This window comes from Mustela nivalis (assembly GCF_964662115.1).
Source record: "Mustela nivalis genome assembly, chromosome: 2".
Classification (NCBI taxonomy): domain Eukaryota; kingdom Metazoa; phylum Chordata; class Mammalia; order Carnivora; family Mustelidae; genus Mustela; species Mustela nivalis.
The window spans coordinates 24,773,446-24,845,534 of record NC_139021.1 but is presented as its reverse complement, the minus strand read 5'-3'; the positions used below and the strand labels follow the sequence as shown (position 1 = coordinate 24,845,534).

The following is a 72,089-nucleotide window of genomic DNA, read 5'->3' as shown; positions in this document are numbered from 1 at the left end:
CTCTACTAGAGGTCATTTGAAAATATGTGGGGATACTTTGGCTGTCAAAATGACTAGGAAATTATACTACTATTTTAGGTGAACTGGAGGATGCTAATGATACCATAATAAGAACAATTCTATCCAAATGTCAAAAGCAAACCGTTAATTAAAATTGAGAAGGTTGTTTCCAGTTTTGGCTTTTGTGGACAGTGCTGTGATGTTCATTGTTAGACATGTCTTTTCCTGCCAATATGTATAGTAGTGAAATAACTACTGTAGTAGGGATGTAAGATATGCCCTTGTGAGCTTTGGTAGATACTACTGAGTAGTTTTCCTAAGGGTTTGAATAACATTTATACTTCCATGAACAGTTTATGAGTGTTCTAGTAGTTCTATAACATTTCCACTTGGTATTTCATTATTTTTATTTATTTGTTTTTAGGTTTAACCATATGATGAGGTGTATAAAGTTATTCTGGCTTTAATTTGATTTATCTGATGACTTACTATGGTTGAGAGAATTTTCACATGTTTTGGGGGAATTACCCCACATTCTTTTTGAAACTCTGATTCAAAAATTCTTCTCCCATTTTATAATTTACAAATTTATGGGGTTTTTTAGGTAAAAGTATTTATTATTTTACATTTAAAAAATAACTTCAATATGTCTTCTGATTTCCCTCTTAACTTTCTCTTTGATTCATGGGTACTTAAAAATGAGTCAATTAATTTTTATATCTTTGGATAATTTTCCTTTATCTTTCATTTAGTGATTTCTAGTTTAATTTTCTTAGATCAGAGAACATGCTTTTTTTAACTAAAATGTTTTATTTATTTTCACCAGCTTTACTCAGGTATAATTAATAAATTAAATTGTATATATTGAAAGTATACAACATGATGATCTAATATACATACATATTGTGAAATGATAATCATAGTAGGTTAATTAACACATCCATCTCCCCACACAGTTTACCTTTATATCTGTATGTATGTGTGTCTGTATATGTGATGAGAATGCTTTAAATACTCTCAGCAAATTTTAACTCTACAACTCAGTATTATTAACTATAGTCACCATGCTGTACATGATCACCAGAATTTATTCATCTTAGAGCTAGCAGTTTATATCCTTGGTCAGTAGCCCTCCCTTTTCCCCATACACATCTCCAGATAACCACTTTTCTACTCTCTGTTTCTATGAGTTGGATTTTTTTTTTTTTTTTTTAAAGATTCCACATATAGGTGTTACCAGACAGTATTTGTCTCTCTTGGTCTGGCTTAGTATAATGTTGTCCAGATTTATCCATGTTGTTGAAAATAGAATGCTTTCCTTCTTTCTCATGACCAAAAATATTTTTTTACGTGTGTGTGTGTGCGCGCACGTGTGTGTTGCATCTTTATCTGTTCTATAGCAGTGGGCACTTAGATTGTTTCTGTATCTTGGCTATTGGGAATAATTCTGCAGTAAACACAGTACACATTACACAAACACTCTTTGAAATACCGATTTTGTTCCATTCAGGTTTATACACAGAAGTGGGATTACTAGAACATAGGATAGTTCCATTTTTAATTTTTTGAGGAACCTCCATATTTTACCATGACTGTACAAATTTTCATCCCGACCACAGTTTATAAGGGTCTCTTTTCTTCACATTCCCCACAACACTTGTCACCTCTTGTCTTTTTGATATGTGCCATTCTAATAGCTATAAGGTGGTATCTGTGCTTTTGATTTCCACATTCTTGTAGATTAAAGATATTGAGCAACTTTTCATGGATTTGTTGGCTATTTATATGCTTTCTTTGGAAAACTATATATTCAGTACTTGGCTCATTTTTTAATCAAATTAAGGTTGTTTTTCAAATCAAATTGGGTTTTTCTCTTTTTTTGCTATTAAGTTGTATGTATTCCTTGTATGTTTTGATATTAACCCCCTATCAGATATGTGGTTTGCAAATAATTTCATTCTCCCATTCTGTAAGTTACCTTTTCATTTTATTTCATTTGTTATACAGAAGCTTTTTAGTTTAATCTTGGTCCACTTGTTTATTTTTGCTTTTGTTGCCTGTGCTTTTGGTATTATATCCAAAATACCTATTTTATTTTATTTCATTTCACTTTATTTTATTTTACATTATTTTATTATTTTATTTTATTTTTTCAGTGTTCTAAGACTCATTGTTTATGCACCACACCCAGTGCTCCATGCAATATGTGCCCTCCTTAATACCCACCACCAGGCTCTCCCAACTCCCCACTCTGCTCCCCTCCAAAACCCTCAGTTGGTTTCTCAGAGTTCACAGTCTCTCATGGTTTGTCTCCCCCTCCGATTTCCTCCAACTCAATTCTCCTCTCCTTCACCCAGTGTCCTCTGTGTTATTCCTTATACTCCACTAGTAAGTGAAACCATATGATAATTGACTCTCTCTGCTTGACTTATTTCATTCAGCATAATCTCCTCCAGTCCTGTCCATGTTTATACAAAGTTGGGTATTCATCCTTTCTGATGGAGGCATAATCCTCCATTGTATATATAGACCATATCTTCTTTATCCATTCGTCTGTTGAACGGCATCTTGGTTCTTTCCACAGTTTGGCAGCTGTGGCCATTCCTGCTATGAACATTAGGGTACAGATGACCCTTCTTTTCACTACAACTGTATCTTTGGGGTAAATACCCAATAGTGCAATTGCTGGGTCATAGGGTAGGTCTGTTTTTAATTTCTTAAGGAATCTCCACACTGTTTTCCAAAGTGGCTGCACCAGATCGCATTCTCACCAACAGTGTAAGAGCATTCCTTTTTCTCCACATCCTTTCCAACACTTGCTGTTTACAGCCTTGTTAATTTTCGCCATTCTAACTGGTATAATGTGGTATCTCAGTTTGGTTTTGATTTGAATTTCCCTGATGGCTAATGATGATGAACATTTTTTCATGTGTCTGTTAGCCACTTGTATATCTTCTTTGGAGGAGTATCTGTTCATATCCAGAATATCTTTGCCAAGACTGACATTTAGGAGTTTTCTCCCTATGTTTATTTCTTCCCCCCCACTAGGCATTTTATGGTTTTAGGCCTTACATTTACATGTTCAATCCACTTTGAGTTCGTTTTTATGACTTGGGTATGATATGGCTCTGATTTCATTTCTTTGTTTGTGGATATCCAGTTTACCCAGTACCACTTATAGAAGAGACTGTCATTTACACATTGTTTATTCTTGACACTCTTGTCAGAGATTAGTTGACCATATGTGTGGATTTATCTCTGATCTCTTACTCTGTCCCATTGGTCTGTGCATCTTGTTTGGTGGTTGTTGTTGCTGTTTTGTTTTGTTTTGCAACTATATACCGTTTTGATTGCTTTGTAATATGGCTTGAACTCAGGAAGCGTAATGACTCTAGTGTTCTTCTTTCTCAAGATTGATTTGGATATTCAGGGTCTTTTGTGGCTCCACAAAAATTTGGGGATTTTTTTTTTCTATTTCTTTGAAAAATGCTATCGGGATTTTGATTGGGATTACAGTGAATCTGTAGATAACCCTTAGTAGTTGACATTTTAATTTTGAACCAGGAACACAGGTTCAAAATGTAAAGACATTTATTTATGAATTCTTCAAGTTTTTGTCAATATCTTAATTTTCAGATATTTCAATTCCTTGGTTAAATTTATTAATTGTATTTTATTGTTTTGATGCAATTATAAATGAGATTATTTTCTTAATTTCTATTTGTGATAGTTGTTTGTTATGGTATAGAAGTGAAATTGATTTTTCTATATTGATTTTCTATTCTGTAACTTTACTAAATCTGTTTATTAATTCTAGCAGATTTTAGTGGAATCTTTAGGATTTTCTGTAGGTGAGATCATGCCATCTGAAAACAGATAATTTTTACTTTTTGCTTTCCAATTTGGATGGCTTTCATTTTTATTTCTTGCCCAATTTCTCTGACTAGGACCTCTAATATTATGTTGAAATAGAAGTGGTGAGAGTGGGCATTTTTTTCCCCTAGCTTCTCATCTTAGCAGAAACACTTTCAGCTTTCCCCATTGAGTATGATATTAGCTGTGAGTTTGATATGTATGGCTTGTATTACTTTGGTATAAATTACTTCTATACCTATGCTGTTTGGGAGTTTTTATCATGAAAGTGGGCTGAATTTTGTCAAATGGCTTTTTACGCATCTATTATGATGATCATGTGGTTTTTATCCATCATTCTGTTAATGTGGTGTGTCACATTTACTGATTTATGTATGTTGAACTGTCCTTGCATCCCACAATAAATTCCAAAAGATCATGATGTATGAGCTTTAATGTGATGTTGAACTCTGTATTCTAGTATTTTGTTAAGAGCTTTTGTATCTGTGTTCATCAGGTTTATTCGCCTATAATTTGTACTCTTTTTGTGTCCTTTTTTTCGTGTTGGTATCAGGGTAATACTGGCCTTCCAAAATGAGTTTAGAAGCGTTTCCTCCTCTTAATGTTATGAAAGAGTTTGAAAAGGATTAACATTAATTATTATGTAAATATCTGGTAGAATTCACCAGAAAGACCATGTAGTCCTGGCTTCTTTTTGAGAGATTTTTGATTACTGATTTAATCTCCTATGTACGTATTCTAGAATTTGTCTTTTCATGTATTGCATTATTCAGCTCTAGAATTTCCATTTTATTATTTTTTATTTATGATTTCATCTGCATGTTTAAGTTCTCATTTTGTGTGTTGTTTTCCCATTTGATTTATCTTTCTAACCCCCTGAGTATCTTTGTAACCCCCTGAGTTTCCTTAAAACAATTTTTTGAACTTTTAATCAGATAAATCATAGATGTTTGTTTCTTTGTGGTCAGTTACTTGAAAATTATTGTGTTCTCCTGGTGCTATCATGTTTCCTTGATGTTTTATATTTCTGAAGTCTTGTGTTGTTGTCTTTACATTTACAAAAGCAGAAACCTCTTCCAGTATTTCTGGAGTGGCTTCTGGAGAGAAGTATTTTCACCTGTCAATTCTGATAGAAGTTCTGAGGCCATCTCAGACTTATTTTTTATGAATACGTCTTTTCATACTTGTTCTGTCTTGGGGAGAGGGAGTCATTCTTAAGCTTGTGTCCTTCCTCTTGATCCTACAGAGCCAGACTGAGTGAGGACAGCTTCCCATTAGCTTTCTAGGAGGTGGTGCTGAACGTTTAACTTTATTTGCTCTCTCCCACTCCTACATAGTCAGGCTAGAATTCTGAAAGGCTCACTAGCTACCTATAAGGCTCGTACCTGCTGCTCATAGGGCATTCTCAAGGAGCCCATCATGGGAGTGGGGATATGTGGGTGAAATGTCTGGAGCAATGGATGAGGTGGGTCCATAGGTGAGGCATTTCCAGGATGTCTGGATGGGCTTCCTCATGGAATACAAGAAGTGGTTTGTAGGACACATCCCTTTGATGAATTCCAGCTCTGGCTGCTATGCTTCTAGTCCCTCTGTATCCCTCATTTCTGCACAGTACTCCAGATAGGATGAGAAAGAAGTGGTAGCAGCATCTCATATAGCTGGGGAAGACATCTCAGTTTCCCCTATGGAAGACATCATGGACCAAGTGGGTCTCTCTTGGTACTCAGCTGTGTTACTATGAGGGAAGATGATGTGGCTAAAGTGAAATTTTCTACCTTCCTCAATGCATCCCAATCTCAGATTTTTTTTTTTTTTTTTTTTTTTGCCTTAATAGTGTGCTGGAATTCTCTACTTGACTTAAATTTCCACAAAAGTGTTCTCATGAATGTGTGATTGTCAAAATTGGTGTTGAGGGAAAGGCAGTAGAAAACTCCTGTTTCACCATCTTGTTGACTTCAATCTCTCCTACTTTTAAATTTTGTTTTATGGCTAGCATTTTCTGTATTGTTAACTTTATGCCAGGCCTGTGACCAATATGTAATGTTCCTATATTATGTTCTAAAACCCCTAGTTCTAACACACATCCAGAGAAAAATACACATGTAAATATAAATGTCCCTGAAATTGTTATGTGTGGAAAGAGTAAGGGCATAAAAATTATTTTTATAAGCTTATCTATTTATGTAGAACTATTGGTTGAAAAGACCATTCTTCCTCTGTGTTCTATAGTATCACTTTTGTCAGAAACTGGATACCTATATATGGAGGGGAAATTTCTGGAATCTTTAATCTGTCCTATTTTACTGACGACTTTATCTTTATACTAACACCATACTGTCTTAATTATAGTAAACTTCATAATGAGTCTTGATATATGAAAATGTAAGTACTACAAAAATTTAAAGCCAGTTTAAAATTATCATAGCTATTATTTGTCTTGGGAATTTTTATATAAATTTTAGAATCAGTATTTCCATTTACTAACAAACTGTTTTAATTGGCATTGCATTGAACCTATTGAAAGATTTAAGAGAAACTGACATTTTTACAGTATTTCGATTCCTAATCCATGAACATATACACCTTCCTTGATAGCTTCCTATAAAGTGTAGTAGCATAAATATCTTCATTTGTGTCTTCTTTGACTATTTTCCATTGTGGTAAGCAATATAATAATCCTGCAAAGGAAGGCTACATATCCTAACTCCTGGAACCTGTAGATATGTTATTTTACATAGCCAAAGGGGATTTATGATGAGATTAAGCATTTTTAGAGGAGGAGATTATTCCAGATTATCTGAGTGGAGACAATGCAATCATAATGTTTCTTAGGAGGAAGACCAAAGGGTCTTGCTAGAGAAGACGTGATAAAGGAAGTAAGGGCTGGGCTGATGGGGGGCCATAAGTCTACTAATATGGGCAGCCTCTAGAAGCTGGAAAAAGCAAGGAAATAGTTCCCTCCCAGAGCTTCCAGAAAGGAATGTAGCCCTGCTGATGTACTTTGTAATTTTTATTTACAGAATCATAAGGTAAAAATATGTGTTTTGCTAAGTTTGTGGAAACTTTGATGGCAGCAATAGGAAACTAGTGTGACTGTAGAATTTATTATAAAGGTCTTGAACATCTTTCACTAGTATATTTCTGAGTATTCGTAATTTTATGTATTTGTAAATGATGTTAATGTTATTTTCTAAATACCCTTTGTTATTAAGTAGAAATGTAGTTATTTTAATATTTTATATTTTTACATATATTTATTTATATTTATATTTATTTTATGTTTGATATTTATTGTATATCTAGTGATCTTAAATTTATTATAAATTTAGGTATATTATTCATATTTTCTTTTGGAGTTTCTATTTATACAATTATATTACTTACAAATAGCAGCATTTTTATTTTTTCTTTCCTATACTTGCTAATTCTTTGTCTTATGGGATAATTTAAAATCTGAACTGGATGAGATACTAGTAGGAGAGAATGCATAAGCAAACATAATAGGTTAGGCATTTGAGAGTTATAGGATAGTTAGTATAGATATCATAAAATTAAATTTTTCTTTCTGGTATAATTACTGCATTAGAGAATACAAAGAAAAACTACCTACGTGTGAATGTTAGTGGGTCTTTTTCAAAGCATATAAAGAGATTCCCATGCCTTATAGTTAGATGGTGGAAAAATCTGGAGACAAGTCTAGGACAAAATTATGAGTAGACTTATTTTTCAACAAGTCATGTGAGGAAGCTATGCAAAAAGAATGAAACCTTACCATAATTTGCATTGGCTTAGGAAAAAAGAGTTGTTAATAGAATTAATAAAGCATAAATCATAAAAATAATGGAAGATACTCTTATTCATAGGGATAGAGAAAAATATATTAATTGGATCATTGGCCACCTTCCCTGTACCTGAAGGCTTGTTAATAGTCCAGCAAAGTGGAGTGCCTGGGTCGCTCAGTTGGTTAGGCATTTGCCTTTGGCTCAGGTCATGATCCCAGGGCCTTAGAATCTAGCCCCGCATCAGGCTCTCTGTTCAGTAGGAGCCTGCTTCTCCCTTTCTTCTGCCTGTTTTTCCCCCTGGTTGTGCTCTCTGTTGAATAAATAAATAAAATCTTAAAAAAAAAAAATTCCAACAAAAATATCACTCTTACCTAACACAACCCATTTGGTTCTGTAGGAAGAGATTGGTGAATTATATGGAGATATACAGGGACTTGAACCCTTTTATTCTTTATGTCTATAAGGCTGATACTAATTCCTGTCATTATCTTCTGGGAGCAATATGTGTATATGTGTGTGAGGGGATTTTGTATTTGTATTTACTATCATGTTCAAATGTGGCATATGTGCAAATTTAGAGAAATCATTCAGTAATTATATTACCAACAAGGGAACCTTAAACAGTACTTTTTCATGGACAAAAACATATGAAGAAAACAACAGAAAAGTAAACAAACACGTTAGTAAGTGACCCACCTTATGAAATGTATTGACGTAAGCATAGGGAAAACAAAACAAAGCAAAACAAACTTGTCTATTTTTTTTCAAGGTGAATGATCATCAGAGTAGGAAAGTATAGAACATTTTCATACTAAAAATTAAAGTACAATGTAGGCAATATTGTGAGAAAACAACTATTTAATGCCTGTATCTGAGCCCTACCTCTGTCCTGTCTCCATCAGGCTATTAATTGCATTACCAAATGTTTAATGAATGTCTGCTACTTCTGTATTTTACATTTATTCCCCATATGCTTATTTATAACACTTTGAAACGTAATTCCTAGGACACTCATGTTGCAGAATTTGAGACAGAAAATTAGAATAATGTGAATAACATGAACCTAAGATCCTGCTCCTAATTTCCTAGTTCTATCAATTATCACTGAAAATTGATGAATCACAGTGACATAACTTAGGAGTTCTTGGTATAAGAATGGCTATTTTGATACATATTCTACCATTTACTTATTGTATTTCCCTCTTTAGAAGTTCTAGAAGGTTAGAAATGTTCAAAGACATGATTTTCTTGAAAGCAAATGAGGTAAATGCCTGAACTATGGACAAGTGAGTTTCAATAATGTGAAGAACATTTTGACAAAAAAATTGCCAAGCAGATGACTTATAAACATTTAAAAAGGCAATTAATGACCTTTAAGAGCCAATGAAAATTTAAAAAGTCATGTTATACAATTAAAAATATATTTTGATAGACAAATAGATGAGGAGGATTCATTCCTCTTTTCCTACATTTAGACTTTTTTCAATAAATATTTATGAAGTGCTAGGTGCTGTCAAAGGACAGAGGTTAGGCTTGTGAATAAAACAAAAAAGGCCTTGCCTTCTTGGTGAGAAATGAAAAAGGATAAAAACTTAATTTGTTAATATAAGTATATAGATAAATAACATAAATATATTTATATGCATATGTATTTATATATCAATATCCACATCTATATCCATGCCTGTACCTGTATCTGAATCTCATGTATACATGATATTGATATGTATTGTCAAATAGTGACAGGTACTATGAAAAACAATAAAACAGTATTAAAAGATAAAAAGTGATGGAAGGGGCATGTTTTTTGAAACAGATAATTAGGGAAGGCATCTATGGCGATATCACAGTTGAGTAGACAGTGTACGGTGGGAAGGAGAAAGCTGTGTCCGAAGTAAGGGGAGAGCATTTTATGTTAAGAACATCAACAGTGCAAATTATCTGAAGAAAAACAATGTTTTACAAGAATGGTAGAAAGTAACTAGATGTCAGGTCCTGTAAGAACTTACAGAAAAGACATTGATGCATGAGGATCAGGGCTATATCTTAATCATACTTGAAAGATTATTTTGATCTTGTACAGAGAACAATCAGGAGGACAATGAAACAGAGAAACCAGATAAGAAATGATGAAGATAGAGAGTAAAAAAAAAAAAAAAAAAATAGCATGGTTATTGACAATTTCTTTTTGGGTTTTTTGAGAAATTGATGGAGAATTTCCAGCTTTCCAATAACATAGTTAGCTTAATAACTTCTCAGTGAGAATCCTAGGGAATGTTAATGACTTAATGTCAACTTGGAAGGAACTGAGGCATAGGACTTGGTTCTTAATATTATCCTGTTGAGCATCTTTATCTGCAGTTCAGTTGGGCACATGGAAAACATGCTAATGAAATTCACAGATGATCTGAGGCTGTGAATAAGCCATTGTAACACATTGGCAGGGGAGCCTGGGTGGCTCAGTGGGTTAAAGCCTCTGCCTTCTGCTCAGGTCACGATCCCAGGGTCTTGGGATCAAGCCCTGCATTAGGCTCCCTGCTGAGGGAGGGAGCCTCCTTTCTCTCTGCCTGCCTCTCTGCCTACTTGTGATCTCTGTCTGTCAAATAAATAAATAAAATCTTAAAAAAAAAAAAAAAAAGAAAAGAAAAGAAGAAACACATAGGCAGGCTACAAAATTACCACTATAGACTGGAAAATATAGTAACATTTTCCAGAGAAACTGTACTTTGCTTCAGAGAAGCAAATCTCAGACATCAGACAGAAATTCCTCATGAAGCCAAGATCACCAACTGTGCAAACCCCCAAATCCCAGAAAAAGTTTAAACAACAAGATAGAGATCAGACTACAGCTACAATAGCAGAAAAAAACAAGAAAGACTGCCATCAATGTGTCAAAACTTTTCAGAAATTTCTGTCAGTAAAGAAGAAGGTTTCTGTTTCTGATTCTACAGAGAAACAAAACCACAGAAACCACAGTTCAAATCAATAGAAAAATATATTGTTGACGCAGTAGGAATAGTTCAAGGGATATATAAACCAGACTTAATAGAAATAGTATTGAACCCTCCGGCATTCACTAACGTTATTAAATGGGAAGCTGTAGTATAAGTGAGTAGGCCAGTCAGTGTTACCTCTGAAAATAAGGGATATGTTTTAGGGAGTTAATAACTTCCACATAATCCTATTCTTTTCATTCACTCAATAGGATTACATACAAACAACAAACATTGGAGAATAAGAATTATCCATTTAAAAAGATAGGAAAACAATCAGAAAGAAAACTAAATCCATGAAAGAAAGCCACCAAATTTTAAAAAAATTGAATATTCAACACCCAATGAATCTCAGGGAACAGAACAAAATTAAGAAGTCTTTGGAAACAAATCTAATTTCTATTTTAAACATGATTCCAGAGAATATTGCACCCAAGAAAAGAATCAGAATTCTTGAAATGAAGACTTTTTTAAAAGAAGATTTTATTTATTTGAGAGAGAGAGAGACGGATAGTGACAGAGATAGAGAGAGAGAGAGCACAATAGCCTGATATGGGGCTTGATCCCAAGACCCTGGGATCATGACCTGAGCTGTAGATGCTTAACTGACTGAGCCACCCAGGGGCCCTGAAATAAAGACATTTTACAAAATTAACAAAAAGAAGAGAATTATTGAAATGGAACATGGAAAAAATATTCAAAAACACAATAGAAAAATACAAAGATGGGAAGGATAATGAGAAAAGAGTTTAAACACATGGAACATTGATGCAGACATCCGAAACCTAATAGGAGAAGATAAACATAATAGGGAGGATGGAAGAATATAAATAATTAAAAATAATAGCAATAAAATCAAAAACATAAATGCTATGACTAATAAGAAAAGCAGACTGTTTTCTATACCCAGTTGGGAACAGATAAGTTATGCTATAGTAAGAAACAGTTTCCAAATATCACCGGTATAAAAGAACAATGGTTTATTTCTTGTTCATGCTATGTGTCCGTTTTGGCTTGGTGTAGAGCTCTGGTAGTCAGTTTCATCCTCACCCAGGGTCATCACCCAGGGTGATGGATTATCCGTCATCTAAACTATTGCTCTTCGTTGGAGTTGGAAGAAACAAGGGTAACAAGTTACACATAGGGTCTTAGGGGATCTGAACATACTTGAGTGTAGCACATATTACGCCTGCTTATATTCCATGGACCAAACAATTCATGAGCCCAAAGGCTCACCTCAAATTAGAATACAAAATAACAAAAGGTATGTAAAATAAATGAGAGAAGATAATTGTTACAAAGACAAAGAGTCAAGTTTCCATAATCAGTGCTCAAGAAGCAGAGAACAATGCAAAATGGAAATAATATAGTAGATACAGATATATAAAAGAAGAAAATAACCTAAAAAAAATAGACTTGAATTTATAGATTGAAAGAACACGACCCATTACAGGAAAAATGTATGTAAATAATTAGCACTAACAAATATCCTGTGAAGCTGATGGGTACCTAGTCAGATAAGAAATGTCTATACTATTGGAAAATCATGTTGGCTTCAAATATTCTCATAATAAAACAGAGTTTTGAGGAAAGGAAATTTATACCAGTAATTTTATATTCAAAAAAATGTTAACTCAGCCATAAAGCAATGGGCGTTCTCATCCTGCAAAACCATCCTTGAACATTTACTAAGAAAACTACTGAAAGAAAACTATGATATCTGGATAATAAGTAATCCTCAAAATAAAACAAATGGAGAAATTTGGAGAGCTATAGCTTGAAAAATATTGGTGAGGAACTGATTCTGTCGAATCTTGAATCACGGTAAACTAATTTTTAAAATTACATTTAGGTAAGAGAAGGTACATGTTATATATCTTAATAATTCAAAATCGTAATTCAGCTGACAAAATCAATTTATAAGAATGGGGGTAAAAGATGGGAAGAACCTTAAGTGTACAAAACCTCTTGTTTTTCATAAATGAGAGTCAACAGATAAAATAAGTGTATTATATAATATAAATAAAATAAAATTAAAAAAATAAAAAATTAAATAAATATAAACAATATATTTAAAATATTTAAATTCTTTCCATATAATTTAGCATGATTTAAACATCATCATATTATAAATTATTGTTATATATAAATATAGTTATTTTTTTCAGGTAGCAAAATGTCTTCATGTCAGCACACTTGGAGTATGAGAGCTTATATAAAGATGCATTCATTCAGAATACAACTCAACAATAATTGATACAACTCCCATATTAGCAGCATTTAAATTATGCATGAAGTTTTACTCCTTACTGAGATATCTGGGATTTATAAATTAAATTTCTGTCATTGTTCCTCCAAGTTACCTGTAACCATTGCCTTCGCAATTTCCAATGAAATCCTCCTAGAATACGGCCTTCATACTTAGAGTCAAGGTGTATATAAGGTATATGTAAGCACCATATATTTATAACCATAGTCCAAGCACATTAAAAAGAAATGAATGGAAGAAGGCAAAAGCAGAGAGCAATATTCCCTCTCCTTAAAGACACTTTTAAATGCAGCATAGATTGCTTCTTTTTATATTTAACTTCTTAGGACTTTGTTATCTATACTCAGTTGCCTTGGAGGGAAAATGCAGTCTTTTTTCCAGGCCGCCATAGAAAAACAATATGAAACGTATTTGAGAAAAATAAAGTTTCTTGGTCTGGAAAAAAAAGAAGACATGGTGTACATGAAACTTATGCTAAGATACTCCATGTCTGGCATGGAAAAATGATGGTCACCTATTGTTGTGACTTGAGAACTAAACCAAGATCCATGTTTATAAGATGTTGGAGGAGGTGGCAGAATGTACACTAGAGATTAAATCAGTTATACATCTCTCTGAAAATAGAACGGATATTCCCTGTGTTCTGTGAAAACAGAGGATATTAGTGATGTTCAAGCAGAGACAATATAGTTTACTGAACTAACTAATCTTTACAGTTGGTTTCAGATTTGAGATCCCTCTAATAAAATAATACTTAGATATAACAGTATTTTATTATTTAGCAGTATTTTTATTATATAATACTATTTTATATGTTATATTAATATTATGTTAACAATTTAACAGTAATTTTCTTTTATTCAAGTATAATTAACATGCAGTGTTATATTAGTTTCAGGTGTACACTATAATGATTCAACCATTCTGTACATTAGTCTACTCATCATGGTAAGTGTTCATCACAGTAAAAGTACTCTTAATCCCCTTCACTTATTTCATGCATGAGTCCATCCTTGTCCCCTCTGACAACCACCAATTTGTTTTCTGTATTTAAGAGTCTGATTTTTTCTTTGTCTCTTTTTCCTTTGTTCATTTGTTTTGTTTCTTAAACTACATATATGAGTGAAATCATATGGTTATTTGTCTTTCTCTGACTGGCTTATTTCACTTAACATTATATCCTATGAATCCATTAATATTGTTTCATATGGCAAGATTTCATTTTTTATGGCTAAGTAGTACTCTGTTATGCAATTATAACATATCATCTTTGTCTGTTCATCTGTGAAAGGACATTTGAGTTTCTTTCATAACTTGACTATTGTAAATAATGCTGCAATAAACATAGTGGTGAAAGTTTCTTTTAAAATTAGTGTTTTTGTTTTCTTTGGGTAAATACCCAGCAGTAGACTATCTGGATTATATGATAATTCTATTTTTAATTTTTTGAGTACCCTCCATACCAGCAGTGCAGAAGGGTTCCTTTTTATCCACATTTTTGTCAGAACTTGTCACTTCTTGTGTTTTTTTATCTTAGCCATTCTCACAAGTGTGAGGTGATAAACAACGTTATATAACAAATATACAACACTATTGTATAATAGCATTATACAATAATATTTTGTTAATGAGATTTTATTTTATTTTTTATTTATGTTATCTTTTTATTTTTAAAGATTTTATTTATTTATTTGACGGAGAGAGACAGTGAGAGAGGAAACACAAGCAGGGGGAGTGGCAGAGAGAGAAGCAGGCTTCCTGCTGAGCAGGGAGCCCAACGTGGGGCTCAATCCCAGGACCCTGGGATCATGACCTGAGCCAAAGGCAGATGCTTAACGACTGAGACACCCAGGCGTCCCATATTTTATTTTTTATTTGATCTTCTTTTTAAAGTTTTTATTTTTTTATTTATTAGAGCAAGAGAGAGTGCAAACACAAGTAGGGGGATGACAAGCAGAAGGGGAAGGAGAAGCAGGCTCCCCGCAGAGCAGGGAGCCTGATGTGGACCTTTGGATCATGACCATCATGACCAGAGCTGAAGGCAGATGCTTAATCAACTGAACCAACCAGCCACCCTAGATTTTAAATAATAAAATTAGGCTTAAATGTATAGCAGTTAGGAAATATCTCTATTCTTTAAGATTAATAAACATGTAGCAGGGTGCCTGGTGGTTCAGTCAGTTGAGTGCCCAACTCTTGATTTTTGGATCAGGTCATGATTTCAGGGTCCTGGGATTGAGCCCCATGTTAGGCTCCCCATTCTGTGGGGAGTCTGCTTGTCTTCCTCTTCCCCTCCCCCACTCACCCATATGCTCTTTCTCTAAAATAAATAAATAAATAAATCTTAAAAAAGATTAAATATGTATCAGGTATGAAATATCTCTATTTATTATTTTTGTTATTACTCCTTGCTTCTTATAAGAGGTAAACAAATACAGTATTTTATTTCTTATGCTGGTGAAACTCTTGTAATTTAATAAATAAATGTTCCCCGGATAAATGGGTTTCTATAAAGTGAACATGAAAATACCACAGGAAAATAAAAATGAATAACTAAGTTAAGGAGAGAACTACATAAAGTAATTTGCCTTAATTAAGTTTAAATCCCATAAAAGAATGGACCTTAAATCCTAAAATACCACCAAACACAGTTTATAAAGAATTGTTTTTTTAAACAAATACTTATTTCTTAGGGTTCTTTTACAGGGCTTCTCCACCCTATGCAAGACTATTATAGATACACTTATTAACTCTCTAACTTTATCCCAATTCTTATTATATCCTGGGTTAGAAACCTCACATAAGAGGTGCCTGGGTGGCTCAGTGGGTTAGGCCTCAGCCTTTGGCTCAGGTCATAATCTCAGGGTCCTGGAATCGAGTCCCACACTGGGCTCTCTGCTCAGCGGAGAGTCTGCTTCCCCCTCTGTCTCTGTATCTCTGCCTACTTGTGATCTCTCTCTGTCAAATTAAAAAAATAAAAGAAAAGAAAGAAACCTCACATAATTTTTTTAAATTATTAACCATGGCAGTAATAGTTATAGTAGTTAAAAGTACCTCACTCTTTTTTCCAAGGAGTACACTCTTCAACCTGATTTTTGTTTCCTTCAAGTGGAAGCAGAACTTCTTTCACCTAGCTCTGGACTAGACAAGAAAACTTCAGTGATTAGAGAGGTCCGAATACTCAGAGCTTTAGTTAAAATTTAAAGATTTTCAAATAATGGACCTATTCTTTACTAATGAACTAAAATATATATAGGAAAAAAAAAACAAACTTCACAATCAATTCTTATAGAGAGATATCCTTGATCTTGTATACTTTAAAAAATTCCCCCCATTTTCTTCTTTAAAGGTATTGCTCAGATGTTCTGCATATAGTGTTTTACATGAGCAAAAATCGCATGTCTTTAGATTCACAGAAAGAGGAGTGAGATGGCATTTTTGAGGATGTAATATCTGCCAGACACTGTGTACATATGTTGTCTCTGAAACTTCATTTCTATTTACACATACACTTCAAGTTCTTTTTTTTCTTCACTTCAAGTTATTTTAAACATTATTCTTTGTTGTAATATTTTACAGATTTTCTTCTGTAATTTCCTACTGCCTTTATTGTTAAACTTTATAGCTTTTACCTTTTATTTCTTATTACATTGGGCTGCAGAAAGGATACAGGATAATTTGTACATTACCTAAAGTCAAGTAATTTTGATGTGAACAATTTATCAACTATCAATTAAATTTAATCTTTAGATTATTGGCAAAGTGGGACTAATTCATTGGGTTTGTAAATGACCATCAACTCCATTATTTCCTTTTAACACTATACTTTTATCATTATTTTTTACTAAATGTTAATATGACTCACTAGCAGAGACCACTATTTTCAGTACCCCTTCACTCCTAAAGAAATAGAATACTTACCTGGACACATGGTCACCTCTAATAAAGATTACAGTTCCATTATCCTTTGCATTGTGGAAGGCCTTTGCAAGTGCATTTCAGTCAATGGGATGTAAATGGAGTCTGTATTTGGCAGCTCTGGAAATCTCCTAAGAGATAATCTGGAAATCTCCTAAGAGATACTGAGTAGGACCTTGATCCTTATCATTTCTGATTCTCTTACCATTTTCTTTTTCTTTTTCTTTTTCTTTTTTTTTAAGATTTTATTTATTTATTTGACAGGGAGAGAGAGAAAGAAAGTTAGATAGAGGAGTAGGCTCCCTGCTGAGCAGAGAGTCTGACATGGGGCTCTATCCCAGGACCCTGAGATCATAACCTGAGGTGAAAGCAGAGGCTTACCTTACTGAGCTACCCAGGTGCCCACCCTCTTTCCATTTTCTTGCCTTCAGCATAGATGCTACACTGAGACATGAGAACAAGGTCCAGACTCTGAATAAGGCTGAGTGTGGTAAACTGAATTCCTGAAGATTTTTTTTTATAATTTTTTATCATTTTTCATTGCTCATATATAAATCTATATCTAAATTACATATGTAGTAATTCCTCTAGACAGATTGCATTTTCAAATTTGAACAATTCTTCCTTAACGTAGATGTACTTGCTTAGTCTAAAATAGAGTGAGTTTTTATTTCATATATAGTCAATTTGTATCAGCTAAGTCAATGAGACCATTGGTATTGATATTACGAAATGATGAGATTCACTATACTAGGAACCAATGTGCTGATTTCCAAGTACAAGGGATCTTTTCATTGTCTTAGAGATTGATACTGCAATCTTTTGCCTTCTGCCTCCGCATTATTATCCAAAGTGGTCTTATCCATTGTGATATACTTTAATAATACTGACATTCTAATGAGCCTCAGTATTACAGACCCAACACCTTTCCCCGCGAAATCAAACATGTATATCTACTTTTTCATTTCATGTTGTATCCTCTTGGATTTCTAATACTTTTTGCAAACATGGCATCAAAAAAGAATGCTTGAGGGGCGCCTGGGTGTCTCAGTGGGTTAAAGCCTCTGCCTTTGGCTCAGGTCATGATCTCAGGGTCCTGGGATTGAGCCCCACATCAGGCTCTCTGCTCAGCAGGGAGCCTGCTTCCTCCTCTCTCTCTGCCTGCTTCTCTGTGATCTCCGTCTGTCAAATAAATAAATAAGTAAATCTTTAAAAGAAAAAAAAAAGAATGCTTGACTTCTATGCCTATATTCAACTTTCAACTCAAGAATTCTTTTCCTTTTTATTATTCTTCTATATTCAAACTGTTTTCAAATTTCAGTGACTTAATATGCAAGACATACTGCAAATCCCCCCTCTCCACTACTACCACTTTAAATGGAAAGAAATAAAGTAGAAAATAAATCCATCTATCAAGTCTATTCCAGGACGAGTAGAGTCGCATTTTATTCTAACTCCCTTCTTCAGAATTCACCCCCTATCAACTTATTCTCTGTATACCAAATCATCGGTTTCTGGTTCTTTAGCCAGAATAATGTTTCTATAGATACTGAAATCCTGGAAATACTTTGTTTAACCCTCAATGGGTTCCCATTAACCTTAGAATAAACCCAAATTTCATATGATATTCTAAGAAGTGTGACATTAACTGAGGCCCTATTGGCTGCCTTCATTTCCTAAAAGTCTCCGACACCCTCACTGAAGTCCAGCCATGTTGCTCTACTTTCCATTTCGGCAGCTACCCCGTGTTTTATTCCTCAGGCTTTTACATGAGCCACATTTTGGCATATCTGACTACTTCTTGCCATTCGAGTATACTGAATATCATTTAAGTATGGGTTTTTCTGGAAATTTAACTGAATGCTCATTCTTTATCTCAACTAGCATAATTTTTATTTTTATTATATAATACACCATTACTGATCCATCTCATTATATTTTGTTTGTTGTATTTTCCCCTTTATCATAAGGGGCATTTCATGCAATAGTAGATCTTTTCTCCTTATTTATCTCAATTTCCCCACAACCTAAAACAACACTTGACATGCAGTGAGTACCTGAATATAGAATGTATCAGGGAGTAAATTACTTGGAAACTTACTGTCATGAATCTCAACTCTAGACTAAGGATGTTGCCTTTATCCTGCATTACTAGTTTTTGCCTCTGTAGTTATAATGAAAAAATACCTGTAGAGTTTTGTGTTGGTTTTGATTGATGCAAATGATTTTGTTTCTTTTTTTTTAAATTTTAATTTTTATTTATTTTTTTTAAAGATTTTTATTTATTTATTTGACAGAGATCACAATAGGCAAAGAGGCAGGAAGAGAGAGAGGAGGAAGCAGGCATCCTGCTGAGCAGAGAGCCTGAGATTTTGTTTCTTAATAAAGAAAATATTCTCAGCTATCCATAGATATAATCATTAAATTAGTACAGTAGCCAATGAAAAGCCTGCTCCCTCTTAATTGGATGAAAAGCAGAGCTAACCTTGCACTGTGCTATAGTGAGGATTAGAATGAAAATCACAGTTTCTGGTGGTTGTAGTTCCACTTACTACACCTGTCTTTTGCCCAGTCATTTCTGATGCAATCCAGACCCAATGATTATCTTTGTTTTTTACCTCTTTAAAAAAAAAAGGGGGGGGGCAGTTCTTACCCACCCCCAAAGATTTTAATTTATTTGACAGAGAGAGAGAGAGAGAGATCACAAGTAGGCAGGCAGAGAAAGAGGGGGAAGCAGGCTCAGAGAGGGGTTCGATGCAGGGTTCGACCCCAGGACCTTGAGATCATGACCTGAGTGGAAGGCAGAGGCTTAACTCACTGAGCCACCCAAGTGCCCCTGTTTTTCACTTCCTAAGGTAAGTGACAGTTGTCCACACAACTCCTTTAGTAGAAGTAAGAATATTCTAGATTCAAATCCTGTTTTTCTGTTCTCTTCTATGCTTTTTTGAGGTTAATCCATTCCAGGATACTTAGTATTAATCATAAATTATCTTTAATGACATTCATCCAGTTGATTAAAAAGTGATATCAGCATAGTAAAAATAATATAATTTGTTAATATTTTTGAATATAGAGTATCCAACAATGAACCCAAACATTATATATATTATGCACACTATATTTTTTGAAGTGATTACTATTTTTTTTTAAAGATTTTATTTATTTGAGAGAGCAAGTGGGAGAGCACAAGTGGGGAGAAGAGGGAGAGGGAGAACAGACTCCCCACTGAGCAGGGAGCCCAAGCCCTGGGCTAGATCCCAGGACCCTCTGACCCTGACCTGAGCTGAAGGCAGATGCTTAACCAGCTGATCGACCCAGGAACCCCTGAGGCGATTACTATTCTTATTATCATTTTGCAGTTGAGAAAACTGAGACTTGAGGATGTAGAACTCAAACTCACTCAAATGCACACAACTTGATTTCAAATGACTCACATATCTTTATGTTAGAGAGGATATTCTTTTTCTTAACAAAAACAAACAAAAAAAAACTACCTAGCTCTTTTGGGTTCTGTGAGATAGAATAATGATAGGTCTCCCTTTTTCAATTTAGGCCGTCAAAATTTAAGGAGTTTCTCATAGCCTATATTGTGAAGAAAGATGCCAATGTAGTCATAGAAATTTAAAAAGTTTCAAAATACCAGTAACACACTGTACCATACCATGAAATAGTCTAATTAGAAAAGATATCTATTTTATTTGGAAGATAAGGATACACTTCTGTCAAACTTTTTATTGCTGCTATTTGGTCTGTTTTAGAGCTGACCCATTATACTTTAAGTGCTGAACAGCAGTATCTAATTGGTAAAGCTTGTACTTAGAACATAGCAAAATACAAGAATTCACAGTAAGCAGGAATACTCTCTCTCTCTGTCTAATACGGTCTTGAAAAAGCAAGAGAAAACCCAATTTGGCTTATTGAGAGATAATTTTAACTCCCTAGATCACCTAAATTCATTTTTTTCCCATGATAAAGCTTTTCTTGAAATAGATGTAAATTAATGTCACAGTGTCCCGTTTAAATGGGTAATGATGTTAAGTGATTAAAAAATAATTCAGATTTATTGTTACTGATTTGAAAGCCAGCAAAGTTAAAGCTACTGAGATCAAGATCCCTATTTTCCACTTGTATTATCTTCTGTAGTCCTTAAATGATTACAGTGTCCACACTGTATATATACACACAATTGAAGGGTATATACACACAATTGAAGGGTAGATCTGAAATCTGAGTAAGAGAATTGTTTCATGTAGAAATAAAATTTTAAACTTCTTAAAAAGATGAAATACAAACAATGAAATTATGGGAAATAACATTGGCATAGGAGCATCTTTGTAATTATAAATTATGTCATAATAATCATTGTTTTGAATACTGATGCCCTTATTAGCAAAACTAGCATTTGGAGTATATTCAAAATTCTATTCATGAAACTTCATTTAACTCTGACTAGTCCAAACATTGGCATATTTGCAGAAACAGCATTATAAAACTATTGTTTTCTTTCAATTTATTCTATTTACTTAGATGAGACTTTATTTAGCATCTTAGAAATAAAAGATTTGGCAGGTAAAGTGGAATCATAACCTTGTTCATGTTACCTAGACTATCACTTAAAGTGTGGTTTGCAGAGGTGTTCTAAGTCAATGTAAAGAGAAACAGAAAGAAAGGACATCTAGAACACTGAGAAAGTACTTCTAATTATCTGCTGTCTCATATATGCCACCACGTGATTCCATTCAGGCTGTTGGATCATAATTCAGATGTGGAGCTAAGTGTGTGATTCATGTATGGGACAAAATCTTGGAGAAGCTGGTTATGACTATGAAATGCAGAGGGAAATCTGGCTCAGGATCAAGTATTTATTACATCCCCTTTCTTATATAAATAATAATTTTTATTAGGCAGTAAAGAATTGGGCATCAAGACCTATTTATGTTTGTACTTTTCCTAGATAATTAAATATATTTTTAGGAAGTATGCTATAACTTTCATGTAACCAATACCAAATTAAATCTAATAAATTTCCCATATATATTCAAGTTCCACAAGGACAACATTTTATTAAAAAGTTATTCAATCTTTCAAAGGGTATAAAACAAACTACACATTGTTTAGATGTTCCACTTAATGACAGGCTGCCTGCATAGCCTTATAAAATGATTTGATTGAAGAAGCATTTTTTTATTTAATTAAAGAATAATAATTTAATATTGACTCTGTGATTGCACATGGTCCACAGGCTGTGACTGGTCATTGAGGCAGTCCTATTGAATCTGAACTATGCCTACAACATTTTGAGCTGTATGACCTTTGGAAGGATATTTTACGTATTTGTAAAATGGGACAAAATTCATTTGTGTGCCTTATAGGTTACTTGTGAGATTTAATTCATAATGAAGATGAATTTGTCACATTAGAAAATTGAGAAACAAACCAATTTCTCGTGACTGTGTTGACCTAAAAAAAAAAAAAATAGGTAAAGTGAGGCAAGCACAACATTGTCAAAAAGATGAGGGAACATCTTTTGGGACAGCGGAGGAATTGCAATTTGGGACAACAGCAAGCTATATAGTAAGTACTTGAAAGTTTGAGGTAGGCTCTATTTATGGGCAGGAAATGTAAAGAGGGGAAAGTTCACTTAGAAGTCTGCTCAAATCAACCAGTCTTAAATCAAAGGAGACCAGGTTTGAAAATTCCCTGAGATAACCAGTCCAATTATATAAACAAATCTCAGTTCAACTTACTTTGTGAGATCAACCTGACCTGGGTAGGTCTGTGGAAGGCATGAGCAAAAATTTCACAAGGTTGATAGGAGATAAACCTGAAAATCTCTCTATAATTTAAGAAAATTCCGACATCATTAATTTTCTGTTAATCAGATATTTATGGGAAATCAGTCTCTCAGTCCTTAAGTTTTGTTTTCCTGAGGGCACATGCATGAAATTTTCCATTTTATATCCCCTGATTTATTTTTATGTGGAAATTCTTTCACAACTGCCTCCTTCTTTCTCTGTTTCTTTTTTTCTTTCATTTATTTATTTTCAGTATAACAGTATCATTATTTTTTCACCACACCCAGTGCTCCATGCAATCCGTGCCCTCTATAATACCCACCACCTGGTACCCTGACCTCCCACCCTCTGTGTTTCCTAATTAAATGAGGTACTATGCCATGAAGTGTGTAATGTGGCTTCCTTAACAAGGTTCTGAATGTCACAACCTGGAAGTGAATGAGATTTTGCTTACCATGAATTGAAACTTAAAGAGAAATGTCATATGGGAGATAGCTAGATATGTAAATTCCTTGCAGTCCTCCAAAAAAAGTCCTCTATCCTGTGTGTAAATATACCTACTGAGAAATCATTTAAAAAAATGGAAGAGGAGGGTATACTTCCTAACAAATCTCTATGAGTCCCAACTTGTCTTGATACCATGAGCAAAGATATCAACAACAAAAGAAACTTCAGATAAATCTCCAAATTACTATATATTAAGTCTTGGAGCATATACAAATGTTACAGATCATGACCAAGAGGGATTTATAACAGGGATGCAAGGTAGTTTCAACATAAAAAATCAATATAATAGCTCATACTACTGAAATAAAGGACAAAAACCATATGGTTATCTCAATAAATATAGAAAAAAAATTGACAAAATCCTACACAATTCAGTGATAAAAACACACAATAAATTAGAAATAGAAAAAATATTCTTAATATAATAAATGATATCTACTGAAATGTATGCAGCTAACATCATACTAAGTGGTGAAATAATGAATGATTTGCCACTATGATCAGGAACAAGAAAAGGGTGTATACTCTCCCACTTCTGGAGCATTGTACTGGAGATTACAGTGTGGGTAGTTAAGCAAAAAAAATAGGATGCATACTGATTGGAAAGGTAAAAGTAAAACTATATTTGCAGATGACATGATCTTGTGAATATAAAATCCTACAGAATCCACTAAGAAAATGAAAACTAAAAAATGCATTTGGCAACTTTGCAGGGCACAAGGTCAATGCAAAATAAATCAGTAGTTTCCAACACGATAGATACAAGCAAACAAAATGTTATTAGTTAATTCCATTCATGCTACCACCAAAAATACTTAAAAATAAATTTATCAAAATAAGTTCAAAACATTTACTGAAAACTACAAAACATTCATGAAAAAAATTAAAGGAGACTTATGTAAGTGGAAAAATTTATAGGTTCATCATTAAGATGATAATATACCCCAAATTGATCTACAAATTCAGCATAAGCCCCATTAAAACCCCGGGTAATGTCTTTGTGGGAATTAATACACTGATCCTAAAATGCATTTGGAAATTTAAGAATATCAAAATAATCTTGAAAAAGAACTAATTTAGAATATTTACATTTCCACATTTCAAAACTTAATACAAAGTTACACTATTCAAGACAGTGTGATGCTGACATACACATGCTTATGTAGAACAATGAAATAGAATTAAGAGTTTTAAAATAAATCTACACATTTATGATTAATTATCAACAAGAGTAAAAAGATTATTCAATGGGGAAAATGGTCTTCTCAATAAACGTTAGGAATAACTGGGTATATACATGCAAATAAATGAAGTTGAATCCATTTCTCAACCATATGTAAAAATTAACTCAAAATGTATCAAATACCCCAATTTAAGAAATCACACTATACAGCTCTTAGAAGAAATGTAAGTGTAAATCCTTGTTAGCTTTGATAATTAGAAAAGTTTTAGGGACGTCTGGGTGGCTTAGTTCGTTGAGTTATCCGATCCTTGGTTTTGGCTCGGGTCATGATCTCAGCATCCTATAATCAAGCCCTCTGTCAGGCTCCTTGCTCAGAGAGGGGTCTGCTTGAAATATCTCTCTCCCTCTGATTTCCCTGCAATGTGCATGTGCTCTCTTTCTCTCTAAAATAAACAAATAGGGGTGCCTGGGTGGCTCAGTGGTTAAATCCTCTGCCTTTGGCTCAGGTCATGATCTCAGGGTCCTGGGATCAAGCTCTGCATTGGGCTCCCTGCTGAGCGGGAAGCCTGCTCCCCACCCCACCCCCGCCTGTCTCTCTGCCTACTTGTGATTTCTGTCTGTCAAATAAATAAATAAAAACCTTAAAAAAAAAAAAAACTCATGGCTTCAAAGAACACTGTCTTTAAAGTGAAAATACAGCCCACAGAATGGTAGAAAATTTTTGAAAATTATATATCTGAAAGGAGACTTGAATTTGGAATATATAAAGAACTATTATAACTTAATAATAAAATGACAAATAACCCAACTGCAGAAGAGCAAAGGATTTGAATAAACTTCTTTTCCAAAGAAGACATAAAAATGAGTAAGTATGTGAAAAGGTACTCAACATCATTAGTCATTAGGGAATGGGAAATAATTAATTTACTTCGTTAGTTGTATGTGTTAGTCCAATTTCTAGAAACTTTAAATGCTTAGTTTCTTATACTTTTTATTCATTTTGCTTGTTTTTTCCTCTGGAATTGATATGTGAAACTTCTCACACTGTGGTCCTGAAAAAGGACTTCCCCACCTTGACCCTGCCACAGTATTTTTTTGTCTTGTTTTGTTTTGTTTGTTTTTAATATGATAAAAATATTGTGGAATTATGTATGGCTGAGCCTTGTAAATATATAACAAACTACTGAGCTAAGTAATTTTAAATGGTGAATTTTAGGATATGTAAGTTTTATCTTGCTTAAAATGTGAGTGTGTGTGTGTGTGTGTGTGTGTATTTGTGTGTATATAAATTAATAGGACAAAGTAAGAAATAGACAAAATATAAAATAATTTTGGAAATCTTAACATACCTCTTTATATGGCTGGCAAAGCAAGTAGACCAAAAAACAAAACGAAACATTAAATAAGGATCCAGTTCTGAACAGAAGTATTAAAATTCTTGGCCAGAAAGCATGTAGAGAACCTTGCTTGCAATGATGAAAGACTTCACATATTTCTCAGATTTATGCAGAAGTTTCCATGACTGGTAGACCTAGAACCATAAAGAAAATGTCAGTAAATAAATACTGAAATATTCAGAGCCTATTCTTGGACAACTATAAATTTAAGTTAAAAAAGGTTAACAAAGAATAACTAGAAAACAATACTGGAAATTTTTGTTTAAAATATACTTCAAAAGTATCAAATACGGAAGAAAACACTTAAAAGTGGATCAATAATCTAAGTCAACTCTATCCTAAACTGATAATAATGAGAATAAGTAAATGTGAAACTAGGATATAATTAAATTTCTCCAAGGCATATTTATAACTTTAATATATGTATTAAGAAACACCAAGAATTGGAATTAGGTGCCTAAGCATTTCCAACTCAGAAAGATAGACAACAAACAGCAAATCCCCTCCTACAGATGTGAGACAGAAAGCACTGATGATAAGAAAGAAATGAAATAAACAATAGAGAACATTATCAAAGACAGAAATTAATTATTTGAAAAGGCTAATGCAATTTTTTTTATAGAAAATGGGGAAAGTACAATTAAACAAAACTGGGAATGATAAAGGAGACATTGTTCGTAACAAAAAATTAATAAGATGATACTGTGAACAACTGTATGCCAAAGGAAATGCATACTTTTGGGGACAACAATTCTATTACCTGAAACAAGAAAAAATGGAAAATTTGAGTATTCCAGTATCTGTTAAAGAAAATGAATGTGTTATTAAAAACCTCCCTACAAAGGAAACATCTATCTCAGTTAGATTCACGAGTGAAGTCTCCCAACATAAGAAGAAATAACACCCATGTTGAACAAAATATTCGAAAATACACAGAAAAAGGCAACATTTCTTATTTTTTTTAACATCTTAATTTTATTTTTTTCAGTGTTCCAAGCTTCATTGTTTATGCATCACCCCCAGTGCTTCATGCAATCCCTGCCATTCTTAAAACCCACCGTCAGGCTCACCCATCCTCTCCACCCCCCTCCAAAACCCTGTTTTTTCCTTAGAGTCCACAGTCTCTAAATGCTTTTTCTCCCTTCCAGTTTACCCCAATTCACTTTTCCTTTCCTTCTCGTAATGTCCTCCATGTTATTCCTTATGCTCCACAACTAATTGAAACCATATGATAATTCACTTTCTCTGCCTGACTTATTTCACTCAGCATAATCTCTTCTAGTCCTGTCCATGTTAATACAACAGTTTGGTATTTATCCTTTCTGATGGCTATGTAATGTTCCATTGTAGATATGGGCCATACTTTTTCTATCCATTCATCTGTTGAAGGGCATCTTGGCTCTTTCCACAGTTTGGCAATTGTAGACATTGCTACTAGAACATTGAGGTACACATGGCCCTTTTATTCACTACATCTGTATCTTTAAAGAACTCCTCAAACTCAATAACCAAAATACATATACTTATGTCAAAAAATGGTCAGAAAACATGAACAGATGCTTCTCCAAAGAAGATATACAAATGGCTAACAGACACATGAAAAAATGTTCATCATCATTAGCCATCAGGGAGATTCAAATCAAAACCACATTGAGATACCACCTTACACCAGTTACAAAGGATAAAATTAACAGGACAGGAAAAAAAAGCAAGTGTTGGAAAGAGTTGGTGGGAATGCAAGTTGGTGCAGCCACTTTGGAAAACAATGTGGAGATTCCCCAAAAAATTAAAAATAGAGCTACCCTATGACCCTGCGATTGCACTACTGGGTATTTACCCCAGAGGCAACATTTCTTAACAATTATTGCTAAGATCAATATATTCTTGCCTCCAAAGTTAACATGCAGGAAATTATAAATAAAGGACATTATAAATCAGTCTCTTTCATATACATAAATTATTGATACTTAATGTATTGGCAACCATATCCAGATATATAGTGTTATTTAATCAAATGTAGACTTCTGTATTCTTCCTTCTTGTGCAGATTATTTTTCACATTTAAACTCTCTTGCAATTGAAAAGAAGTACTTTTTGCTACATTACTAATGAGTAGATGACGATGATATATATTTATAATATACAAGTCATTAGTTAATATTGTTTAAATCCTCAGACTACTTAATTTTTTTCACTTCAAATTTTTGTATTTAGAATAATAAGTTATATTACCTTATTTCAGATGTGTTTTGTCTGCCTCTCTATCTCTCCCTTTATTTCCTGTAGTTTCCACTTTAGAAATTTTGCTACTATGCTATTTGTACACTAGATATTTAGACCTATTACATGAGCATTATGAATTCCAACCTTTTAAACTATAAATCTGTCTCATTAATGTTTGAAGGCTAAATTCTACCTTAATTGATAAACTTCTGTTTTCTTGTTTTCATTCGGAATATATTTTGTTGGTCATTTTTTTAACCTCTTCATGCCCCCCATGTCTATGTCTTTTAATAGAAATAATGATATTAAGAACTAATACTCATAAAACATCTGCCTGGCATTATTCCAAGTTATTTTACATGTCTTAACTCATAGTCCTTAAGACTAGAATCAGCTACATAATTTGGAGGACAAAATGCAAAATAAAAACAGAGAGCCTGCTGTTTAAAAATGAGAAGAAAGTCGGGGTACCAGGTGTCTCAACTGACTAAACGTCCACTGACTGTTGGTTTCAGCTCTAGTCATGACCTCGGGGTCTTGGGATTAAGCCTGAATCTGTCTCCAAACCGGCCCAGAGTCTCTTTGTCTTCCCCCCCTATCTCCCTCATTTTCCCCTTCTACTCCTCCCTCACCAGCTCTGTCTTTTTCTTTTCAGATAAATAAATATCTTTAAAAAAATTTTTAAAAATGAGTAAGAAAGTGCTTTAATAACAGGTACTGAATTATAAAGCTTTTTCCTTTCTTCCTCTTGTGAATTTTTTTTAAATGTTACTTAATGTCATTCTAAGTAAAAAATTGAAAATTAAAATGATTAACATGAATTTTAGCCTTCATCCTTATACTTTTCAATGCCTATTTTAGATTTTACTATTTTTTTTAGCCTCTTTATCTCCATTTCTTTTTGGTTTACCTCTGGCATAAAGGACATAAATCTAATACAGAAAAAAACTCCAGCGTACATAAAGTTAACATAGAAAAACAAACAACAAACAAGAGCATATTAAAGCACTTCAATTGACTATAAAACACATAAAATAAATGTAATATAAAATACAATGAAGGAATTATATGAAAGAAAAGAAGAAATTCAAAATCAAAATATAAATGAAGGAATAATAGGAAAATGTTAAATTCCAACTTCCTGAAATCAGAAAAGGAACAGAAGAAATGACAAAGCAATCTCAAAAATAAAGACTAGTTGCAGGATATCCAAAATGTATATGACAAAAAGTACAGTTAAGAGCAGAGATAGAAATGAAAAGAGCAAATAAAAGATGGTGGTAGATACAGGCAACAGACAAATATATTTCAGAATATTAAAACTGGAAACTCTTAAGGAGAAAAACAGTTTAATATAATAATGCTACAATTGAAAACTGTTTCAAGAAGACAACCTAATTGAACATATTGAAGGTGCACTAGTAAAGATGACTCAGGTTGGCCATGTAAAACCTAATAAGCTAATAGAAAAGAAAATTGTAGGGGCGCTTGGCTTAGTTGATTAAGTGTCTGCCTTTGGCTTAGGTCATGGTCCCAAGGATCTGAGATTGAGCTCCACAGTGGGCTCTACTCATTAGTGACTCTGCTTCTCTTCTTCTGCCTTTTCCCCAACACTCATTCTCTCTCTTGCTCTGCACTCTCTCTTAAATAAAATATTAAAAAAGAAAAAAATCTAAATGTAGAGGGTTAAAAAGGAAATTTGTCAAGGAAAAATTGTTTAAGGTGTCTATAATCTTTTTATTTTTGCCTTTAAAAATCATTTATTTATTTATTTGAAATTTCATTAGCCAACATATAGTACATCATTAATTTTTGATGTAGTATTCTATAATCTTTTTTAAACAAAACTAAAAAAATGCATGTATGTTGATTTTATTATACAATGTTTATACACGTTATGTTTAAATATTTATGATGTATTTATATAAGAAATATTTTTGAATATGTATAATTATATCTATGAGTTTGCATATTCATAAATATGTCATATACCATATAAATATATATGGATATAATGGATATGTGTGTACATATATATAAGCTTATGCTCTCTCCCTTTTTCTCTATATATATGTATATATGTATATATACATATATATAAAACACACATGTATATTCAATATTCTAGAATCAATGAAACAATTAATAAAGATATACATGGATGATATGCGTGTATACTTCTATAAATTACTAAAAGGACTATTCAAATATAGAAACAACCAAATCATATTTATCATTCAAAATTTCTTTGATGGTTAACTCTATAATGTTAGGTAGGTATTGAGTATATTAGTATATTTTGGTTATAAATAATATATGAAATATACCCTATATTATATAAGCATTGAGTTAACACTGAGAATTGCAGATAAATAAAATACCCTAAAAAACCATTGGGCTTTAAGTCACTTAACTGTACCCAGTTATTTTTACCATTTGGTTCCATTGTGTTTGGGAATTAGGAAAAATGAATCAGCTGAATAATAATTCACATATTAATAAAATATTGACTACTTGTATTTGAACATTGTGTAGGAAAAAATCTGCAATGTCTTACTGCTCATTTGAAGTGTCAGATGTTTTCAAGTCTCTTTTTTGGGAGTGATCAAGCACTAAAGATTCTGAAGGAATATATGAGGTGGGGAGAAGGTAACTAAAGCTTTGTTCCTGTGGGGCCAGAGAGAGACATTGATGACTTTAGAGAAAACCTTTCTAATTGTTTTTCATAATTAGCAGCAAGTAATATTCTGTTGATAAGTATGTTTTGTTCCAACTTCATAAATCAGACCTAAGCATGTGAAATTCACATTATTATAATAAAATATTACAAATGTATATACACAATATATATTCATCATATTAAATAATAACATATATTCTCTGTCATCATGTGACACAAAGAAGTACCACTCAACTCTTAGTTCAAATTCCTTTTTGCATCTTGCCTACTGGAAATTGTAATGGGAAGAAGAAAGAGCATTAGTTGAGTGAAGTAGAGGAAGAAAATGATGGGGACAAGGTCTTGTCATTATTTTTTTATAAAGCCCTCATAAAAAAAAAATATATATATATATATATATATATATCTTTAGCATCATTTTATCTGTAGCATCCCACAGAGGAGGGAGCTCTTTAGGGACTCTATGAACGTTCTTGTAATTTTCATTACGATGAACGAACTTCCTATTTTGGGATATATGTATATCTACTAATGGAATATCTATGGTGTTGGATAATGTGAGTTTACAGATAAACTAGTTATATATGTTGCAAATGATCACATTTAGCCAGCCATCTGTCCCTTAAATATATTAAGACTTATGCAAAGTTTCAACATCTGTGTGTGCATATATATTTTTATACATTGCTGGTAAAATGCTGACAAGAGTGGAAAACAAAAATGATAAACCAATGAAACTTCAAAGAACTTTGCTTTTTTGAATTCATATAGATTTTTCTCCTGCTTCTAAAGTACATCTGTTGTTGTCTTTACTGAAATTCTAAAACTAATCAAAATCCTTTTGAGGAAAAATGAATTGAAATTAAATTTTAAATGCTTTGTAAATTTGTAAGTTTATTTGTAAATATACCCAGTTGAACTAGATTTTTGACAACCAGTGAGATGATTTGCCATAAGCAATGCGTAGACATCCAATCACTTCTTAAAAAGTCACTACTTATTAACCTTATTAAAGAGTGAAGGTAGTTATTTGCTATGGCTATATTTTTTCTACACAGGGAAAAATGTTAACACACAATATGCACATACACCATCAATCAGATAAGAGACAGCTTTTAATTTTTTATCTGAATAATATACCCAATATCTGAATATATATCTGAAGAGTCTATGAAAGTCCTAAATGTCTCTCTATACTTGGAACAAACAAAGAGAAAAAGAAAATGAGAAGGAAAATGGAAAGAAGAAAGGAAGGAAAGAAGTGGGAAGAAGAGAAGGAAAAGTGAGGAAGAAAAGAGAAGAAGGATTCTAGAGAATGTCAGAAAAAAAAAGAAGGGAAGGGGTTGAAAGGAACAACTTCTCAAGAACAAAATAATTAAATAACTCATATAAATAGGTGTTTAGGATTTAAAAAGTTAGCAGCTGAGGTAAAAACAGGCCTTACAAAATCTTGGAAGTAGTCTTAATCATACTACTTTTCACGTGGGGACTGAACTTTGATCTTAGAATATAGGGTAGAATGTATTTATTCTGAGAGAGATGTCACATTTAACTTTAAGCCATACAGAATAACTGCTATTTAAATCTTGGCCAGGTGAGACTCTCACATAGCCAATAGGGAATGGCAAAATAGGTGCAGTGAGGTATCCCTGTGTTTCTGACGGAGACAAAAGCCCATTAAAAACCTGAGAGAATAGGATAGATCATTATCTGAGATTATATAATCACTGTTGTCATTTGAGTTTGCAGTATACATCTTCTTTTTTTTTTTTTTAAGATTTTATTTATTTGACAGACAGAGATCATAAGTAAGCAGAAAGGCAGGCAGAGGGAGGGAGGCAGGCTCCCTGCTGAGCAGAGCGCCCTGTGTGGCGCTCAATCCCAGGACATCAGGATCATGAGCTGAAGGCAGGGGATTTAACCCACTGAGCCACCCAGGCACCCCGCAGTGTACAGCTTCTTGAGAGTAGGTACGTCTGAAGCATTTTGAGCAATTTTCTGTACACTGAGTATTCATCCCTTAATTGTTGATAATCATAGCAATATATCTAAGGGAACTACAAGGTGGACACTGATACTGCATTACAAACAGCAGTTAAACAGTCTCATGAGGAATGCAAAAGCCTTTTTGAGTGTCAAAACTGTGAAGCAAGTTTTTAGGGATTTTCTGTAAGGAAATTGTCATTGTTAAGGAAACTTATGCTTAATTAATGATTTCCATGTAATTGTACATAGTTAGCCACCATTTTAGCAACATTACATTATTGTAATAGGTTACATTATTTATTACTAGATAAAACCATCAGGAAATTCCAGGGGCCCTGGAAACTTCTCAAGATTTAGGAAAAATTGATTTACTTGTGTAAGGATCAGAAAATTTCTGAAATTGTTACCCCCAGCATCGCCAGAATCTTGATATTCTTTGTCTTGCATCCATATTTAAACAAACAGACACCTCTCCTGGAGGGTTTGGAAATTATTTCCTGCAGGATTGAATAAAAGTGCTACCATGGGGTACAGGCATCTTCTTTCAACAGTTGATTTCATAAAACAGAGCCTTAGGATTCCATAAGGAAGAGTCAGACAATGTATTTCTCATTTCAATTCTATCTGCCTTTTATTCATGGAGTGTAGTATTAGGTTCTCTTTCAGTCCAAGTTTATGGCAATATTCTGGTATTTTATAGTTTTCTGGACATACACATGTATAATAGTATAATGTGAAAAACTGGAAATTATGTTAGTCAGAGTACCCCCATATACATTTTGAAATGTCCTGGAATATCCTTTCTAATTTTGGATAGATTTGGTGACTTGAAGATAGTTTCTATTTTCATTTTTTTATTCCTTATCAAAACTTGCCTTATCAAGCCTTAGCCTATCAAACCTTATCTCTGCCTGCTACCTTTCACAAAATTATCAATGCAAAATTCTTTTTTCTTGTAAATATTTTTGATATTTTTCTGAGCACCTCGATTTGGTTGCTGTTTGCTTTTGAGACCCAAGTTTTATAGACTTAATCTATAGTATGTTTAGTTTTTGCATCGTTATATATATTTTTTCCTGTACTTGCCAGTAATCATACAGAGCATGACTTCTTAACAAAAGTGAACTTTTTCTTTTCCGATAAAAGCTTTGTTTGGCTTTATATATTGTCAAGGCTATAAGTGTCCATTAACTCTCAATTTAACAATTTAGGAAATAAACTGATCAGACCTGAATATTAAAAATAATATCTGTGGATGGAACTAGAGTGTATCATGCTTAGCGAAATAAGTCAAGCAGAGAAAGACAACTATCATATGATCTCCCTGATATGAGGAAGTGGTGATGCAACATGGGGGCTTAAGTGGGTACGAGAAGAATCAATGAAACAAGATGGGATTGGGAGGGAGACAAACCATAAGTGACTCTTAATCTCACAAAACAAACTGAGGGTTGCTGGGGGGAGGGGGTTTGGGAGAAGGGGGTGGGATTTTGGACATTGGGGAGGGTATGTGCTTGGGTGAGTGCTGTGAAGTGTGTAAACCTGGTGATTCACAGACCTGTACCCCTGGGGATAAAAATATATGTTTATAAAAAATTAAAAAATTAAAAAAAATTTAAAAAAAAAAAGTGAAAGTAAAAAAAAAAAAATAATATCTGTGAAAACTGATATCATCTGGCAGAGTTATCTTTAACTGATATAACATGAAGCGTCCCTGAGCATACTCTGATATTAAGACTAAATGCCATTTATTGTCATGATCTATGTACTAATTTTTTTCAGAGATTTTATTTGTTTGAGAGAGAGAGAGACAGAGATAGTGAGAGATAGTGAGAGAGAACAGGAGCTGGGAGGAGAGGGAGAAGAAGCAGGCTCCCTGCTGAGCAAGCAGACTGATGGAGGACTTAATCCCAGGACCCTGGGATCATGACTTGAGCTGAAGCCAGATCCTTAAAAAACTGGGCCACCCAGGTGCCCTGTACAATATTTGTATGACTATAGTTTCACAAAAAAGCACAAAAATTGGCAAGTTAAATCTTCACACCATGATTGTATACTTAAACACTTGAGGTATTTTAAATCAGTTAATGTTAATATGGTGATTTTTTGTATAAAATTTTTTACCAACAAAAGGGATTCCTATTATAAAATAGGAATTCCCCCAGCAGTGTTTGTATATTCTGCACTTATTCTGCAGGAAGATAGTTATTCTGTAACTTTCTCATCACAGTTACAACTGATAATTTTTAGAGCATCTTCCTCAACTTATATGTATTTGTGACTTTAAAACTTGCATGAATAAACAATGAGGCAATAAATATTATTGGTACTAACAGAGATAAGGAACAAATATTTGGTGAATTTTAGAAGCAATAGTTACTTTAGAATTTAGGCATCTAACTGAATGTCTGAAGTGAGCACTAGAGGATTTAAAACAATATCAAAGATATAAGCACATAGACAAAAGTATAGAACATGTAAAAGATAAAATTTGGTGTTGGGTAAATATCATTCTATATATATATATATATATGTATTTTTTTCTTTTCAAATAAATTTTAACGTTTATATGTGTATATCTATAGGGCATGATATTTACCCAACACCAAATTTTATCATATATATATATATCTTTTATATATATATTTATATATTTATCTTTTATATATATATGCTTCATAAGAGTAATATATTAGAGAATAATCTAATCTCTATTAGAGAATATATTAGAGAATAATCAATATAGAAGAGCTTTTCTATCTGTCCAGCTTTTGTCAAGTTACACATACATTAAAATAGTGATTTTACTTCATCTTATTTCATGTAAACACACCTTCTGGAATACATTCAGTTATAGGCATTTGAGTCCTAGGAGTAAATAGATAAATGAAAAACAGGAGCTCACGGCAAAAGCAATATGAAAGATTAAGAGAGTGAACAGATAGACTAATGAAAGGATTAAAATATCTCAAATTTTATGAGCTAGAACGAGCAAAGTCTACCAGGGGACATGAAATCTACATATAAATATCAAGTACTTGTAAACATGGATCAGGAAAATAATTTTTAGCCCAAAAGTAAGAACAGGAAAACTGGACAAAAACATAAAACAAAATGTACAGGATATTTGAGAAACAACGACATTACTTCAAAAAGATTATATAGACATAGTTTTTTGATTCTTTTGGAAATAGCTTCATGGTGAACTGGGTGGTGTAAAGGCAACATACTTGCCTATATCAACTCAATTGAGAAATGCACTGTAAAATATGTAGGAAAAATTAAATTTAAAGAAGTAGCTGTGTTTTGCTCTGGTGTTTTTGTTTTTTTGTTTTTGTTTTTGGCAAAACATCTGTGGCACACATATTAAGCTGAAAAATATATTTTTTAATTCTATGATTATGTGAACTTCATGGTAAATAGAATATTTAGATCTTAGCTTTTTGATAATAGAAAAATGGAGGAATTAAAAAACATCATTAATCGAGTAAAATTAATATGTAATATATACATTTTAATATCTAAGGACCCTATATCAAACTGTGGACTATGTTCACAAAAGAGCAAAGAGCATCTACTTAAGACAATTGTATATTTCTTGATGTTGGACATCTCCTTGTCCTGTCCACTTCTGGGCTTTGATTTTGGATTTTGAATATTAACATTCTCAGCTCCTGTCTTGCTTCAGGGTCACCTCTCTCATAATCCCAACTTTGATTATTAGATCCTTCATTTTAAAATTTTCTTACCCCAGATTCTAGTGTAATACTAAATTGCAGTTATTTACACAATTTATTTATTAATTCTTTTACTTTCTGCAGACATAGTATCAATTTCCAGTGTCTGCTTAGGACACTGTATTGAGAAGATTTTTGATTGCAGAGAGAGAAATAGGCAGCAATTTAGTTATGTATAACTTGGTATAGAGGGAGGAAGTGGCAACCCTTGGACCAAGGAGGAACCAGTCTTAATTATATTCCATATGATTCTAAAGCATATATTCATATCACCTCATAGGACTCTTAAGTGACTTGTTAGGGTAATTTTTGTTAGGGTCCATGATCAAAGGAATGAGATTGATACAAAGCAAAGGTCAAGGAAAGCTTTATTTTGCACCAAGCATCGAGAATCAAACTGACCCGTCAGGGCTGTCTCTTACAAAGAGGCGACCCCTCCCAGCCTCACAGACTAACTTTTATAGCGGTGGTTGAGCCTGGCTATACACAGGTGACCAATGAGATTGCAATACACAGAGAAAACTGCACAGTCATCCTAGGTCAGCTATACTGGTGGCCAATTGATATTCAGTTTACCTAGTAGATATATGCACGCCCCACTGATTGGATGTCTCCACCTGGCCTGTCCTGCCCTTGTATCTAGGTTTTGCAAGTAAGTTCCTCTGGGAGGGGAAGGATCAATTCAATCTATGTTCACTGCATAAACTCAAAATGGCTCTCTCTCCTAAGTAGGCTCTTACATTCCCCCCTTTTCTTTGGAGATTAGTCAAATCCTTGACTTTTCAGCTAGTTCTATGTTCTCCTTTTGAAAGGGGTTATATTGAGCATGTAAGATTAATGTTTTTATTGCTCTAATTTTCTTTTAAACAAATGACATTAGGACGTTTATAATGCAGGGGCCAAAAAATAACATTAGTGCACGGTCGGCTGAGGAGTTAGCCATTCACCGCTTTGTATAACCTTTTTCATTTTTCCTAATTCTGTTTCATGTTTTCCTAATTTTGTTTCCATTATCTCCACTTATACTTTTTTGTCTTATGAGGTGACTCAAAAACTCTTACACATACAAGTAACAATAGGAGCAACAATGAATTCATAGTCTTTTGAGTCTTAGCTTTAGTCCTAGGTCAGTGGGATCCATCAGCTGCGGCTTCCACCTCTGGGCAATGTCCTTGTCCTCAGCTCGTTTGACTGGACCCGTGTGAATCCAGGCCCTGATGCCTTCTACTTTTATTGCCATGGTGGTGGTCAGGTTGACAGTAAATGGTCCCTTCTAGCTAGGCTCCACGTTTCCCACTTAATGGCGACGTATCCAAACCAAGTCCCCGGGTTGGAAAGGATGTGATCCCACCTCCACCTCCATCTCAGTGTGGGCAGTTCAGATCCCTGTGTGGGCTCTTTTTAAAATAGACTGTAATGCCTGCAGTGTCTGGAGTACAGACTGATCAGTCATTTCTACTAGGGCAACCTCTTGTAGCCAAGGGCAGAGTGGGGGGTGGAGGGGTCTCCTGAACATTATTTCAAATGGGGTCAGCTTGTTTAAGTAGGGTGTACACCACGCCCTGAGGAGGGTAAAAGAAAGGAGATCCACCCATCCACCACCAGTCTCTAGAATCAGCTTTGTCAAGGTCTCGTTAAAAGTCCGGTTCATTCTCTCTACTTGCCTGGAACTCTGGGGCTGATAGGCACAATGCAGTTTCCAATTAGTGCCCATGGCCTTGGCCAATGCCTGTGAGACTGAATTCACAAATGCAGGGCCATTGTCTGACCCGTTTGCAAGAGGCAGCCCAAACCTAGGAATTATTTCTTTTAGTGACTTTTTGGCTACCACTTCTGCCATCTCATGTTTGGTGGAAAAAGCCTCTACCCAGCCTAAAAAGGTGTCTACAAAAACTGACATATACTTGTTCCCATATTTTCTGGGTTTCATTTCTGTAAAATCTATTTCCCAATAAAATCCTGGTTCCTTACCTCTTTCTCTTTTCCCTCTTCCCATTCTAGTTCCTCCCACGTTAATTGCCTGGCATTGAGCACATCTATCAACTATATCCTGAACCATATGCCCTAATTTAGAAACCTGGAACTGCTTGCCTATAAGCTCCTTGAGTTTGTGTGTCCCCAAATGAGTACCCAGATGTATTTGGTCTACTAACTTCTTACCTAATCTTCCAGGAATAATTACCTTTCCTGATTTAATCTTAGTCCAGTCCCCTTCATAGTCCAATTTAGCCCATTTTTGTAAATACTTTAAATCTTCCTCTGAATAGTTCAATTTTTTGGGGAGTGTGACCAGCTCTTGCACTGTTTCGGGCTGCTTGCTTTGTGGCTCGATTTGCTAATTGGTTACCTTTTGAAATCAGATCAGTCCCCTTTTGGTGTCCCGGGCAATGCATAATGGCCACCTCTTTTGGGTCCCAAATAGCCTGGAGGAGAGCCAATATTTCTCCTCTGTTTTAATTCCTTTTCCTTCAGCTTTTACTTCTTGAAATTCTTACCCATTTCAGTTCCAGGATTTTAACAAATAAAAACCTGTATTTGTTCTGAAAGTCTCCCACATCAATTTCCTTTAAGGCGGAATTCATCTTACAAGAGAATTAAAACAATTACAAATGACAAAAACTCAGAACAGTTATGGTTAAATATCAAGTGATGACCCTTATCAAAACATTAAAACTTTAGGAAATATATAGAACATCTGGAGTAGTTACAGCATTTACCCAAATGTAACCCAAGGTTTATCATTGATTTAGCAGTACTTCCTGAGTAACTTAGCATATCAAGGAAAAGCCTTATGAGTCAAAGAGATCTCATTTACAATTCTGGGTGGGCAAAGAGAAAACCATTTACATTTTCTTAGAAATATCTCAATCTCTAGTGAAGACTAAATATCAACCAATTGTGAACTGTTGCAACAGCAGTTAAGCACAAAACATGTTTACCAACAGATTTCAAAAGCACAAACCCAGTTCCAGCAACCAGCGCCCTAGCATTTTATCCCATTTGGTTAAGACCTAGAGGTCCAACAAATTTAATTCCATTTGTCATCCAAGTAAATCTTTAAAGTTTCAGGTTACCAAAGACTTTGAGAGCTACTGTAACAATTACCCATTAAAATCCTAGAACAGACAATTAACCATCAGTTTTAGTCATCTCTTTGCTAAGAGATTTCATGTTACACCTGGGCCCACTCCACTTCAGATGTCATGCTTTCCCACCAGCAAGGTGGTGGTGGGGGCACTAGGCAGTCCACATCGGGCCAGAGAAGACAGGAACATCCCCAAAACAAATGGAGTTTCGGCAGCTGCTTGGGAATATACCCTAAAGTCTCTGTCTTGAGTTAGACTAACCACAGTTGGCTCCAGTTATAGCCATTAAAAGTCAGAGTCCCCTCACTCTCTGCTTGTCCCATTTCTCTGCAGCAAATAACACAACAGACAACAAAAAGGCAATACAAAGACAACCGCAGGCCCAGTGGTCCTGCCACCAGTGGGGACTTTCTAGGGGAACTCGAACCCCCTGGAGATCTACCAGTAGAGGGAAGGGGCGTCCCCACATCCACTCCAGCCCTAAGGAGCATGACTGTATCCAGCTTCTCCCTGGTGGGCCATACCCTGGAGCTCCACAACCAGACAGACAGACAGGATCCTGAGAACTTACCTCCAAAGGCTTTTTCTAGAAATTATGATGCTGGCTCAGTTCTCATCATTTGATCCCGGACGAGCCCCCAGTGTTAGGGTCTGTGCTCAAAGGAATGAGACTGATACAACGTGAAGGTCAAGCAAAGCTTTATTACACGCCAAGCATCGAGAATCAAACCGACCGGTCAGGGCCATCTCTTACAAAGAGGTGACCCCTCCCAGCCTCACAGACTAACTTTTATAGCAGTGGTTGAGCCTGGCTCTACACAGGTTACCAATAAGATTGCAATACACAAAGAAAACTGCACAGTCATCCTAGGTCAGCTGTATGGGTGGCCAATTGAATTTCAGTTTACCTAGTAGATATATGCGCACCCCACTGATTGGATGTCTCCACCTGGCCTGTCCTGCCCTTGTATCTAGGCTTTGCAAGTAAGTTCTTCTGGGAGGGGCAGGGTCAATCTAAGTTCACCACATAAACACAAAACGGCTCCCTCTGGCTAAGTAGGTCCTTACAATTTTATTTTCTGTTTAAACAGCTCTAGCACAAATGCATCTTTTACTCCTTACTTTACATTGTCATTTGGGTATTTCTAAATGTCTTAAATGTGAAATCTCCACCACAAAGCAGTTGGTTCCCATTGGTCATGACCACTCCTTGTAGTGGTAAGCATAGTGCCTTATGAGAATGGTGATTTCAATAAATATGAACTAAATAAATGAAGGATAAATGTGAATTGGCTTCAGTTTTCTCACCATGGCAATGAGAGAATTTATCTGAATAATTATTATTCTCACTCAGATTATAACTAAAATTAGTGTGGTAAATCATGGTCATGTCCTAGGAAGAAGATGGAGTTTAGTTCAGAGATGATATCAAGTAATATCCAAAAAATTTTTTCATGATATAGAAAAAATTACTGAGGTCTTAAGACAGTGGAGGTATCAGAATGAAAGCAGACAGGATTTGAGAAAATATAATCTTATTTCTGAATCTCTAGATGAAACATAAATTAAAAGTTAGGGTTAAAGATTAGAAAATTTTAGGGATTGGATAATCAGAAGATTTATATTGCTTCTCATTCATCTCCCATAACTGTGTACATACACATTCCAAGTTAATTGCACTTAAAGAATGATGATGAGTATATCTAAATTGTATCTAAATTGGGGTGTGAGTGTAGTCTTGGTAGTTTCAGTTTTACTATGGTGGCAAAAGCTGTCTACAGCTATAGTAATCAAGACAGTTTGGTAGTGCTGAAATGTAAACATGAGCAGAACAGAAAAAGATCCAGAAATAGACTCACATATTATATTGTCAATTAATTTTGAAAAAGTTGCCAAACTTCTTCAATGTATAAATTCTATTCATTGTAAATATAAACCCTTACCTCACATTATAAACAAAACATTAACTTAAAATGGATCATCAGCTTAAGTTTAAAACCTAAAAGAACCTGAAAGTGTAAGTCTTTTAGAAGAAAAATGAGTGGTCATTTTTGCTACATTGGGATAGACAGAGCTTTCTTAGACACAAAACAAAACAGGTGAACTATTATTTAAAATCAGTACATTGAATTTCATGACAAGTATTTTTTAAAACTTGGTGTTCAAAAAGCATCATTAAAAAATGAAAATGCCAGCAATAGAAAAAGAGAACTTATTTGTGACACATATAAAATGTTTAGTATGAAATAGTATTATTACTCTGGAAAAATATTCAGGCGTTTCCTTCTCTCTCTCTCTCTTTTTAAAGATTTATTTATGTATTTATTTATTTGAGAGAGAGAGGGAGAGAGAGAGCGAGCGCACTGGGGAGAGGCAGAGACAGAGGGAGCAGGAGAGAGAAACCCAAGTTGAGAGAAACCCAAGCTTATATCCTGCTGAGCGAGGAGACAATGCCTGCTAGATTTCAAGGACCCTGAAATCAGGACCTGAGATCACAACCTGCGCTGAAACCAAGAGTTGGCAGTTTAACCAACAGTGCCACCCAGGCACCTCAGGCAGTTTCTTAAATAGTTAAATATTCACCTACATATAAACCAGCTTTCCACAGCTAGCTAACTACCCAAAGGAAAGTAAATTTCCATACAAAGACTCATATATAAATGTATATATTTTATTCTAATACCCCAAATCTGGAAACAACTTAAATGCCCATAGGCGAGTAGGTAAAGTATAATATAGCCATATATTATTTAGCAATAAAAGGGAAGCAACTGCTGATACAGGCAACTACATAAATTAAATAAAACAAAAGTATGGATGATTTTTCAAAATCCTATACTGAGCGAAAGGAACTATATATTTATATTTCTAAAATACTCAATTTAATCTATAAACACAGATAAAAGATCAATGGTTGTCAGTGGATGGTGTGGAGAGGAAAATTGTGCTAGGGATCTTCAGGAATTGAGGAAATATTCTTTATCTTGGTGTGGTGCAGGTTTGTCAAAACTTTTAAGTTTGCCAGAACTAATGATGTACTCAAAATGTGTGCAATTTTTTGTATAACAATTTTACCACAAGAAAATGTGTGTTATTTTATAGTGCTTCCAAATACTCACTTATCCCAATTTAAGTTTTCTGCAGCTAAAGAAATATGGAAGTTATAGGCTTCTTGTTTAAATCTCTTCCTTTCCACACTGAATTCAATTGTGTGTGTGTGTGTGTGTGTGTGTGTGTGTATTATTTATGTATGTATGTATGTATTATGTCTTTTTTAAATTTTTTATTCTTTATAAACATATATTTTTATCCCCAGGGATATTATTTCTTAATTTTTGTTTGTTTCAAGCCTTATTTAAATTCTAGTTAGTTAGAGATGCTTGGGTGGCTCAGTCAGTTAAGTGTCTCCCTTGGACTCAGGTCATAATCCCAGGGTTCTGGGATTGAGTCCTGCATCAGGCTCCTTGCTTAGCAGGAAGCCTGCTTCTCCTTCTGCCTCCTGCTCCTGCTGTTTGTGCTTTGTCTCTCACTCATACACACACAAAAATAAATAAATAAAATCTTCTAAAAAACAAATTCTAGGGGCGCCTGGGTGGCTCAGTGGGTTAAAGCCTCTGTTTTGGCTCAGGTCATGATCCCAGGGTCCTGGAATCGAGCCTGCATCAGGCTCTCTGCTCGTCGGGGAGTCTGCTTCCCCCTCTCTCTCTGCCTGCTTCTCTGCCTGCTTGTGACCTCTGTCTGTCAAATAAATAGAATCTTTAAAAACAAAAACAAAAACAAAACAAAACAAAAACAAATTCTAGTTACTTAACATATAATGTAATATTGTTTTCAGGTGAAAAATCTGAAATCTGAATCTGTAAGTGATTCATCACTTACATATAATCTATAATACTCAGTGCACATCACAACAAATACCCTCCTAATTCCCATCACCCATTTAGCCCACCTGCCACCTGTCTCCCTCAGTTTGTTCTCTATAGTTAAGAGTCTCTTATGGTTTGCCCTCTTCTTTTTTTTTTTTTTCTTCCCCTATGATCATCGGTTTTCCTTCTGAAATTCCACATGGTGAGTGATATCATATGGTATTTTTCTTTCTCTTTTTTTCTTAGTATCACTCTAGCTCCATCTATGTCATTGCAGATGGTAAGATTTCATTCTTTTTCATAGCTGAGAAATATTCACCTACACACCTCTGTGTGTGTGTGTGTGTGTGTGTGTGTGTATTTTATCATTTCTTCTTATTCATTCATCAGTCTATGGACATTGAGCTCTTTCTATAATTTGGCTGTTGTTGATAATGCTGCTATACACATTAGGGTGCATGTGCCCTTTCAAATCAGTACTTTTATATACTTTAGTACTTAATATCTAGTAGTGCAATTTAAAAAAGCAAATAATACCAAGATATTCCTATAGTTATTACATTGAATATAACCCAAAACAGCCTTAACCAGGATGTTTTAAAAATGAGGCAAGTAAAAAAACTTCTTATTTAAATGTTTCATTATTAACCAATATTATTCAATGTATTAAATTTTTAAAAATACTCCAAAAAGTAGAATTTATCCAATTATTCTGTTTAAAATCATCCAACAAAAACAAACGGGAGAACATATTTTCCTATTTCTTTTTAGTCTTTAGCATTTTAAAGACTCTTTATGACCAAAAAGAGAAAAGGTCACCTTTAAGGCATCAAAATAATTGAAGATTATTGTCACAACCGAAATCCTTATATTCCACATGATACTGAAGCAAGCCTAAGGCAAAACTAAAAAGAAAATTATGTAAAGGCTATTAGGGATAAGAAAACCTGTGTGTACTGGGTAGAAATAATACTTGATATGAATGAATGAATGAATGAATGAATGAACAGCAATCACACTTACTTAAATAATCCAAACAATACAGTCAAAGACATTTAAGGATACCTTAACACATTGCTTGACAAGTTATAAGTATTAATTTTCCTCCCATTTTTAGATCTCTGTTAGACCTATAAATGTTGGAATCTGTAGAAAGTAGGCCACAGAATCTTTTTTCTTTCCACTACAGTCTTTTTCACTTTAAATAGCACCAATATGGTAACAACTCCATTGACTTCCTATAATTCTAGACGTATGTATTCTGGTTCATAGTCAGTATTTCCACTAGGATGTCTTAAATTCAGCCTAAAATCAACACTGCTGTTCCAAATTTTTAATTATTCTTTTAAAATAACTTTCTTGTGCTGCCTAATATTTTCGACTTTGGTAAATGTGTTAGAAAACAATGAGGACATAGCTTCAGTGATCCTATGGTCTTCTTTTAAATTTGAAAATTCCCGGTGGTTTTAGATATTTTGATTTTATAGTTCTCCTTGGTTATGATGAGAAAACAATGCATGGGTTAGCAGCTACATTTGTCTGAAATCTCCTTGCAATCTTTTTAATGTGGTACAACACTTATTATTTAATCTTTCTTAATAACCCCAATACTATGCACCTTGGGTTTCCAAATCCATGCTGTTGTTTTTTCCTGGATTTACTGAGGTATAACTGAGAAATAATATATTTGGAATAAAGATAAATAAATAGATGAAATAATTACCATATGTATGGTGAATAATTATCATATGTGCATATATAGTGAAATAATTACCAAAATCAAGCTAATTAACCTATCCTGCATCTTATATTGTTAGCTTTTTAAAACGAAAATACTTAATCTACTCTCAGCAAATTTTAAACATACAATACAATATTAATTATAATTCACTGCGCTATACACTAGATCTCCAGAATTTATTCATCTTATAACTAGATGTTTATTTCTGTTTTTTCCAGTTTTGATGAGAAATAATTCACATATGTGATTGTATAAGGCATACAGCATGATTGATTTACATATATTGTGAAATGATTCCCACAATAGGTTCAGCTAATATCTATCTTTTTATATAGACACAATAAAAAGGTAAGAAGAAAATAAAGAAAAAAAACTGTTCTCCTTGTGATAAGAACTCAGGATATATTCTCTTAATGGCTTTCTATGTATCATAGCATGTTAGCTATAGTCATCATGCTGTACATTTCATCCTAGTGCTTATTTATCTTCTAACTGGAAGCTGGTACATTTTGATCACTTTACTCCACTTCTTCCTCCTCCTACCCCATTCCTTTGGGAATCACAAGTCTGATCTCTTTTTCCATGACTTTATTCTTTTTTTTTTTTTACGTTTCTACAAACAACTGATCTCATAGAGTATTTGTCTTTCTCTGTCTGACTTATTTCACTTAGCATACTTTCAATGTCCATTCATTTTATTGCAAATGGTAGGATTTCCCATTTTTATAGTTGAATAATATTTCATTCCACATATATACCACACTTCTTTTAGTTTTCTTTTAAGTTTTTTAAGTTTTAAGTTTTTAAAGTTTCTTTTTAGTTCTTTTAAGTTTTTAATTTCAGTTCCAGTATTGTTAATATACAGTTATATTATTTTCAAGTGTATGATATAGTGATTCGACAGTTCTGTACATTATCTGTGGCTCATCATGATAAGCTTACTAATCCCATCACCTATTTTACCATCTATCTCCCCACCTTCCCTCTGGTAACCATCATAGTTAAGAGTCTGTTTCTTGATTTATCTGTTCCTTTGTTCATTTGTTTCGTTTTTTAAATTCCACATATAAGTGAAATTATATGGTATTAGTCTTTCTCTGACTGACTTATTTTGCTAAGCAGAATACTCTCTACCTCCATCCTTATTTTTGCAAATGGCAAAATTTTATTCTTTTTATGGCTGAATAATATTCCATTGTGTGTATATGTGTGTGTGTGTATGCCACATCTTCTTTATCTATTTATGTATCGATGGACAGAGGCTGCTTCCATAATTTGGCTATTATAAATAATGCTATAATAAACATAGGGGTGCCTGAATATTTTTGAATTAGTGTGTTTGTGTTTTGGGGTAAATACCCAGTACTGAAATTCCTGGATTGTAGGGTAGTTATTATTTTTAACTTTTTGAGGATACTTCATGCTGTTTTCCAGATTGGCTGTACCAGTTTGTATTCCCACCAATAGTGAGTGCATGGGTGTTTCTTCTTCTCCATATCCTCACCAACACTTGTTGTTTCTGGAGTTTTTGATTTTAGCCATTCTGACAGGTGTGGGGTGATATCTCATTGTAGATTTGATTTGTATTTCCCTGATAATGAGTGATGTTGAACATCTTCTCATGTGTGTGTTGGCCATTTGTATGCCTTCTTTGGTGAAATGTCTGTCCATGTCTTCTGCCCATTTTTTAATTGGATATTTTGTTTTTGGGGTGTTGAGTTTTGTAAGTTCTTTTTAAATTTTGGATACTAACCCTTTATCTGATATGTCATTTGCAAGTAACTTCTCCCATTCAGTAGGTTGCCTTTTAGTATTGTTGATTGTTTCCTTTGTTCTCCAGGAACTTTTTATTTTGATATAGTCCCATAGTTTATTTTTGTTTTTGTATCCCTTCATTAGGAAATATATCTAGAAAAATGTTGCTGTGACCAGTATCAAAGACATTATAGCCTGTGCTCTCTTCTAGGATTTTTTAATTTTTTAAATTTTAAAAATTTATGTATTTATTCTTTTTTTGGAGAGAGCGAGAAAGTGAAAGAGAGAGCAAGTGAGCCTAATAGCAAGTATGAGCAGGGAGCCGGGGGAAGGGCAAAGGAAGAAGCCAACTCCCCACTGCACAAGGAGTCTGACATGATCCAAAGAGTATGAGATGCTTACCAGAGCCAAAGGCAGACACTTCACCTACTGGCATCCCTCTTTTAGGATTTTTATGTTTTTTTCTCACATTTTAGGTTTTTAATCCATTTGAGATTATTTTTGTGTATTGTGACAAAAATTGGTCCAGTTTCATTCTTTTTCATGTAGTTGCCCAGTTTTCCCAATACCCTTTGTTGAAGGAACTGTCTTTGTTCCATTGCATAATCTTTCTTCCTTCGTTGATGATTAATTGACCATATATCACAACTTCTTTATCTAGTCATCTATTGATAGACCCTTAGGTTGTTCCTGTATCTTAGCTATTGTAGATAACACTGCTATTAACATGAAGGTACAGATATCTTTTCAAATTTTAACTTGTTGATACAGTCCCAGAAGTGGAATTCGTGGATCATATGGTAGTTGTATTTTTAATTTTGGGTGGGGGGATCTCCATATTATTTTCCATAATAGCTGTTCCAACTTTTAAACCCACTGACAGTGCACAAGTGTTTCCCTCACTATATCCACACCAGCATTTGTTATGTCTTATCTTTTTTATTTTGTCCATTCTAACTGCTGTGAAGTAATATCTCATTGTGGTTTTAATTTGCATTTCCTAATAAATAGTGATGTCTAACACTTTCATGTACCTGATGACATATTTATATTGTCCTTAGAAAAATGTTCATTTGGGTCTTTTGTCCATTTTTTAATTGAGATATTTGTGGGGTTTTTTGTTTTGTTTTGTTTTGAGTTATATTAACCCTTTATTAGACATATGGCTTACAGACATTTTTTTTTTCCATTCTGTCAATTGTATTTTCACTTTGTTGGTGGTTTCTTTTGGCTGTGCAGAATCTTTTCAGTTCGTATACTCTCATGTGCTTAATTTTTTATTTTGTAGCATTTGCTTTAGGTGTCATTTCCAAAAAAAAATGGTTGCGAATACTCATGTCATGTACGTTTGTTGCTATGTTTGCTTCTAGGAGTTTCATGGTTTAAAGTCTTACCTTTAAGTCTTTAAAGATTCCTAGCAGTTGAACCCCACAGATTCCCCTATAGTCTGTGTGGTACTATATCAAAGTAGGGGATCCTATAAAATGATCCCCAGTACTTCTGGGTTCTCTTTCCTCATTGGAGGAAACAGTGGTTCAGGGGAGATCTCTCCATTTGGTGCTGTGCTGGTCTGGGAAAGGGACAGTGCAGTCAATGGATAGCCACCTTCTTTACTCTTCTAATGAGGTCTGTCTTGGTCGCTGTGGTGCAGAGAAATAGTACTTCAGCCTCATACCTGTATTCTAGGATTCTCTCATGGTGTCTTATTCTTGAATAGATATTAGCATTATTCTTGTAAGGGGAAGAAGAGACAGGAACATGTTGTCATCTTGTTGATGTCATTCTCCTGTTGTTTTTTATTGAAATCTGTTATTCCTGTCTCTTCAAAGAAATTTTGTAATGTTTGTAATGTTTCACATGATGCAGTCCACAGTATTAGCTCCTGTTGAATATAAATATTATTACCTACTTACTGTTCCTTTTGTAGAGGGATTTAGACCTAGTAGCATCCGTTCCTATAGTAAGATCAAACACTGGGTTTAGTTCATTCTCAATAACCCCTGTCCATAAGGTGCTGGAACAGTCAGTTACCTTTGCTACAATAGTCTGTCCTTCATTTATGTTTTGAAGGAAATGGTATCCCAGATATGAATATTTACAATTTTCTTTGTTTTCCTTATTTATATTTGGCTTAAATAAGAAACCAAGGCCAGGGTCGCCTGGGTGGCTCAGTGGGTTAAATCCTCTGCCTTTGGCTCAGGTCATGATCCCAGGCTCCTGGGATCAAGCCCCACATCGGGGCTTTCTGCTCAGTAGGGAGCCTGTTTCCCTTCCTTTCTCTCTCTGCCTGCCTCTCTGCCTACTTGTGATTTCTGCCTGTCAAATAAATACATAAAATCTTAAAAAAAAAAAAAAAAGAAAAGAAAAGAAACCAAGGCCATAAATATAGAGCAAATAGCATAAAAAACTATTAATATGAAAAAAGTACTGGGGTCAAACTTATTATGTGCCTTTTGCTTTTATTTTTTCAACAAATCAAAGTAAGGATGCATTTTACTCCTATCTCAAACATTTTCCTAATTATATGATTATATTCCTAATCATCTAAACTCAGTATTTTCTTCTTTGTTCTTAAGTGTCATTATTTTATATAGTATCAGTGTTCACATTGAATGTTAATGTCTTAACTTTTAATATAATTGTCTCTGTAAAAATATTTCAGTCTTTAATTTTTCCCTCCTCTTTGTTATTTGATCAACTTTCATTTAAGAAATCTTTTTATTCTTGATTTTGTTTTACTATTCTTTGTGCTTTTCTGAATATTTTACTTCTCAACAATTTAAACAATATTTTCCCTCTCATTTTTAAATTTCTTTTACAAATACCTCTTTTTACTTTCTTTTTCTTTTAGAGATGTATTTTTTTCATCCTAACTTTACCCTCAGGATTTAACAAAGTCTCTTATTTTACTACCTTCTAAATGGGGTTTTGTTTTATTTTTTAAAATCTTTTGTCAAAGTTATGATTGATTAGGCTATTTACATAAAGATATTTACATGAGTTTCATAGCTACCAGAAAAATTACTTACTGCATCCATCTCTTCCAAGGACATCTAATCTTCTTTTTTGAGACACCCTGGGGAAAAGAATTTGCTGTTCAGTGGTGGCTCCACAGATTCTGAGGAAGGGGCATTGTTATGCAGTTTGCCTAAAAAACAGAATTGCATTCATTGTGTCAGCTGGATTTGTGATTATATTCTCACTCTTGAAGACAATGGTACTTGGGGACTTTATAGTAAAGGACATAGCAGAATACCTTATCTGTCATCTTGTTCACAGGAGGAGAAATATGTCATTTACTCTCATTTTCTATCTCTAAAATTATTGCTTTGTTATAAAAGTTTATGACCAAATCACTTTGCTATTGACAACGTATTACTAGAATCTTTTTTTGCAACAAGTGGAAAGAGGAGGAAGAACAAAAGTAAAAAAGAGAAGAACCTCAAATTATTTTGAACAGTAAAAATGTTTAATGGAAACATCAGGGAGCTCATAGAATTGAGATGCATGAATTTAGTGATGCCAGCTGTCATGTATCAGTACCAGCTTTCTCTTCCCTTGGGCAGAATAAGCAGAATAAGCAGAATTTCTTCTGCAAAATAATGCAGACCAAGAGTTTGTCCAGGAATAACACTAGCATATCTGGACATTCTCTTAAAATTTAGTAGAGGATTTTTTGGTGGACTTTTAGTAATAACAATTCTACGTTTTTTCCCTACACTTTTCTTTTTACAATTTTTTGACATACTCACTGCTCATTGGTTTTAACCACAAATAAGTTTGTTGAATAAAGTTTTTATATTGCTCCTGCAATAGGTTTTTTTTTTTATTGAGCTGTAATTGACATATTAGTTTCAGGTGTACAATATTCAGTGTTTGTATATATTGCAGAATGATCACCACAATCAGTATAGTTCACACCCATCACAGTACATAGTCTTTTTTTTTTTTTTTTTTTTTTTGTGACAGGAACTTTCAAGATAAAATCTCTTAGGTAATAAAAAAGACAAAATCTTTTAACAACTTTGAAATATGCAATACAGTATTATTAACTGTAGGCACATGCTATATATTACATTTCCCAAACTTATTTATTTATTTTAAACCAGAAGTTTCTATATTTTGATCACCTTCATCCCCTCATTCCACTCTGGCAACCACCAGTCTGTTCTCTTTATCTGTGAGTTCAGTTTTTTGTTTGTTGGTCGTTTTTAGACTCCATGTATAAGCGAGATTATATGATATTTGTCTTCTCTAACTTTGCTTAGAGTTCTTAATGTCAATCCATACAGTCTGGCTATTATTTTCTTTGTTTCTTCTATGTTTCATGATATAACTATCTGAGGGTCTCCTTTGAAATTGTAATCTTAATACATACTGCCTATATGGTCTAACCAAATTTATTAATTTCCCTTAGTCTCTTCATCTATAAAATACAATAAATGTACTTTATTCATAGCTTCACTTTCAAGGAGTAAATGAATTAATAAATTTAGGTAATTTGGCATTGTTTCTGGCATTTAGTCGGTGCTCAATAAAAGTTGTATGCAGTGGCTACCATTTAACCTTACCTTTGTGCATGAATATTATGCCCATATATGGAATTTTTTCCTAGGTGTATTTATTCAGAGAGGAATTATTAAATAAGTATATACTAAATTTTTGCAGTTTCTGTATAATTGCCCACCCTCAAGGAGATACATACATATGTGTGTATATTATATTACTTATTTTATTTTATTATATATATATATATATATATATATATATATATATCACATTAAGAGTAAGGGTCTGTTCTTAATTTTCTACACTCATGACACTACTTGATATTACCAACCTTTAAAATTGTGACTGGTCAAATAGTGAAAATTTAGTATCTCAGAGCCAGTTGTGATTACATTGTTGTTATAAAACACAAAATACCATTAATGAATGCAGTATCCAGGAGGAAGCATAGTGCTCAGGAATCCTTGTAAGGTACTGATGAAGTTCTAGAACATAGGTGAGGTTTGGTGGGCTGAGGTCCGGAGCCGATGACCAAGAAAGAATTCTTGAGACATCTTTTGTGCGAAACAGTGGTTTATTAAAGCACGGGGACAGGACCCGTGGGCAGAAGGAGCTGCTGCCCCAGGTTGTGAGGAATGGCAGGTTATGTACCCTTGCAGTTGGGGGAAGGTGAGGGAAAAGGGGGGTTTCAGTGGAGCTTTCATATGTTAAAGAGGGCCTATGAGGTGCCAGGACACCAGAGGTCTTGCTGCTTGATCAATGTTGTCTTTTGGCAAGCCATTCACATTTCTGCTATCAAGTGTCTTTGTTAGTGAGATTTGGGTTTAGAAGAAATTTACATTTAGGGCTTGAGGAACTGAGTTATTTGCCTCTGGAAATTGTGCTATTGTTTAGATAGCTTCTTTGTTGTAAATCTCTAGGACATTGGTAAACCAGGGGAGACTCCTGTCTTGCAGGATTGTGATCTCTATTTGCTTTTCCTTTAGGACTGCCAGGGATGGCTAAGGAATGTCACACATATTACTGAGGGGAGCGGGTGGGGAGGGGGTGCAAGGTGCCAGCCTTTGCTTTGTCCTCAGCCAGCCTCCTGCTCCCTCATCAGGTATATTCAGCTTAAAATGAGAGAATGGAAAGGAACGGAAAGCTGCTAATAACCAGTAACCAGGTACATTTCTTTGTTTTGGGGGAGAGAAATATGCCTATAATTCAGTCTATTTACTCCCTCCATGAAACTCTAGTCCCCAGTGAGCCACAGTAAGGTTAAGGAGAGAGAGAGAGAGAGAGAGAGAGAGAGAGAGAGAGAGAGAGAGAGAAAGACCTCACTGTCTTATAGTGGGGGTGCTAAAGCATTCTAGTATTGTAGAGAACACCAGGATCTTTGGGAAAATTTTCAGAACAAATAGACATGTGACAATGCTATGAAGACAACTAATCCCTTAAATCAAAGGATCTAAACCCAAAAGAATTTCTAGAAATTAAAATGTTGATTTCAACTTGTGAATGCTGGCAAACAGTAGGAAATGGTTTATGTAGGAGTCTCCCTTCCAAATAAAGCACTAGACTGACCCATCACAAGGAGAACAGAGAGCTCCTGACCTTAGGGAGCAAAAAATACTTCCTTAGACTCTGATTCCATTTGGGGACAGCCTGTCGTATTAGAAAAGTTCCCCTCCTAAATTGCAGGGATGTCTGAAGGATTAATGTTTGCTGGCTCTGGGCCAAACTTCTGGGAAGTTTGCCAGCAGCTGAAGCTCTGTGGGTGATACAAAAACCAGACTGGTTATGAAAGAACTGACAAGGATAAAATTGTCAGGACTGGGCAAACTGGGATAATGACCGGAAAACTAAAACAATTCTCGGGGAAGACACATCTGGAAGATAAAGGAGGAGGGGGAAATATCATTAGGAAGACAGTGTGTGAGGAAGGCCTTTGTTAGGGGACCATTATCCTTTAGAGCTCTGGGCAATTCATTCTCGCCCTCATAGCACATAGCCTCTGAGTTCTCAAACATGCAGTGAAGGGGGATTGCTTATCTTGTCTCAGAATTGCTTAAAACAAAACAGAACACAACACCACACACACACACACACACATCATCACTATTCCTTTGGCCACCCTCCCATCAGGCTTCTCTGAGTCTGCTAAGATAAGAGAATAAGGACAACCGTACCTCCCCAGGCAGTTGCTTGCTCAATGGAGAGGGGACCCTTCACATTCCCAAGTCAAGAGGACACCAGAGCCCTAGAAACTGAATTTTGGCTCACGTGATAGAACTGCTGTTCCTTCAGCAATTGCCAAATAAAGCCAGCACAGTTCAGCTTGCTCACTAACACTGGCTGATGGCTTTTATAGTGATGGATGGACCAAATCAGAGTTTGTTGCACGTTGGAATGCTGATGGGAAAGATGTATCTAGACCACAAACATAGCTTTTAACAGGAACTCCAGACTTCCAGGAGGGGGGTAGTGTAGAAATGGAAAGCAGCAATGAACTTCCTCCCTTTTCCTACTTCAACATCAGCAGATATATAGACATCTACCCCTGGATGAAACAATTTCTGAGACTCTAGAAAGATAATAGTAATGTAACAGACTGTTTCACTGTTTGGGGAAATGACCAATCACAACTGACTAGACATAAACATAACACACTCCAAAAAGCACATGAATATTTGAGGTCTGGTAGAATGACAACCCTTCTTTTTATTTGTATCCCAGATGTATGTGATGAGTTCCTGGATCAAGGGGTTGAACTACAATGAGCAGAATTGTGTGAGGGGACTTCCAGAGGACTTGGAAAATTTGGTGTGTGGGTAGTGGTCTAACATGGCTTCAAAATTTGAGAAAAGTATTCAAAAGTTCTGTTTTATGTGAGATGGACAACAGTCCATATTTGTCACAGAGCTGCATTCATTCTCCTGATTTCACTTACAGTTTAGTCTACAGGGATGCTAACACTGACATTTCATAGGACGTTATGCTGGGGTGTTATACTAGTTGAACCTGGCAAACAGAATAACGAGTTACTTTAAATGTCTTAGTAAGATGTATACCTGCCCAAGATGTATCCATGCTTGTAAAGGTTTTCAGGGGCCTGAAATACTTGTGAATTCTTTATGTTTCCAGTGGGATGGTCATGCTGAGACATCATCTTAAAGTCAAGGCCAGTTGGTTGTATCTTTCAAGAGAACCACTTAGATTGTTCCAAGGAACAACTCTGCAAACCTCCATGGGTTTGGGAAGAGTGTCTAAGAAGCCCAGGAGGAGATTGTGGGAGGTAGGATTCTAATTCTAATTCTAATAATTCAAATTCTAATTCTAATTCAGTGGCCCTCACCCTGTAACACTAATGATTATATATATTAAAAGGTATTTTAGTGAATAGTACAGTCCCAGATCACTTTATTTTAAGATAAGGAGATTATCTTTGATGAGCCTGATCCAATGAGGTGAGTCCCAAAAGGAATGGAGGTCTTCTGGGGAGAGATATTCACAATGTGAGAGGATTTGACATCAGTGAGATTCCATATAAATGGCTTTGAAGATGGAGCATACCAAGTAGCAAAGAATGCAGACCAGCCCTAGGAGCTGAGAGTAGCCATGGCTGATAGTCATGGAGGAATAAAGACCTCAGTACTCTAACAGCAAAGATTTGGATTTTGCCAGTATTCTAAATGAGCTTGGTAGCAGATGCTTCCCTATGTTCTCCAGTCAAAAACTCTGTCTGGCTGACACCTTTATTTTCGCTATAGATACTTCACATAAAACCCAGCCATCCTGGACTTAAGACCTACAGAACTATAGATAATAAATGTGTGTTTCTTTACTGCTGAATTTGTGGTAATGCATTATAGCATCAAACCAAGAGAGAAAAGTGCGCATCTCTAGGATTCTGGGGGTAAGTTATGCCTTTTGCTGCAGAACATGACTTGCTGTTTGGACAGATATCCCAGCAAGTGAGTGAGTCATAGAGTGGACTAAAGAGTTCACTCTGAGCTATCAATGACTGTAATCAAATCTACCATTCCTGATGTGGGTATTATCTGATCTGGTAAATTTCAGGTTCAGAAGGTACAAAGCAATTTCTTTAGGATGGAAATTGTGCAGTGTAATTTGGGCCCTGGTACGATGAATGGTCACACATGTGTTGCCTATCTGTGTTACATTGAAGCCTTTGCTTTAACTCACATCTATGGATTAGGGTGGAGTTTTTTTCAACCAAATAATGGTGGATGAATAAGCTGGTTTACTGGTTTATCAGCTTGATATGTTGGTATAAACTAAAAAAAGGGGTTGGGATTGTACTCCAGGTCTCTTGTGGTGTGGCCTTAAAGAATGCATCAGGAAATTCTCTCAGAGGACATAACTGTGAGCATTAAACATTTAGCTATTTATATTTTATGTGAAAAACAGCCCAATATATTACTAAACACTTATTTCCAGGCAGTGGGAAAATAGGCTGGATGGTTATTTAGGGGTCTGGCAGAAATAAAATTAGAATTTCAAGAGACAGTGAGTGGATATTTTAGAGTGTCACAATGTATTAGGTATTTGTGTGTCTTACAGTAATTCACACCAGAGGGTATTCACCAAAAAGGAGCTCCTTGACATTGTTGTAGATAGATTGATTCATCCTATTGTTGTCAGTCAGTCTCTTCTCAACTATCGTGGTATTTGCACAAATGGTTTATAAGTGGAGTGGCTAAGGTAGCAGGTACATTAGCATCCATTAGCTCCTTCTCATCAAGGCTCATCATGTTACTATCTTTTCTGAGTGTCGGACCTGTCAAAAACAGAGACCAATATCCAGCCTTTAATATACTACTCTTCTTCAAAAAGAACCAGACACATAATGGGACATTGATTATATTGAATCATGTCTACCTCTGAAAGGACAATGACTATTCCTCATTGGTCTTGATAGTAAGGTTTGCAGTTTCTCTTCTGGAACAACCTCTTACAAGATATCCCAATTGTCAACCCAGACCCAAGGACCCATTTTATGATAAGAAAAATGCATAATCATGGGCACGTAACTGCGTGATCCACTTGTTCTGCCCTGTACTGTGATCTGGGAGTACAATGGAATGTTGGAATGGCCTATTAAAGATCAGTGTGTCAGTGTCAAAAAAAAACATTCTGCAAGAGATGAAATATGCATCAAGAGCTCATACTTACGGTAGTCACTGTTGTTTTCTGAGGCTTAGAACACTAGTCCAGGAACCAGTGGTAGAACTATAATTAGCCAAATATACTATTACACTCTGCAACTCACTTGCTAGATTTTCACTTTTTGTCCTCTAGTTTTTAGGCTTGGAAAGATTAAAAGTCTTGATCTGGAGTAGGGTAGAAGGGGGTTTCTACCAGGGCATCCAGAAAGGCTTTCTTTGCACCGGATGTTATAACTCCCACTGTGGTGGTTCAGCAGACAGCAAGAGGAGTTAATTTATGTTGCAGATCGCTAGAATTTTAGCAACCCAATAAGCAGGAAAGGAAAATATTGATAATCTAAGAGATTCATTAGGACAACTCTTGTTGATCTAAGCCCAGTGATAGCTATATGTAAAATTGCAACCACTGTAACCTCACAAGTGCAGTGATCAAAGGCTCTTATTCTTCAGGGATCAAGATCTGGGTCCTTTCACCCAAAGAAAATGACAACAGCTGAAGGACGTATTCAGGATTAAAATGAACTAGAGTGTATGGTAAAAGAGGAAGATGATGAGTATCAGTTAAGGCCTAGGGACCAGGTATAATTCTGGGTATTTCAGCTTATTCAATTAATAATCTTTTATTAAATGTTTTGCGGTATATTGGTCTTAATGTAGGGCATAAGAGGTCTTAGGTGGTACAAGCAGAGGGAGTGTCTATCAGACAACTTCTGTGTTTCTCTCACAAAGACCGTAGGCTTGCTTCTGTATGACAGCACATTGCTGTGGATCTACAATGCATCTCTTGCTTTCGGAATGATGTTTATCTATCTCAGCTGTATTGGATGACGATTAAGGCCTACTCCTCTGAGCTGATGCACTTGTACATATATAACTGTGAGACAGTTGACATTTCCTAAGTAAGCAAACACTACCCTCTCTCATGTCTCAGGCTGATATGCATTTTATAGGGTCCCTCATGGACTTCCTAGTGGGACTGAATTCCAGTGGCCTCTAAAAGGAATATCCCAGTAATGTTCCTGAAGACAACTGCCCCTCTTTGTTTCAATGTTTCTACTCCTTCCATTTTGGTTCTTTAGTATCACTTGTCAAAATAACACCTGCCTAAGAATCCTTGTCCCAAACCTTCCTTTATTGGGGGAACCCAAACAAGAACAGCAGGGTTCCTGAAATATCTTGATTATAAAGTACCCAATTAATAAGTCTTTTGCCATCAGACACAGGGAATTTATAGTCTTTCCAATATGTCTTTGTAGTTAAAATGTATCTTATAATATAGCATGTAAGAAAAGTCATCTGAATTAAATACTTGACATCTTCCTTTCTGTGGATGCCAGACTATTAGAAGCAGAACATAAAGGTAGAACTTAACTGCTTTATCTGGACTTTCTCAAGAGAAAATATGAAAAGAAGCACCACAGTGATTCCAATAGCTACTCTATTAATAGGCTACCTCTGACTTTGGGGGAAAAAAAAGAAAAGGAACATTTTAGGATGTTAAAGTCTGTGAGATTTGTATAAACTTTGATTATGTCATACTTTAAGAATATGCACAGCTATCACAATGATACATCTTCCAGTGACTTTAAATGGATGTTATAATGCCTCAGAATAAATGGCAACCAATATATTTCCAGGTTTGTAAAATAGTTTGGTGGTGTTCTATCAATATATTTGCAGACATAACTGAAGAATAAGAATTAAGGCATCATAAACATCTTAGAGGAAACTAGGTGTTATCTCATTATTAACCTTAAAGCAACTGAAATACCTTGATATCAATGTATGATGACCATTTAGAATCTTTTAAAAATGAAACCCATCAAAGTTTTAAGGTGAAGGTAGTAACGCATACTGCTTTTTCCTATAGTACAGTTTCATGCGAATTTTATCTAGAAATGTATACCAATTATTTCCTTATCTAGGGATTTTACTTAATTTTCTATTTTATCTGACACCTGGGACATTTGTTAAAATGAATAGGAATATTTATATCATTACAATTCAACCTCAGTACCACAGCATGTTTTTAATATGCATAAATCTGTGTTAATATTTTGGTATAATGTCCCATTAGACATTTGAATAGAAGTCAACTTTAGTTGTATTCAATTGATATTCAATGAAACATAATTTTAATGGAAACTGCTATAAGCATATTTCATCCCCAGAAAGTTAATTAATATCTTAGAAGCCTTGCTACTAACTTACATTGATCATACAAAGGATATGGGTAGCATTTTAAATGAAAATAAAGTGAAATACAATCATAGTTACTTCATATTTTCATTTCATTTCATTTCATTTCATATTTTCATTTCATTTTCTTTAATGGTTAAATTAATACATAATTTGGGGTGCTTTATAAAATTTATAAGATGAATAGTTAAGAGGAATTAACTTTAATACTTCATTTTATTTTATTTCAAAAAGAATACATTGTGTCTGTTTGATCACATATTCAAACATAATAAATACTCCAGTTCTTAAATATGGACTACATAATAAAAACTCTATATATTCATATTTATGCACTATAAAGCAAGTGCTCAATAACCTATGAATAAATTATGATTCAATACTTCTTTGATTATGCATATAAAAACTTGGTATTCTGGTATACTTTCTAAGAGTCATGCAAAGGACAGTTGTTTCTTGCAAAACTGTATGTAGTGGTGTCGGGTGGGGTCATTGAAAGGATGTAACCTCTGGCTGACCGTTGAGCTGGACCCAGAAATTGGAGGCTTCTCACCCACTCCTGTCCTTTGAATGCGTGATCCAACCATCATGCCCATAACCTGAGCTATTTGAAGGATTTAGCTTTGAGAGTGAGGTGTTGCTGAGACCCTCTGGATGGTATATATGGCTGAAACCCATTAAGTTCTCTACATAATCTTTTAAGATTTTGGTGGGTTGGTGCTGAGATCTATTGGTCTTGAGGCAGTGGAAGACAAAACACCTAGTCAAGCCACCTTGCTTATCGCCACCTACAAATCTAGAGTGGCCTGCCACTTTCTTTGGTCTTTCCGTTCCCTCCGTATATGATAGCCGGTTTCTAATTTCAGCTGGAGAAATACTGAGGATGCAAAACAAGTGGTAGGGCACTTCACCTTTTACAGAGAAGAGGCAAGAAAATAACTTCCAAAACTGGTGAGATCACTCTCTTTCTTTCAGTATTTGCACAGTGAAGGACAGACACACACACAAAACCAGGGGAGTATCTCCTATTTCAGACTGAAGAATCACATTAAATACCTTTTCATTGTTTTTCATATTAATTTCTGGAGGTGAAATTTGAAACTGGTAAGACTTAAACCAAATATACATTATTACATTAAGCTGCTTTCAGTAGAAATTTTTTGAACATAAAGGTGAAGGACACCGTGTTTTCTAAATAATATGCACAGTATATGTATATATATATAATACATTTAATTATTTTTTAGTGTATTTAATTTTTACTCATATTTCCCATTAAGAGTGCTAAAATTAACATTTATTATAAATACTATTATCTACAAATACTATTATTAACAATCTTCGTAATTATTTTAATAAACTACTCTGTTCCACCATCAACTGTTGAAACAACTTTGTCATCATCTTCTTCATCTTTTTGTAATTGACTGTTGAAACTTCTCGTCACCGCATTTAGGAAGTAGTCTAAGATACTTCTCTGAAAAATGTAGGTTTCTCGGGGCGCCTGGGTCGCTCAGTGGATTAAGCCGCTGCCTTCAGCTCAGGTCATGATCTCGGGGTCCTGGGATAGAGTCCCGCATCAGGCTTTCTGCTCAGCAGGGAGCCTGCTTCCCTCTCTCTCTCTCTACCTGCCTCTCTGCCTGCTTGTGATCTCTGCCTGTCAAATAAATAAATAAAATCTTAAAAAGAAAAAAAATGTAGGCTTCTCAGTTGGTGAGTGAGGATGATAACTAGATATAGTCTTCCTTAGACAAAAGAATGTACTGGTTAAAGTCTCTGGCTCTAAGTCACACATCTACTGTTTGCTGTGTACAAAGTGCTTCTCTTTGAGTTCTAAACTATTCACCTTTAAATGGAGACAATATTACTGATGCCTAATTCAAAAATTGCCAGGAATATTAAATGGGATATCCTATATAAACATTTCATATTGTGTTTGGTTCATATTAAATGCCAATAAATGTTAATTTTATTATCATTAAACCTACATTTTTTGTGAATGCTGGATAGTGTTTATAAAATCAATTTCTGAATTATTAATATCTGTTTAATGTTAATTATTATTTTATTAGTATCCAGACTCCAAAAATATCCCAGTAAATCAGTTTACAGTGGTGATCTCTACATATAGTCTAAGACAGAGATAATAAGCTAATCATTATGTGGATCAGGAAGCACAGAACTTCTCCAATGTTTTAATGTGGTGGGAAACTATCAGGTAACTTTATAGTATGACATAATTTATTTATGAAATAATGACATGTTGAATGTCCTGGCCATCTTCTCCCTCAGTCCTAACTCTTAAGAGGGGATACATATTTGGGATTTTCTTGATACAAATGGGAGTAACCATATTAAACAAGGTAGCTCTGTTAGAAGATTCTAAACTTTACTACAAAATAGCCACATCAGAAATAGAATCAGACATTGATAAGGGGAACAATCGAAGAGTTAACTCAAATGCAAAGAGCTCAACTAAGAAAACCTAACATAGTTAGACGCCAAGATGTGGTAGACATGGATATGGGCTACCCACTTCCTGCTTCAGAGAAGGACTTGACACCCCCTGGCAGGCAGGGAAGTCTGCATGTGTCCTCCTGCTGCCGGTGTCCTCATGTAAGCCTCTAGCAGTCAGTTCCTTTAGAGTCTTGTCCTTTCTGTGGCAGCTCCGTAGAGTTACTAAGTCAGGTAGGGATAGAAAGTTTAAAATTCTTTCACACTTAGATGCTGTCTTCCATTCTTCAAAGGTATATGTCATCTGAAAATTAACTTTCCATCAATACTAACTCTATATTAAATAAATAAAAATCTTCATGGATCCTGGATATCAGCCTTTTGTCTGTACTGTCATTTGCAAATATCTTCTCCCATTCTGTGGGTTGCCTCTTTGTTTCCTTTGCTGGGAAGAAACTTTTGTTCTTGATGAAGTCCCAAAAGTTCATCTTCGCTTTTGTTTCCTTTGCCTTTGGAGACATATCTTGAAAGAAGTTGCTGTGGCTGATATAGAAGAGGTTACTGCCTATGCTCTCCTCTATGATTCTTATGGATTCCTGCCTCACATTGAGGTCTTTTATCCGTTTCAAGTTTATCTTTGTGTATGGTGTAAGAATGGTCGAGTTCCATCCTTCTACATATAGCTGTCCAGTTTTCCCAGCACCATTTATTGAAGAGACTGTCTTTTTTCCACTGTATATTTTTTCCTGCTTTGTTGAAGCTTATTTCACCATAGAGTTGAGGGTCCATATCTGGGCTCTCTACTCTGTTCCACTGGTCTATGTGTCTGATTCTTTTTCTGATGTGGCTATTTTGTAGTAAAGTTTAGAATCTTCTAACAGAGCTACCTTGTTTAAGCTACCTTGTACCATGCTGTCTTAGTGATCACAGCTTTGTAGTAAAGCTTGAAATCAGGTAACATGATGCCGCCAGTTTTGTTTCTTTTTCAACATTTCCTTCACAATTAGGGGTCTCTTCTGATTCCGTACAAATTTTAGGATAGTTTGCTCCCGCTCTTTGAAAAATGCCATGGAATTTTGACCGGCATGGCATTAAAAGTAGAGATAGCTCTAGGCAGTATAGACATTTTAACAAGGTTTATTCTTCCATTCCAAGAGCATAGAATGCTCTTCCATCTTTTTGTGTCTTCTTCGATTTCTTTCATGAGTGTTCTATAGTTCCTCGAGTACAGATCCTTTACTTCTTTGGTTAGATTTATTCCCAAGTATCTTATGGTTATTGGTGCTATAGTAAATGGAATCAATTCTCTAATTTCCCTTTCTGTATTTTCATTGTTAGTGTATAAGAAAGCAACTGATTTCTGTACATTGACTTTGTATCCTGTCACATAACTGAATTGCTGTATGAGTTCTAGTAGTTTGGGGGTGGAATCTTTTGGGTTTTCCATATAAAGTATCATGTCATCTGAAAAGAGAGTTTGACTTCTTCATTGCCAATTTGAATACTGCCAGGATCTATAAAGAACTTCTCAAACTCAACACACAGAAAACAGATAATCATGTCAAAAAATGGGCAGAAGACATGAACAGACACTTTTCTAATGAAAACATACTAATGGCTATCAGACACATGAAAAAATTTTCATCATCACTAGCCATCAGGGAGATTCAAATCAAAACCACATTGAGATACCACCTTACACCAGTTAGAACGGCCAAAATTAACAAGGCAGGCAACAACAAGTGTTGGAGAGGATGTGGAGAAAGGGGAACCCTCTTACACTGTTGGTGGGAATGCAAGTTGGTGCAGCCACTTTGGAAAACAGTGTGGAGATTCCTTAAGAAATTAAAAGCAGAGCTTCCTTATGACCCTGCAATTGCACTACTGCAATTGCACTACTGGGTGTTTACCCTAAAGATAAAGATAGAGTGAAAAAAAAGGCCATCTGTATCTCAATGTTCATAGCCACAATGGCCATGGTCACCAAACTGTGGAAAGAACCAAGACACCCTTCAACAGACGAATGGATAAGGAAGATGGGGTTCATATACACTATGGAGTATTATGCCCCATCAGAAAGGATGAATACCCAACTTTTCTATCAACCTGGACGGGACTGGAGGAGATTAGACTGAGTGAAATAAATCAAGCAGAGAGAGTCAATAATCACATAGTTTCACTTATTTGTGGAGCATAAGAAATAACACAGAGGACATGGGGAGACAGAGAGGAGAAGGGGGTTTAGGGAAATTGGAGAGGGAGATGAACCATGGACTCTGAAAAACAATCTGAGGGTTTTGAAGGGGCGGGGGGCAGTGGTGGGATGTTGGGTGAGCCTGGTGGTGTGTATTATGGAAGGCACGTATTGCATGGGGCATTGGATGTGGTGCATAAACAATGAATTCTGGTTCACTGAAAAGAAATTAAAAAATAAAAAAATTAAAAATGTCTTCATCGGATTGAGAATCTGCCATAATTTAGCCTCATGTTTACAGTGACCAATTAGTACATACTGAGTTAGGTTATTTGCATGCTAGGTATCTTTCCAAATGTAAAATTTTCTGGTTTGTAATTGTTAAACTTTTCCCATAAACACAGTGGGGGACTGAATAGAACACAAAGGAGAAATTTATTGCATGATAGAAGGTCTCTGGGGGGGGCGGTTCAGACAAGATGAATGGCATTATTGTACCTTGAAGTTTGATAAGTGGGAGGTTTAGGAGTATTTTCAGTACCCAAATTGTCACATAAACAATGAACCATAAGCAACAGATGAACACGTGAAGGAAGGAAGGAAGGAAAGAAGGAAATGTTTAGCTGCTGACTTAATGATCCATGACAAATAATTGTAAAATGTAAAAAAAAAAAGAAAGAAGAAAAAGATATTTTTTCCAGAGGGAATGCCCTCCTTTTTTTTTTTTTAACCTCTGGATTTTGAGTCAGGGTTTTAGGGCAACAAAAGCAAGTCTATCTAACCAGTCATTTCTTGTCTTTTTTCATTATTTCAGTTTTTGATTTCTGAATGCTTCCATGCTTCCTAGTCTTTAAAAATTTTGATTACTAAAATCATCTAAGTATTCTTTCCTGAATTTAGAAACATGATCAAATTATTGTTATTCTATAAGATCTCCTGACGATGTCTGATTCATTTTAGAGACAAATGCTTTCTAATTCTCAAACTTACTCATAGATATTATGCATGGATAAGCACCAAAGCAACTTTATTTTATTGCTCTTATTTGAATTCCTTTTATTTTCCCTTACCTCCTAGGGCTCCTCATAGTCTCTGCTTTTAGCATAATCACGGAAGACAGTAGATCTTTTTTATCTATTGTCTAAAATAGTCTTCCCACTGTTCCATATGTATTGATTCTCATACTTCTAAAATCTCTTTTAGAAATCAATACTTTGACCTTGATATGTTCTTAATTTTTACATTCCCTTCTTAGGTTTCATTTCCTTTAACTTGGTTTGCTTTATTGAACTGAAAGTTATGAAAAGAAAAAAAGTAAAACTTTTTCTCTGGGATTTTCTCTTGATAAGTTTTCATTATTCTTTTTCAAATCATAGCACGAAGTTTACAGTAAAACCTGGGCTTTATGTTACCTACTACATAATTCATTTGGGGTTGGAAGGACACCTTTTAAGCTCTCAAATTTGTTGATGTATATATATATATATATATATATATATGTATATATATATATATATATATATTTTAATTTAAATTTTAGTTTTTTTTATGTTTTTGCCCCACCATTCCCTGTACACGCATTCTTGGTTGTTCATTCTTAATGGTGCCTTATGATTCCCAGTCACACAGTGTTCTTGCAAACATTGACAACATACAAGTGGAATGTGTTCTTTCTTTTTCTTTTCTTTCTTTTTTTTTTTTTTTTTAGAGATTTTATTTATTTATTTATTTATTTGACAGGCAGAGAGGGAGAGAAAGGTGGAAGCAGGCTCCCTGCGGAGCAGAAAGCCCAATGTGGGGCTTGGTCCCAGGACCCCAGGATCATGACCTGAGCTGAAGGCAGAGGCTTTAACCCACTGAGCCACCCAGGCGCCACTGTTCTTTATTTTTCTTAATCTTTTATTCATTCACTTTAAATATTGCTTCAAGTCTTTCTTCTGCTATTGCATTTATCATGATTAAATGTATCTCTCTTTCTAACTTCTATGTTGTATTTAAATCTAATTCCCACTAGTGCATTTTGAATATATTCGTATGTTCCATTTGTTTTCCTAATTTTTCCATGTATTTTTCTTTGCTTCTAGGAAAAATTCACCCTTTTCTCTTAGAAAATTAAATATTGTCTGGTATAAGAATTTTTTTCTATTTCCACTGGGTAGAATTAATTATTTGATCTTTCATGACTACTTTATATGATTCCTACATAATACAGATCATTCTAAGTGCTATTCATAGATCCGTATTAAGTAATTGCTAGTTTCTTAATGAGGGATAAATATATATCTAAGAAATCATGGAAATTAAAGACTTTCTTTTACTTTCTTTCTTATACTACTTACTCCAGGACAAGAAAGTGGTTGGAATTGAGTTACTCACTTAAAGATATTTTATTATAATTTCCAAAGACTTGTAAATTGTCCACAAAGTCATAGTGTTTTATAAATGTTTGTTGAATTTGTTTTGTCAGATAAAATTTAAATGCCATCAGTTACCAGAGACCGGTTATGAAAGAGTAGTTTAAAACAATAGGTAAAATTTATTAACACATTCTAAATGACTAGACCTAAGAAAATTGTAAGAGTGAAATGGAAGAATTAGAATGGTTTACATAAAAGAAGACATTTTCATCTGCCATAATTTCATTTATTTTCTGTTTTTCTTTACTTGTGTGTGTGTGTGTTCCACTGTTCCCTCTTTCCTATTTTCCTGTGGATTATTTGAACATTGTTGACTAACCAAAATGGTTTCTCTACATCTTCAAATTTTATTTTATTATGGTAAGAATTGAACAGGAGATACATCATTTTAACAAAATTTTAGGTGTGCCGTACATTACTGTTAACCATAAGTATAATGTACAGCTGATACCTAGAACTGATTTTTCTTACTGTACTGAAATTCTATAAATTTGGGTATTTTAAGTACCTTTGTCAAAAAAATGGAATTGTGCAACAGGCTTATTTCACTTAGTATAATGTCTCCCAAGTTCATTCATGTGGTCACATATGACAGAATTTCCTTCTTTTTTACATCTGAACAGCATTCCACTGTATGTATACACCATATTTTCTTTATTCATACATCCGATGGATGTGTAAGTTATTGCCACATCTTTATCTTATTGTGACTAGTGTTGCAAGAAAAGTGGGAGTGCTAGTTTCTCTTTGAGATCCTGATTTCAGTTATTTTATATATATAACCATAAGCAGGATTGCTGGTACATATGGCAGGTTTGTTTTTAATTTTTTAGTAAACTGCTTTCCAAAGCAGCTGCACCATTCTACATTTTTACCAAGAGTGCAAGAGTTTTCATTTGCCCACATCATTGCCAACACTTGTTTTCTTTGTTATTATTGTTCTTGTTTTGTTCATAGCCACTCAAACAGGTGTGAGGTTATATTTCATTGTGTTTTTGATTTGTAGTTCTCTGACAATTAGTGATGCTGTGAGCATCTCTTCATAGCCCTCTTGGGCATTGGTGTGTTTTCTTTAGAGGAATATCTATTCAAAGTCCTTGGCCCACTTTTTAATTGAGACATAATTTTTATTTGCTATTAAGTTCCTTATATATTTTAGAGATTAATCCCTTATCAGATATATGGCCTATAAACATTTTCTTCCATTCCATAGGTTGCCTTTTCACTCTATTGATTTTACTGATGATAAGCTTTTTAGCTTGTAATTCCACTTGTTTATTCTTGGTTTTGTTTCCTGATTTACCCATGTTTATGATTATTATATATAATTTATAAGCTTTTAGTGGTTATTTTCCCATTGGTAAATACTTTTTGTAAAGGATCAGATAGTATATAGTGCAAGCTTTGTGAGACATATGGTCACCTAGTCAGTTCTGCAAGAGTGGCAAAAAATAGCTATAAACAATACATGAATGAGTGGACATGGTTATGTACCAGTCAAAATTTATGTACAAAAACAGATGGAGGATGGGTTTTTAGTTCAAGGGCAGCAGTTTGCCAAACACTGCCATTTTAGGGAACACAATCTATAATGTAACATTACCATTTACTAATATAAATATTTACCAATTTTAAAGGAAAGTACATATCTTATTGCATTTTGTTCCCATATATTCTCTATTTTATGATATAGTTTAATTAGGTATCATGTCCATATATTTTGAGAATGGCATCAGGTAATACTTGCTTTTAACTATAAAACATAATTTCAAAAACTCAAGAGGAATTATAATGTTCTAAAAGAGATTTTAAAACTATGAGAATCAATATGTATAGAACAAAGGGAAGACAGTTTCAGGAAACAGATTTTTAAAAACTGTCTTTAGCTATTATGTTAAAAGCAGAGGCCAAGGGGAATCACAAGAACTAGAAAACAAAGGAATTAAAATAATTACAATGAAATAAAATTACTTTTGTTATTGTCCTAAAATGGTCTCTGAGGCTCTTTTCATTTTCTTTTTGCTCCTCAGATTTAGGAATATATATTAATCTATTTCTAAGTTCCCAAATTATTTCCTCTGTCAACTCCAGTCTGCTATTGAATTCATCCACTGAGTTTTTATATTTTGGCCATTATATTTTATCAGTTCTAAATGTTCATTCTTTTTTTCTGTTTCATTCCTGACACTTATTCTTTTTTTCATTTATTTTAAGACAGTTTGTAATTGTTTGTTTGGACATTTTTATGAGAGATGGTTTACAATTTGGTTGGATAATACCAACATCTGTGTCATCTTAATAGTGACATCTATTTACTGCCTTTTATTCATGAGAGTTTAGATTTTCGTAATTCTTGGAGTGATGAATAATTTAAGATACAGTATGCTGGGTATGTTGAGAGTGAAAAAAATCTCTTTTTTTAGGATGTCTGGGTGGCTCAGTTTTTTTAAGTGTCTGCCTTCAGCTCAGGTCATGATCCCTGGGTCCTGGGATCGAGTTCCACATTGAGCTCCTTGCTCAGCAGGGAACCTGCTTCTCCCTCTGCCTGCTGCTCTCCCCTGCTTGTGCACTCTCTTGTTCTCTCTCTCAGACAAATAAATAAAATCTTTTTTTTTAATCTATTTTTTTCCAGGCAATATATGGGTGTTTAGAACATGCATCCTGATCCACTTTGTGAATGTGGTTGAAATGTCAACTTTATTTTCAAAGGCTTTGCAGTATTATTGTGGTCCCTCCCTCTTATGTGCTTCCTGGAGGCCAAGCTAGAACCAAGGGTAGACCCACACCAGAATTAAGTTATCAAAACTTTTCTGATTTGTATTGGTTGGTTTCATGTATGAACTTTTCTGAGGACTGCCCAACACTTCACATATAGACTTAAAATATCCTTTTTTCTAATTCCATTTCCTCTGAAGTTCTCCCTTTCCTTTTTCTTTTGTTGGGAAATATGGATACATGGTCTCATTTTTTTTTCCAGAGATAAAATGGTGGACAAGGCTCTGCCCTCCATCTCCATAGCTGAGATGGTGGGGAGAGAGAAAAGAGTTTTCTCATTATTGCAGGAGGTGAATATGTGACTGGCCTTTTCTCCCAGTGTGTATATGGTGTAAAGAGTGATCCTCCACTTTATTAAAGGGCAGAGATGAAAAATAAGTCTCTATTCATGATCATATGATCAGAGTAGGCACATCACCATGTTGTTACAGGGCAAGGATAGAAGACAGGGCTCTGTTCAGTCTCTGGACTTTATAAGAAGGGAAAGTGGTGCAACATTTTTATTATAGTGTTTATCTGGAGTAAGGCATATATGTTCTAAATGTTTCTCTTCTACTGGACCACTATTTAACTTGTGCTCTGTCTAGAAAGATCAGACTTTACTTCTTTGTTTTGTGTATGTCCATTGATGGTTCTGACTAGTGGACTTATCTAGTACACAAACCAGAATGTATATGAGGCAATAAATAAATAAATAAATGTCTGGAAATTTGCTGCTGGTTTGTTACTCATGTCTTGTGGTTCATAATGACTCTATTTTCTTTTTTTCCATCTTTTGGAATCATTAATCAATTGCTGTATGAATTTACTCTAGGAATTTTTAGTTAGAGAAGGATTGGAAAAATGGAGTGGAATGTGCTTACTCTTTCATTTCAAGAATTAGAAACAAGAGGTTACTTTATAAATTTGCAAGAATTTTAGTTGAATTTCAAGGTAGAAGCTAGACAAAAATAGATTGACATGGGGAATGGAAATGAGGGGATAGAGAGTATGAATACAGACATATATTTGAGAAATTTGACCATTATAAAATGCAAAGAGATAAGATGGTAGAAGAATGCCTAAGTTCATGGAAGGATTTTTTTCTTCCCAGAAGAGTAAACATGAGCAAATTGAAATAATGATGGGAATTAGGCACAATGAGATAAGAAGCAAAGCCCAGATAGAAGGAGCTTAAGACAGGAATATAGTCACATCTTCTGTTTTAATAGAAGAGCAGAGAAAAATATAACTGTCTTTGTAATTAAGTATATTTGACTATTAGCACTTAATTAAAATATGTAGCTCCTTTTGAGTTAGGGGAAATAAATTTGAACATTTAAAAATATACAAAGGACTTTAAATATTTTACATAGAGAACCGGAGAAAGATATGGAGCTGACTAGGGAAATTGAAGCTGGTTAAATTTGTATATATTTTTAAAGGATTAGTTGATGTAATGGCGCATGGAATCTAAGGAGAATAGAAAAGGAACTATGACAGAGAATGGCCAATTTATTGAAATTAGATAAATAGAAGGATCTAAGTGTTAGAGACCTCTATGGAATTGAAAAGCGTGTATAAACAATAAAAATTCATGAGAGGCTTGGGAAAATAAGGATTGTAAGTGTAATGGTATAGTCAAATTTATGCATTAATGTGCTGGTCATTTCTGAATGACAGAGGATATACAGTTTGGTCATAGGAGTAAAAGAGCAAATTTGAATGGAGTAGAATAGGCAGAAACCAATAGCCAAGAGTGTAAGATGGTAGACAGATTAATTTTTTAAATATACTTTCTTCAGGATGGGACCAAAAATTGGGATAGGAAAACTGTGATTTTGATAACATCCTCAGGTATAAGAGGGAGAAAATGGAGGAGGGTATTCAAATTATGTGTTAGCAGTAAAGGGGTTTAAAAAGCAGTAGAACTGAAAATAATGGCCTTTTTAAAAAAAATCGTTCTTTTTTTAAGTTTTTTTTTTTTTTTTTTTTTTTTTTTTTTTTTTTTAACAGAGAGAGACACAGCGAGGAAGGGAACACAAGCAAGGGGGGAGTGGGAGAGGGAAAAGTAGGCTTCCTGCTGAGCAAGGAGCCCTATGCGGGGCTCCATCCCAGGACCCTAGGATCAGGACCTGAGCTGAAATGCTCAAAGACTGAGCCACCCAAGGGCCCCTAAAAAAGTAGTTAAATAAGTGATTTTATGGAAATGAAATTGCCTAAGGAATGATACAGTTTTCAGACTAATGTGATTTGGGGCTATGAGAAAAGAAGTAGCTTCAATAGATGTCTTCAGAAAAGTATGGATCTTCAAAGAAGTAGCTGAGGATGCAAGATGCTTGTGATATACAGATGCTCAGAGCTGTGGTTGAAGCAGAGGCTTAGGGCCAGACAGCATGGCTTCAGTCCTGGCTAGCTGTGTGACCTTGGGGGCACTAAGTAGTGTTTTGACTTTAGGTTACTCATCTATAAAATGAAGGTATTAGTGTCCATACTAGGTGATTAAGCGAACTGATACCTGTGTGTCTGTTATAAAACAACTGTTGTCTTTCAGCTTTAAAGCCACTCTTCTATGCTCTGCAACATATTTCAGTTTGCAGATTGTTTTTATCCTCCTATAATCAACCTCATAGCCGCCATCAGAGATACTAGCTCCAGCTGGCTGGGACCTCTTTCTTAGAAGTATGATGCCCTTCTTTGTGTGATCATCTCCAGTACCCAGAGGCAACACTTTCAGCCAGGCAGCCAACGCTCTCCAGAGGTCTGTCTCCCTGCTTTGCTGGTTCCTACCTCCAAGCTCTAAATTCTAATAGTCCCCAAAGTTTGCTTTGTTTCCCTAAACCTGGGGTTAGAACTGAATTCTGTGATATCTCTATATTGACTTTAGATCTTTTAATTTTTTTAATGTTGGTTAAACAATTATTAATCTTCAATGTTTATTAAAATAGCAGTGTGCTGAGGTGCATCGATGGTTCTGTCGGTTAAGCATCTGCCTTTAGTTCAAGTCATGATCCCAGGGTCCTGGGATTGAACCCTACATCCAGCTCCCTAGTCAGTGGGGAGTCTTTTCTTCTTCCTCTTCTTTTGCCCCTCCCCTGCTCATGCTCTCTCTCAAATAAATACATAAAGTCTTTAAAAATAAAATAAAATACCAGTGTGGTTTATGTTCTCTTGATAGCACATTGATACCAAATAGAAAATATTTAGCACAGAAACTTCGTAAACATGTTATTATTTTGTTTTTGTTACAGCAGAAAGATTTAGGAATCATAGGAAACATGGGTGGTCAGGTTAAGGAAGAGATGGCATAGGTCAGCGTATAGCATATGTTTATGTGCACATAGACAGGAATATAAGACCTGGGGTATTTGCCTCTTATATGGGGCCAGTAAAAATATTGGGATACAAAAGGAGATACATTCTCATATACTTGTAGCTACTTACTGAATTTAGTTTCTTATGGACTTAGTTTTATTTCTCAGCAAAAGAGATGGTTCAAGAAGAGGTTATAGTTGTCAGGGACCTGGTATCTTGGTGCTGAGGAGATCTTTGGCTATGGCCTAAGGAAGGAAGGAACTTATGGAAAGGAGCACAAGAGTT

The 72,089-nt window shown here is 34.6% G+C and overlaps 1 long non-coding RNA gene across 1 annotated transcript; it reads right to left on the bottom strand.

Annotated features, from left to right (window-relative positions):
* Positions 1-25,675: 25,675 nt before the first annotated feature.
* Positions 25,676-54,553, bottom strand: LOC309859404. Its single transcript, XR_014308667.1, has 3 exons — positions 54,354-54,553; positions 49,821-49,939; positions 25,676-25,851 (listed from the first exon to the last, which is right to left on the bottom strand). It is a non-coding gene; the product is annotated as an uncharacterized lncRNA (long non-coding RNA).
* Between the last annotated feature and the right edge of the window lie 17,536 nt (positions 54,554-72,089).